Raw genomic sequence first — 72089 nt, 5'->3', positions numbered from 1 at the left:
CTGGGGTGTCATTTTCTGGGAGGTCTATACATAAGACAATTAGGAGGCCCACATGTCTTTTCCCACACATGGCCTACCGTAGGACCAGGCCTTGAGAGAAATCTAACCTGCTCTGCATTTATGTTTGTGTGCTGTGAGAAATTTTAAAATGTTATTTCTCATCATAAAAGCAATACAAATAAAAGATGTACCATTTAATAGTACATGTCCAAATCTATATATATATAAAAGAAGAATTCCTGACTGACTGATTCATCAATGCCCAGCTCAAACCGTTTAACCTAGGAACGTGAAATTTGGAAGGTAAATTGTTTTCATGACGTAGGCACCCACTAAGGAAGGATTTGGGGAATATTTTTTGGGACTATTGTACCAAATCCCAAAATCCACGCGAGCGAAGCCGCTGACAACAGCTAGTATCCTATAAAACAGATGTTTGTCCATATACTAGTAATGGTACATCTTTTATTTGTATTGCTCGCATTAAGCGAATGGGCCAGATACTGCGTGAAGTAGGAAGGGATTGAGGGGTGGCTAACTGGGAGTGGGGGGGGTCAAAGGAGCAATACCGAGATAAGGACCAAAGAAAGGCATAATCTAAAAGAAGGGTCCAATAGCATTACCTTATAGTCTTGAAGCAGGTGACTAGACTATTTTTTCTAAACCTTTTGCTGTTTTACGGTGATAGAGGAGTGATAACATGCTATCAGGAGAAAGGATTATTATTGGAAAAAATTGTTTTGCTACTTTAGTTCAATTAAATTTAAATAAGACTGATTGTTAAAGCAAATTCTGAGACCAGGAAGTAAAGGTGCCCTGATGGCAAGGTGGCATGTCGCCACACCATGCTGTTCACTGGAAGACAGGGAAGACACTATACTTTGGGCAAGTACAATAGAAGAGAAAAGGAATGTCGCCCCTTTCACTCTTTTTTCATTGCCACTTTTCAGGTTTTACAAAAACAAAAAAAGTGATGGGTGGAAGGTTTCAAATTAATCTGAACCACTGGCATTGCTCTGAGCAACCTTCCTGGGTAAGGCTCTCGTAACCAGGACTAATGTCCGGCAGAGGGACTCACAGGACCCCCCTGTTTTTTGCACTTTTCAGTTTTAGGCATAGGGAATAGGAGTTACAAGGAAGAGAGGGCAATATTGATAATGGCGGCTTTTGGGAGTCGCTTAGGAGGAAGACTGCCATTAATGTTTAGTAGTGTATTCCCGGTCCAGTTCCCTACAGATTTATGATTTACTGGGGAAATGTGTACATATATGTGCACTGGTAGAAAACAACCACTGACGATCAACAACTTTGACTTGTGCACATGATAAGGTTGTTTTTTCGTAGTATATTCAACGTACGAAAAACGCATTTGTGGTTTAAAAATATTTAGGTCATACAGAGGTTTTTGGTGAAGAGTCAAATTGGTGTTGCCAATCTCGGGAGGAGTTTCAGCAAACTAACATGTTTTGATATTAATGGTTGAAAAGAGGTACTTCACTGTTGCCATACTTTCAATTGAGGGAAACATGTTCGTAAAATAAATTCCATTGCATCTTTAAGAGATTTTAAGGCAGCAGAATAAGAATAAAAGCGTCCTTAGACCATGGAAAGATACACAAGATAATGAAAGTTAATTTAAATTTGCAGTATTTCTGTCTATTTTTCTGTATTTCCGAATTACTTTTAGGTACCTTAACTATAAGTTAATAAAAGTAGCTTTATTTATTTTGCAATACATTGATGATGTCAAGGCTGGGTGGCAATATATCAATGAGGCACGAGGATTTAGGAGAATTCTAGGGTTTCACTCTGGGCATCATATTATTTAGAAACTGGCCTGCCACCTGCCTTCAAAGCCAAAATAAGAGCACATTGTTCAAGATTGTCAAGAATAACCCAGAAAATTCAAAATATGTGCATCCAAAAAGTACACAATGTAGCGATGTTTAGAACAATATTAAGATATGTACTACAGTGTATCTGGCCAAAGTTCAGATGCGGTCAATAGCCAGCATTGACTTTTCAATGCAGACTAGACCAAGTCGAATCTTGTATTCCTGAGGGTCTTTAATTGAGCAGGGAGATCCCTTAAGCTTGATCGTTGTTGGTAAAAGCCTTGTATCCTGGACAATGTACGCTATACTGTTGAATTCTTTCTTTGGTTCCCTTGTTAAGTGACCTGCTGAAACAAGTTCATGATATTTGAAAACAGTGTACAAATACTGCCCTCCAGCAGGTGAGCCTTAACTTTAATACAGAAGAAAAGTAAGCGCAGGGTAAAGTGTTCCACCATAGACCAATTTTAATAACACTGATGGAAACATATATTATTCACATTCTTCTTTTCTAGAAACCTTGAGCCAGTTCTACAAAATGTTAGCTGGAAAACTTCAGTGTGACATTGTGAAAAGAAGAAAAGGAGCAGAGAGGAAAAGATTTGTTTTTGGACCTCCAGACTCTCGCAGTTGATTCCCCTTGGCATCAGGTCTCACTGGCATTTGGTGTCATGATGCCTACCCCCGGAGCACCAGGCCAGGCGCAGCACCCCCGGGAGCAGGCATCATGCCCCCGGGTAAAAGCCCAGCAGCCCCTTATAGGGGCTCTTTGGACTCTGTCCTGGCGCCTTTGGCGCCAGGCTCATGTTGGACATCAGTCCTGGCGCCATAGGCGCCAGGCTCAAAAAGGAAAGTGTTTGGTGCACTTACTTGATGCAGACCATGCTGCATACTCACCTGATGCAGACCATGCTGCATGAAGACCCAAGCCAAATGAGGCTTAGGAGGGACTATTTTACTGAAGGGACTATTTTGTTACTTGGGTGGGGCTGTGGAAGAATACTTACCTGGGACTTCTTCCAAGGCTATTTAAGCCACGCCCGGACAGCCACACGTGCTTGGCGTTGTTCTGCATCCCAGCAGCTGAACACTCACCGTGTCTGCTCCTGCACCTGGACTCCAGCCACGCCCGCCTCGAACCTGGAACACCTGTAAGGAAAGAAGAGAAGAGAAAGGTGAAAACCAAGAACTTATTCAAACTTCTTACCTGCATCCGGAGTCTTCACGCCAGCATTCTTGAAGAAAGACTTCCATTTAAAAGCATTGCGTTGCTCGCTGCAGTGCCGCGCTTCACTCACCTGTCCTCGAGACATCTCCCGGCTCCATCGCGGCTGTCAGCACCGGTCGCCACATCTCTGCACCTAGGGGAGAGAAGAAGAGACAAAAGGTGAGCAGAGGGAACACAGGAGGAAAGCCGAATTTTCAGGCATAATACTTACCGGCTTTTCTTGGTGAACCATTCCACATTTCGGTTCGGCGCTGCTTCATTGGCAGGTACCACACCCCGGCCCCTATGGGGAAAGGACAAAAGACATTACTGGGGAATTATAAAGACATTTAGAGCGGTCGCCCTCATAACTAACTCACCTGATTTTACCATCGGCAATTTAACCCCTCAACGCATCGCCTTCGTTCTGCACCTGAAATAAAAGACAGATCACTGGTTAGGAAGACAACATAAAAAGAGGCTCACACTTGAACTTTTGAATCTTCATACTTACGGCGTATCGCTCCGAAAAGTCAAGTGGATTTTGCCAGCGCCATTCTGAAAACCAGTGAAGTAACTGGACGAACGCGCGCCCCTGCACCAGAAGCAGGATGGAGAGTTCATCCTTCCAAACCATAAGGTGAGCTTAAACCGGGGGTTTTGGAGGAAGTCAGAGAAGAACGAAGGGAGGAAAGGGGGGGGAAAGCACACTATTTTGCAGACAGTTAATCCCCTTTCTTATCTGAAGAAGGATATTCCTACGTGCCAGACAAGCAAGATTTGGGGGTCCTGTTCAATCGGTGGTCCGAGTTCTGCGCATCACGCTTGAAGAGGCCACAGCAACTCAGACTAGACCAGCGCCTCCGTGGGAGCCAGGTGAGCATAACATTTGGAAACTCAGTTAAAAACATCATATTGAGATTTTCCGAAATCTATGGTGCCAGTAAAAGATGAATGGATATGATCACAGTGTTGTACCATGATCTAGAAGCTGGTGCCATGTTCAATGGGATGACTTCTGACTTCTTTAAGCTGGGCAAGGAAACAATAATGGGAGACGAGCAGAACCTGATTTTACATGAACTAGTATTAATGTTAGCAGCTACTCAACCTCAGACTTCTGCCGAGCAATGGGTTTCAAGTAGATTAATGAAACTGGCGCTCCCACATTTAAACCTAAACAGCAACAGTCCCCCCAAGATGGAGGATCCCATATCCTTAAATGTGAATTTTGCACTACTCGCCCTCAAAACAAAAAACTTTGACCCAGACACTCGTGCAAAGCTTCCATTTCACACCAACCCCGAACAGGCAGATTTATGGAAAGACGAAACAGTCCCAATCTGTTTCACAGATAACTGTCTGGGATCCACTGTTCTTTAATGCATACATCATGCAATTCTTGTATTCATGCAAGTATGAATAGAGGAATAGGTGGACATAGGCCAGTTCCTATTTTTAACATCAGTAGCCAGGAACACTATTGATCGTGGAGTGCTTCTTGGCAGTCCAAGAGAGTTGTTTGGTATATTCTGTACCAGCTCTTAATTGACTTCAATCACATATCGGGAACCAGTTCAGTCCTTTCTTCTCAACCACTCATACACATACCATGGAAGGATGCATGGCTCCACGTTGTCCACCGTGCTTAAGTAGGCTTCTGGCAGTGGTCATCAAATCCTTTGGTGAGTATACGAATGAAATGTACATTATGCGCACAGGAATGTATTGAGTACGGAGGGAAGATGGATGGGTACTAGGCCCTCACACCTGACTCAATATACTCCTATCGCAAAAGGTGTACAGCGATGCCTGAACGACAACAAGCTTACCAATATTGAGGAAAGTCACGCTCCTTGTTAGTACCTCTCAGAATTCTACACTTTCTCTTTACTAGTTTGTTTCTCCAGGTATCTTTCCAGTCCTGGGTAATTGGTCAATATTCTTGTAGTCAGGTAAGATACAAAAACTGTACCCAGTCATAGGAACTTAAGCAGCTTGACAAGTCCTATAGTCACTACCTAAACATTGAAAGCTCTCATACTGTATTCCTCTGGTCATACCTTTATACCTTTCTGATCAACAAATCTGGATCACTGAATTATCCTCTGTTCATTCCAAATGTAAGCTCGAACACATCCAGAATAAAGCAGCCAAGCATATCTTAAACCTCAACACAATCGCCATACCAAACCCGCCTTGGTTCAAGATGAATACTCTGACTGAATTAAAGCAAACCTTTCATATTACTTACAAAGTACTCCACATGACTGGACTAGCCCGGCACCTTAAATCTTCAAACGTGCTGCTTCTTATTGTCTGCACACTCCCAATCCATAATGCCTATTACACATTCTACCTTCGAAACACAGCACTACCACCTCCTTAGTGTACCCAAACTAAACACATACCCATTGTAGCCCACCTTCTACAATTGTGGCACCATAGCCGGATACTCCTGGAATGGGCATCCATACACATTCTTCCCCATGACCCAACCCTGTGCACATATGTGTGTTGCATTCTAGAGCAGTCACTCTACATTAAAAGGATATATATGTGCAATACATAAGTACAACTTGAAATCCAGTGGTTTAAATGTCTTTAGAAGAGAATATAAAACTCTCTCTATGCCATTGAGATAATAAACAGAACTGGCATATTAGGAAATACAATTTAGAAAAAGGTTATTGTTTAGATAATCTGTTAGACTTGGAAGGATGGATGGATGGATGGTCCTAATTACCCAAGAATTATTGACCATTCAGACTACAGCCATGTGTTAAAGTTCATGCAGCATGGGATTATAGAAAGGAATTCCCTCCACCCTCTGCCCGAGCCCACATAATAAGCCGAGAGCCCAACCATCAGGTCCACATTGCCATTTCCAGATAGGTCTCCACCAGGACGACGAGTCATGTGGAGGCCCCTGCCTGGCGGCAGACGGACATGTGTCTTTTGTAAAATGCATTCAATTTCACAGCAACTCCAAGGTGCTATCACATTGGCTGAATTATCTTTCTCCATAACCAGATTAGTAAAACTAATTGGGCAGTTGGCGGTGAAGAGGGATGCAGCTGAATTAACATGTGGCAGGCCCCAGGGCGATGCTGCACACCTGGCTGACTTTGCCCCACTGTCCAGTGTGGAGAATCCTGCCAGTGGAAAAAGGCTGCCAGAGGTCAACTATGAGCTTTACATGGTGGGACAGTACAGAATGCTGAACGGAAGCCCCAACTACCACTTGGTGGGCCTGTGATGCCTGTTTGCAATATTCATGGAGTCTTTTCAGTTTCCAGTGTAGGAGAAAAAAAAATAAGACTTAAAATGAGTGTACTCCCTGCACCATATATGTGCTTGGGTGCTTCCAATGCTGGATTGTGTGGAAATAAATAGAGCAATACATGATTTCTTCAAGTGCACGAAAAACACACCAACTTTTTCTATCAAAAACCAGCCCACCTTTCCCATCTTAACTGGGCCTTTGTAGCACATGATCAAGAAGCACCACTGTGGAACGAAATAAAATACAACAGGAGCTCGTCCCTCATGAGGAGTTGCACGATTTCCCCTAAATGTAGGTCACAATAGACATTCCTGCAGGCCAGATGTGGCAGCCACTGTGTAGAGAGACTGGGGTCATCCTGATGTGTACCTAAATCCCCCTGCTTTGTATGAAGGTGCATATTACGCCTTCATGTAAACTGGTTTAGTTGTTACATAGCTTTCCTTTGAAGTAGTCTGTTTCTGCTCAAGTCATACATAGTTCAGGAAATAATGTAAGAAATTCAAGAAACAACAAATGACTTACATTATGTCACTATTGTTAGAAGGAATGAAGGGATCACTGTGCTATTGATTAATCTCATGGACATGTTTCCTTTTTGGGGGTCTTATTTCGTATCTAGAGCCACAAAACAAATCACTTTTAGATATTTGTAAACTGTAAGAAAAAAAGGAAATAACTTGGCAACACTGCATTTTTGATATTTGAATTCCTGCTACATTGACTTTGTAAATACACCTACAGTGTGTGACAATGCCTGGAGTCGGAGGATCGATTCAATCCCCTCGCTAAAAATGGGAGGATAGCTCAGTGGCGACACAGGTTCGATCCCTGGGTCGTGCTTAGAAACGTCTGGGTATTAAGCGTGTTATAAATAACCTATCATATCATTGTATAACTAGATATGATGTAGATATTAATAACGCAATTGTCACACAATGGAGCCGTCTTTATAAATTAAATGTGACAGTAATAGATTAAAATACATACTAAAATTGCACAGTGATCCCATGCGTTTTCCTTCTAGACCATACATGTACCCAATTGTAGACCATACATGTACCCAATTGTATGCCTAGCCGGACTACGGCCAAATACATGAGGGAAACGGAACATGTGTTTGATGTAAATGTCCAGAATAAAGCAGCATGAATATATAAAAGCATTAGAGTTAGCTCCAGGAACATTCACAGTCGATGGGTGCAGCAAAAACTGGAAGAGTTCCTACTAAAAGAAACTGGTACACTAATACATTTTGGGCCCGATTCATGGAATATTTGCCTGGTTCAAAGTGACTTTACACTGCTGACACACAAACGTTAAGGGTTTAACGGCGCCGTTAACCCTTAACGCCTTATTCACACTTTAACGCCTGCTTTTTGCGGCGTTAAAGTCCAAGGCGCTAAGCGACCTTGGTGCTAATTACGGCACCGTAATTTACGGTGCCGTAATTAGCGCCTTCCCCATCCCCATTATGCCCTATGGGGCAAAAATGTGAACGGGGAATTACTGCCCCACTCACCTTGGAATGGGGCGGTAATTCCGCCATCCACCATGGCGGAATCTGACATGGACCATGGTGCTAATAGCTCCATGGTCCACCGCCTGACTTGTAATGAGGGCCAAAGTCATTTTGTACTGCAAAAATGTCTATGCGCTGACTTTGCCCGGACTTTGCACTGCAAAAATACATTTGCACGGTTCCATGAATCAGGGTTTATGGCAGTGCAAAGTCACTTTTCAGCAGTGCAAATTCACTTTCAACCGAGCAAATATTCCATGAATCGGGCCCATTATGTCTTTCGGAAATGTGCTAAGCGAACATCCTTCTTGAACAAAGCGGTCCGAGGTATAGTTTTCAAGTTGTGAGCCACTAGCCCTCCATAAAATGTTTGTCACCGCCTCAGTTATACAGCTACATACAGCGCACCATTTCTTACCCGCCAGAAGACAATCATCTAGACCAAGGACTAGTGGCGAGTGCAAATTTAAGAAAGGCTGCTAAAAATGGCTCAGTAGTGTTCTACAGGTGCAGCCCTATATCTAGAGAAACAGGTAATTATAGCTGGATAACGACTACACGTGCCCCCCAGATACACTGCCTGTCCTCAAGCAGTGTACATTAGGGCCTTATTCATGGAACATTTTCGTATGGGATTGCGACATTATAAAACACTTCCATGAATCAGACCCTAAGTTTGGGAAGGCGTTATCCCAATGGATGAGGACCCCTTAAGAGGTCTACAAGGACATGACCACTTTGTTGTTAAATAAAATAGTGTAAGTCTGGTTGCCGGCAGGTTGCTGCTGTCAGAATGTTTGGAACGAGGTCCAAAATGGAGGTCATTGCAGCATCCCGAGCACTATCGGTCAATAATTACTTTCATGTTCTAATATTTATTTTGGCCTACACCTAGAATCTAACATACTTTGATGACATGCAAGCACTTTAGCTATTAAGAGACACAATCTTCTATGAAAGTGATTCTGAAGCAGGAGAAATCAGTAAGACTGCCAGAGGCTGCTTGAATGCCCCATATCCCCAACTACCCCAGAGAAGGCCTCAGAGTTTCAGGACCGGAACTGCTTAAAACCTGCCTATTTCAAGCCTCTCTAGTCTTTTTTCACCTTTTATAGAGGTTTAGAATAGTCCTAATGGGCTGCTCTACTTTTCTCTGACACTCCTGTGTAACGTTTTGAACGTTTAATTCTAAAAATAAAAAAGTGTGGGGGGGGAACAGGAGGTACTGAACATGGGTGACAGAGCGTCAATCGTGGCCCTGCGATCATGGAAGGACCATGGCCAGAATTATTAAGGCCCCAAAACACAGGCCTCACATTTCAAATGTGGGTGCTCCGGGTGGACGGAGGCGATTGGGGGGACACCTTGGATTGCCTTTCCTGGTCATAATCAAGTGATAAAGAATACTCGTGTTCTTGGACTGGTCCCCCTTGGAAAACCTCTTGATAAAAGAGACGAACATTACAGTCCAACAATGTTAGCACCAGTATGGGGATTGTCTGCGAATAAAAGAGCTTTCCATCCAAACACACAGCAGGGGCGGAGCACCAGGTGCCTCTGTACCAGCAGAAGTCATTCAAAGTGCAAAAAGACACCATTCTTCACTCAAGCCAATCAAACTGGAACTCTGGCGCTCAAGTCTTTTGTTTCCATGCTTTTAATATTCAACTGTACAACATCAATGAACAAAGAAATACATTTCATGAATGCAAAACAAGGTGGCATTTCCAAAATACATCAACAACATCATAGTACCTTCAGAAGGTGGGCATGGGGACTATTTACAGTAGCTGGCCCTTTGTGTATAGTTCATGTTTAAATCTCAGCGGTTTTGGGAGTACAACAGCATCACCTTGTTCGACAACCAGACCTCAACACACAATGGGCTTCCTAAAAGTAGCAGTAACTGGCTGACATTTTAATACTGGAGAAGACCATGGTCTAGTACAGAGCAGAGAGATAAATGCATTTCATTAATGTTTAAAAAGCTGTTGTTTCGTGAAGACCTCACTTAAAATCGTATTAAATTAAGGCTCTGCTTCAATATCAAGTCATTCAACATCAATTCATAAGACATTTAAAAATCAAATCGATTTTTTTTCAATGGATCCAATACCAGAATTCATCATTTTCATACACTCAAGAACTAGGATGAGAGAAAAATGGTTTGAGTTACACCCACTTTCCGAACTTCTCTAGAGGTTAATCCGGGAGAGCACAAAATCACTCTGAGGCCAAACCCTCCATCCGCCCCAAAAAAGGGGAGGGCCCTGCCAGTGAAATCAGGCTACTGCCATCCTCCGCATTGACCTATTACATGCCACGCTATCCTACTGGTCCCTGGCAGGCCCCCACAGGGCTTTGGGGCATGTTAAGCTTTTTTATATTTTCAGTAGTGTTTACTGTTTACCTGTTGGTGGAGGCGGCTTTCGGGTGCTGGGGAGGTAAATGGGGAGGGAGGCCATGGGGATAGTAGGGGAGGCGGAGCACTGCTTGATCTCGGAAAAGTGACCCTTGTGAATTTCGCAGATCACCAAACATTTTGATTAGTGACCCCCCAAGCCTCTGCTGGGTCACTTCTGGGGGGTTCTCTCACCCTTGCTAGGAAGTCACTGCCTAGAACAAGCATACTCTCACGAGCAAAAGTTCACCCTATTTCCTTCTGGCATTTGTAGGCGTGCAAGTTACATTATTCGAAAATGTCATAGTTGCCCTCTGCCATCGCCAGATCCTCAAAAAGCTGATTGTGAGCAAATTAAGAAGGGGTGGGAAGCGGGCTCTTGCAGTCCGAGCAGTTCAGCGAGATGGATTAGGGAAGGGGTAGTAAAGGTCTGGATCTGCCCAAGGAAGGGCAGAAGGACAACATGGAGAGCAAGAAGGGGATATTGCCAAGAGCATTCTACTCCACCCTTGGCCAGATGATGACGGGATTCGGCCAAATCATGTCATTTTACTCGGTATCTGTAAACAATGGAAGTCAGGGGCACGTGTCAGATAGTGCTTTTCATTGCCTGATAACATACGCTATGTTTTAGGCCCATTCAATGATATCCCGTGGGACTCCGCCCAACACAAGGGGCTTTAAAGGCGTAGGTAGACTTTATCAGATAGAGCAAACAGCCTAATAGAATTGTCAGAAGTTCTGCGGCGCAGATGACGGGGATCAGAGGAGCAGACAATAAGAACAACGCGAGGTTTAAGTGATTTAGTGGGGATCCTTTACAGCGCGTGGGAACAATAATCACCTAAGAAGGCATAAAGTGCAGCAGAAATGTCAGGATTACTCCATAGGCTGAGCTTAGAAAGGTTGGTTCAGGGTGATTGCATCGAAAACTTTTGGTTGAATCCGATTTGGTCGACATTTTTTTTTCTCTAACTCGAATTAGCCACAAATATATGTGGAGTGAGACCCCTGCAGCCCGCCTCCAACCCATATATTTATATTCACTATCTCCCTCACATATATTTGTGGTCAATTTAATTTTAAAAAACTGCGACCAATTCGGATTCGACCAAATGTGCAGCGCAGTAATCTGCCATTCCCGGAAGTTTGAGGGAAACAAAGTTCAAACTGCCTTTTCTTAAGCCTTGTGAGGTTTCTTTTTCCCTTTCCGTGATGTACTACTAGGAAAAACAGTCATTTTCAAATCACTGTTCGAAGGGTTGCCTTCCAAGCAAGATTTTAGCAAAGTGCACAGCCAGTAATGCTCTCTTAAAGTCTTAAAGTTTTTTTTGTTTAATTATGGAACTCGCGTGTTTCCCAGGTTCCTGGGACAATCCTCTATTGACACACGGTTCATTGGAATTACTAATTTCCTTCTTTTCTTCTACCTTGTTGGCCTTGGTTCCTGTAATCTCCTCTGGAATCACCACCATCCCTTCCTGCTGATAGTCTACCACAGCGGAGACGTCACTGTGCTGCATCAAGAAAAGGTGGTGCCTGGTCCAAGGTTGAGGCAACTACTACTCCTGGATGTGGACTATTGGACCTGGGCTGGGTAATGTGTTAGCGACCTACTGTGTAGACTCCATGGCGGCTTGTAACACCAACCACGATTTCCAATGATCTGTCTTCTCTCTTACCTCAATCTCCTTCTGTCACTCTACTTCCCTCTTCACTCTTGCTGGCTTTTATTCGTTCTTCATTCTCTGGCCAATCCCGCTCCAGATCCCTACTCTTTCTCGCCCCTTCTCTCCCACAATCCCTTTCCCACTCTTCATTCAGGACCTCTACAAACGTCCCTCTCTGGTCCAAGGATTCCTCCCATTGTACCCACCTCTGGTATATACACTCCCAGTCTTGCTGCTCCTTCCAGCTTCTTCCCTATTCTCACACTCCTCACCTTCTCCGCTCCTTTAGGCCCTGCTATCACTATCTGCACACCCTTTACTCCTTTGAGCAGCACCATCCTCTGTGCCATAATCCCTCTAAAGGTCTTCACTCCTGTGGGCACTTTCTTTGCACCCCTGAGCATAGCCCCCCTCATTACTAGCGTTGCCCTCTTTGGCCGTCTCTCTTCCACTCTTTACCTCCTGCTCAAGTTCATCTCTGGCTCCTGCTCCAGACACTCTCTTGAGCTCTTGGGAAAATTCTCCGCTCCAGTATTTCTGTTCACACTCTCACCCCTCCGCCCCTGAATTCGTAGGCTCCTGCTCTAGCCCATCTGTGCTCTTGGGCATCAATATAGCAAGGCCTTTTGGAACTCTCCCCAGTCTTCTAGTCCTTAAACCACCTACAACTCTCTCCCCCTGCAAGAAGCGAACGGGCTCCTTTCTCCCCTTTCCGGCTCCTACTCCTAGAGCTCTCATCCAACTCCCTCACTGACTGGGGTCTCCGGCTTTAATAGGGCTCGGGTGCTTCCCCATGGTCTGTGCTTTTTGGGAGGTTCTGCAGATGTGTTCTCAAAATGGCGAGAGGGTGAATTGGCTGCCTTTTCCAAGTTCACTAGAGCTTCCACTTGGCTTTCAGGGACAGTCTTTATCTGGACTATGCACCATCTTGGTATCCACTTCCCTCTTCCTGTTTCTTCCTGGAGCACTCTGGGAGGTATACAGAGCCCCTCCTTCACTGTGTGTGGACCTGCTGCTGTTCAACCCCTTGACACTCTCTCTTGCCAGTCTGAATGAGCAAAAACAATGCTGGCCTCCAGGAAATGTGCAACTGTGTATCATCAGCCATGGAAAGCTCTGCTGGTAGAGAAAGGATCAGCAAGTTGGTGTCATTTGCGGGAAAACATACTGCCAGAAAACTGCTAAATGGCAACAATCTCATCTGTGAGATTTTAGGAATTGGACAAATATCTCTCTGGACCTTTGAAATGACTTCTTTTCAACCCCAGGATGTGTTGCAACAGTAGGGGTTTTCAAAGAAACACGTGCATGAACCGGAGTACTGATGGATCAAGGCGTTTTGGGGTCTCTCTCAGGAATGTTTGGACTGGTTTAAGGGACTTTCACACCCTTTTAGCTCTGCAGGCTATCCGTAGGAGCTTTTCATGTGACTGTCCCCTGCCTTGGGTTGGAACCCTAGTGAGGGTGGCCAGGTGACTTTCCCCATTCTACCCAGGCCCATCTTGCTCTAACTTGGGAACCCCTCCAGCCCTCTTGCTCCGCAGTACGGATCCCTAGTAACAGGTAGAGGGCTTAGTCCGAGGTCTTCCCACACATTTTAGTCTATCTTGTATATCATAAGCAGCAGACAGGTTGATCATCGCAAGTAGCCATGCCTCACCACTCTCCACTTTGGTCAAGAATTGGCCAGTTAATACGGTGCCTCCTTCTTAGACCACCAATCTCCCAAAGTTGACAATTTTCCAGGTGACTTCCTAGCTAGGTTGTTAATACTTTCCAGGTATAGGGTGGAAGCTGGCAGTATCCTAGGGGTCCGGAAAAGGCTTTTTCTAAGGGGTGGAAGCTAGAATGGTGTAAATGAGCTGGATCATGGAGAAAGTGGCTCAGCAGTTTCTTTTAAATTGCGTTAGCAAGAATAGGGGCGGCCTTGCATTTTGTTGGCTTAGATGTTTGTGTCATGTTATGATGTTCTCTACCTTGTCCATTGAGGCTTGGTTCTACTGAGAAGGGGCGCAGTGGGCATGCACACCATTGAAGGCAAAGAAAACTTGGCACATTTTTCTTTTTTAATTATCTCCACAATTTCTGAGTTCCCAATTGAAGAGAAACTTGGATGGAGGCGCACTTTCCGTTTGAATCTTTGCCCGACGGGATGTTCTCCAGTGAATTTTCTCGCATTCTTTTTAGTAATTCCCTTGAGCATGCAGCTGCTTCCATGAAGTGGTAAGAGAAGTATGCACTTTTCGACTTCTGAGATCTAGCCCATCATTTGACTTTATTGCACACAAGGTAATGTTGACTCTCATCGTGGCTCCAGATATAAAGACAAGCAATATTGTGTAGAGCCTGTGCGTAAGTGAGGCAGGGTGAGGGTGGTTAGTTCAGGAGTCAGATTTATTAGCAACCATGAAGAATTTCAAAAAGAGCAGCAAAGCAATTTTTGTTATAAATACTAAACATCGAACATTTATTTTTCAGGTCACAAATATAGTGGAAAAAGTATGACCATAATCGACAGAAGAGTGTGGTTCACATGAGTGGGTGTTATGTTCTGAATGGGTTTTCTTTGGCCGTGATGCTGACAGATTAAGAAAGATGGCAATATGTTGGCATAGCAGGGTTTGATAATAACAGCTATGCCAACATCTTGCCTTCTCTCCATCTCTTCCTGATTGCAGGATCGGAACAGGAGTTCCCCAGTTTCCATCGCTTGACATCGCACTTTCATCCATTAGATCCCACCTACAAGAAATAAATGTTTGCTTTAAAATCAACAAAGGCAAAGATTCTCAATAATCAAATGAAAGCCCTGCATTTTCAACGAGCCATGGTTACCTAATATTAGGATAGACTTTTTTCTTTTGCAATCAACTACGAACATAAGAATATTATTGACCATCACAAAAAACCATCGGCTTGCCTACCCAATAGGAGGGTCCAAACAGACATTGAATTGTTCAGAGCCAATGTTACCCATCTGCACACACTGTAACTGGTCTTTCTTTTGCTTTGGTGTCAAACAACCCATGAGGGAGGCTACAAGTAGATCATACTGGTGCTACACCAACACAAGGCAGTGGTTCCTACACACAAAGCCCCTTATTTAAATGCGTGGTCACCATGATTACAGTGTTATTTTCATCTGAGGGTTTAGAGAAATTGATGAAATAATTGTGTTTTAATGTTACTAGGACAGTAAAGAAAGAACCCTCTAGTGTGGCCGCCCTGGCTACATTTATTCAGTTAATTTACTGAAACACACATTTTAAAAAGAAATACAAAAGAAGAAAAACATTCTTTAAAACAGCACAGTAACTCAATAAGCATTTGGGATCTTATAGTAGAACAGGCATTTGTTTATTCAAAATCTTCAGGTGCACAACCTGTTTCATTATTGCATTTCTTTGACAAAGAATGACAATCGCCCATCATTACACATGTTACTAATTAAAACAGTCCCATAGATTAGACCACCACCTCCTTTCTAATTTCTTCCATCTTCGGTTATGCAAAAAAGTTTTAAATGGCTTAAAATGTCTTTATGTTGTTTTTAAGATAGTTACAGAGGTTTGGCTAAATGCCACTCTTTAAATACCCCAAAAGGGTACATTTTAGTTTTGATGACATGTTTATAATTTTGGGATGGTTTGAATACCCTTGCGTTCCTATACTACATTCACCGTATAGGACTGGCAGACGTTTGTGAATGTCGCCAATGAATTTCATAAAAATTCAAGTTGGAACCTTCTTTAGAAACAGATTTGGAAATAAATGCTTCCAGAAATCATGAACACAAGACTACATCAATATTCACGTGTTTAAAAGTGATGCGATAAAGTCTGTTTCATGGGGTCTGGACTGGATCTGAAATTCTTTCCCTTTAAAGCATTGAGATGGTGATCTCAATGGAGGAATATCAGTGATAGTGGACAACCTTTCACTTTACTTCTAATGCCCTTCCTGCCTGTTGCCAAATGGACCAACTGGGGCACCATGATGGCAGGGTGTGGTCATTTTCTAAAAGTCATCTCTTTATCATCCGCTGGCTGAATGGACATTACTGTGGTTGTGTTTACCTGGCTCTTCAGGTGGGATTGTCACAATCTGGGAAAATACAGATCAAGTTGGATTTGGGGCGATTTAACACAAAAGCAGGACCACTACTGGGCAGTCTTGCAATTGAAACAGTTGGCGGTCATTAGGCTGCAATATACTTGAAGAATCTTGTGTGTTACTGGACAGATTGGCTCTGCTGAAGTGAGGACGCTCTATGCAAGGACATGGGTGGTTCAGGTTCTGCTTCCTTGAATGCAGGGAAGCCACAGAGAGGAAAGAGTACAGGTTGCCTATGCCCGTGTTAGGAGGTGCTGGGTGGCTGTTGTGTACATTTCTTACCCTCTACCCACGCTCCAGGTTGAGAAAAACTTGGCTCAGATGACCTTTCAAAGTGAGGGGTTTGAGAAAAGTGAAGGAAAACACGGGGATCATTATGTCAATAAAACGACCATATGTAGTCTTCCCAGTTTCAAAGATTCAGGGGGAGCAGCATCCCTGATGTTTGAAATTGGAAGCTTACTTGCTTCTTCCTACCTGGGTGTCTCACTCCCGGTTTTAGTTGCAGGAAGGATTCGGGCTTGGTTGATTATTATTTGCATACAAATACATTTTGTATTTTATTCATTTAAAGGTGTGATCGATTTTGCTCATTGAGTGGGGCTTTTTTTACCTTTATTTTTTTTTGGTTTTATAGTTTTTATTGAAGTATATCATGTACAGATATAAATTCATTATATCTACGGCATAATGCAGTAATCCATTGACTACAAAACCACTTAATGATCAACAGTTTAACAAATGTTGCTATATATAAAGGTTAAGAAGATTCAGCTTGAGTACTGACTCACACAACGGATGGAATTGTGCATGGCTAACAATCTCAATGCTATACCTAAATACAATGCTAAATGGTCATTTTACATTTGTTATCTTGATCATTTTAATGCAAACACACTTGGAAGGTGATTTTGCCTAATGTATACCTTTATATTTTTAATGCTTCAAATACTGAATTTTACTATGGTTTGCATATTGGTTTTACTGCTTGTGTATAAACTTCACACAGCATATTGATGGGACAGGCTTGGATATGCAAACATAGGAGACCCTTAGACTGATCTATAAACCCTGCATTAATTAATTAATCTTTCATAACTGCCTTAACACCGGGACCAGTCTCTATTCGCGGGCTGGGATTCAAACCCGTGTTGCTCTGCGTTGACCTGCTTCCAAGACAAAATACATTGCCCCATAACCTCCCTGTTGCCAGAACAACAACAACATTACAGTTCATGAACCCCTGGCCAACTTCATCTCACCCCACAAACCCGCAATACCCCTCTGCTCCTCCATCAAGAGATTGATCAACTCCAACTCTTTTCAAATCCGCCCCAAGGAAAGGAGGGAGATTTGCCCTAAGAGATGCGCTCTCTGGAACTCTCCGCACCCACCAATCCCTCTGGCACATATCAACCTCTTCTACTACGGCAAACTACTGGCACTTCCTGGTGCAGCCATCTTGGCATCCATCACGATTGCTCTGCAGCAGTTTCCACCTTGCAGATGTCCAAAGCAAATGTTCACCCAGAAAGATACGCAGGACTACAATTGCAACTGGCCTCCTGTGTAACGGATTGAAATATGTGCATTTCCAACTGCAAGGCAACAGGACCACCAGAAGCTTAACACGCCGTAAAAAAAATCTCACAAAGCTTCACAAATTTAGAACTAGAGATTACCCCTTTTCGTCGCAGGCCACTTTCATCGAATCCAGACCGACTGAAGATTTTTACTGTATTTTACCGCAAATATGTACATGGTGGTTGGAGGTAGGTACTTAGAGAGGTGGGTGTGTGTAGGGCTGAGAGGGTTTGAGCGGTCTCCTTATCGCATTTTAATGCGAGGGCGGGGAAGGGGGGGGATAGGTGAAACGGGATTCTGTGACATCCCTGTGAGGAAATGACAGATCCCAAACTTTTGAACAACAGCACAGACACTAGCCAACCTTCCTTCAGTGGGAAAAAACGCACCTTTTGTTCTGTCCACATCATCTGTCAAACGTGCTTTCATGTGATTCGCTGCACCCTTTTCATTAACGACACACCAGAGAGCGCTAGAAAAAATAAAAACCACAAATGAAGTCAAACACCTGGTCAGTCAAAGGGCCTCACAATCACTATACAGGCAGTTAGTATTCATACTCGTCGGCTTCACTGGGCCTTTCCCAATATGCACATTGCCATTTTTAAAGTCACACTCGGTTTTCTTAAAATAAATTGCTCTGTAAGGTTAAACAAAACGGAAAGACTCTTCGGTGGACAATAGATGTGGCATTACCATTCACTTGACGGTATAAATGCTTCAAATGCGATGGCAATGGATATTAAACCATTGAAATAACAATGGGCAGCAAATAAATATGTATTTTACAATAGCGAAATAACTTTGGTAAAGTGCAGATTTATGTTGCCGAGCATTTATTTTCAAACTATGAGAGCTTGGAAAGGGCAATTCACATGATTGTGCTACTGTGTTAAAAAAAAAAAAAAGTGATTCTGGGTTATGTTTATGGCCTCACCACGGGTTGTGCGGTAGCCTTTAAATGCGGCAGTAACGGTATTACCACCGCATTTAAGTTCTGGCCATATCACGAGTTGGGTGCTAAATGGGCTGTTTTACCTCCAGCTTTTTACTGGAGGTGAAAAATCGCATTTAGCTCCCTGTATCAGCACAGAAAATGTCTCATTGGGTTCAATGGACCTAATGGGGATACAGGATTTACCGTTAACGCCTAACTTGTGATCCAGCGGTAATACCGCTGGACCGGTGGTCTCTAACGCTTTTACATTTGGGTGGTACAGTTGGGATACCGGCCAACTCGTGATGAAGCACTTAGTCAAGTAAAAAGTGGCAATTGTCTGTGCTATTTTGTTTTGAGTGAGTGACTCCACATATTTATTGAGTGCATTGTAAATAATCTCTTGGGGCTGAATGGTTCGTAGGAAACAGTAAAGGAGGAACACAAGCAAGGGAAAGTAGAGTTCTGAGCAAGCTTCTGAAGTATGCCACAGTTTCTGCCTTGAGGGGCTGTACTCCATATCCTGGAGTTCTAGACACAAAAAAGTAAACTTTCCGAAAGTCTACAGCATGGGAAAGTCAAGTGGTCCATATTATTGATGTGGAGCGATCTGATAAAGTAAGGGTATGTGTGGAGCGGGACAGGTGTTTGTGTAATGACCTTCGTAACCGTGACGGCTAATTAATAAATACATTGATTGCAATGTTGAAAGCAGGTGAGCGAGTGAGGTGCCGACCACAAATAGCCATAGAGGTCCTCAGTGAATGCTCCCTCACAGACCTGCGGGGAAGGGACAGGAGACAGGGAGGGTGGGAGGCACCCATCCCAGCGCTTGGACCCTTATGTCATGTGAGGGCCAACGAGGACTAATATTATTCATTGGTTCCAGTGCTGCAGATGAGAAGCTGGTAGTAAAAGGATTTTTAAGAGAGTACATAGTTCTCACCCCAGACTATTTTTTGGGTTTGTAGGAACTCTTTTTTTAAAAACCATTAGACCTTATTCTAGTAATGACACCTTTCCTTTACGCCTTGGTTGGTACCCATTAGAGAATTACCCTTAACTGTCGACCATGAATAAAATATAAAGGTTTATTGATAACCTTAAGAGGAATATTTGCTAAGGCTGAATTGTCAATAAAAAGCAGACCTAGGCGCCCCGAGGTACGAACATTTGAAGGCAGCTTGTATGAAATGCCAAAGGAGCGCCCATTAGCTCAAGGTTGATCAACACACACGAGATTCAGGATACTAGTGTGCTACGTAACACAATTTGGGAAAAGGGAAGCTTAAACTGGAGGACATAGGCGCATAAAACGATCATCAGAATGGCTTGTGTTGCAAGAAGCAATGGACCTACACAGAGTGGAATGGGAGAGTGGGGCTCCCTTCAAGGGGGAAAGGTTGCCTTAAAGGACTCCGCTTTTTCGAGGCCATCATTCACAAGCATTGATACTGTATTCCCAAATCCTCTAAGGCCCTATGGCTTGCGAATTCACAGACCGTCTTTAGATTCGCACTATCAATGCCAACGGTAGGTTTAGTGTAATTTAATGCCGCTTTCGAACAAATGACTGATGTTTGAGTGCCAGCAACAGGGCAATCTTTATAGATTTTTTGTATTAAGATGCTGCTACAAAAGGTAACTTGGCATGAGAAAGATTATGCACCCGTGATGGACTAGCGTGATACTAATGGATTCAAGTGAAGAGTTGCTTGCCTTTCTGTATCCTACGAAAGGTCTCAAAATGTGGACTCGCCAAGGTCTAGTGATAATGAACTCTTAGCGAACTCCGAAATTGTGCACTGTGTGTATGTGGAGAATGGAGGAAGTTTTTTTTTAATCTCTGACAAGCTTGAAGCAGCATTTATCCACCTTGCCTATAAGAAACCACCAGTGAAACAAATATCATGATCTGTTTACTTGCACACTGCAAACTAAGCTTTTAAAGTTACTTGCAAACGGATGCAAAATCCACTGTTTTCAGTGGTGCATGAATGACTATAGAAAAACCCCTATTGGTGACTGTTTATGGTTGCTGGATGGTCCTCGTGTCAACAGAAATTGGGGAACATTTGCGTTTCAAGTTAAAACGGTTGGGGGTACTTTCAAAACAGCCATTTCATAAAATCCCATTGTAAACCAACCTGATCATCTGTAGACTAAAACGATTGGCCAAATTGCCACCAGCCAAACTTGGGATAGGCACACACCACTAGATAATTAAAAGTATTCCTTATTGCTTTGTTGCAAACGTGTTAGAATGTTTTTATTCATCTATAAATAACGTCCACTTCTTATTTTAGTATGAGTATATTTGATGTTTTACAGTATGTTTAGCCTTATACTTGCTTAAGTTATGCATTTGATTTCAATTTGCAGAATTCAATGTGGTGAACATAGGGCTGCCATTTGGATCCATGTTATATTAGTACAGCTCTCCCAACACAGCCTGCAGTCTTTTTATCACAAAAAAACTAAATTTCCAAATAAGCATTAAAGAAACTTAAAACCTTCATTTACCATGTTTGATGTAGCATTATATGTACCTTCCATTTCCAAGATTTGACAAAGGTGACACTGGATATACCACCACCATAAATGTCATTCCTACCCACTGAGCAGTGCTTCATTTGTGAGGGTGTTTGCCAGGGCTCAGCACTGGCACTTATTTCTGAGCCCCAGCACTTATTGTCTCAGACACAGTTCGATTATATTGTGGTGTTTAGGCAACTTTATTATTTTAACTGCCAGTCACATAATAAACACCTCTAGAATCAGAGCAAAAGATAAATGATGATTGTGGTTAAAAACACACTTAAACATGTGTCTCATGTCAAGACACAACGAGTATGTCATTTTATGAGTATATTGATTGGTAGTTGTACATCACAGATCTGCCATGGTCAGTGCATCCATCAACCAATGACCTGGTACGAGTTGCAGCTTTCACCCGCCTATATGTTGACACTATGGCAATGGATGAGCAAAGAGGATGGGAAAGTGAAAGGGAAAGTGGAAAACAAAAGAGGAGGGATAGATAACTGAGATCTAAGAGCTCAGAAGGTGAGGTAGAAAAGAGGTGTCTTGGAGATTCACCTGAAGACATTGGGCCTCATTACAAGTGTGCCGGTCTGGTAACAACTGTGCAAGCAGCTGCTGTCCCGCAGACTTTAACGGAAGCACCGGCATCGTTATTAATGGTGCTGGTGCTTCCGTCATCCCCATTCCCATTGAGTCCTACTGGACTCAATGGGAATGGGAATTTACATTTTTCCGGCACCTGACTTCCCGGAACGCCAGGGTCTTAATCTCCTGGTTTTTCCGGGAAGCCAGGTGCCAGAAAAAATCACGAGTCCGGTGGCAGCCTTCTGGTTTTACCGGCACGGCTACCACCGTACTCGTAATGAGGGCCTTTGTGATCTTTATAAAAGTGGAGCAGGGATGAAAGACCAGTCCAAAGCCTTGGTTCAGAACAGCAACCTCTTAGCCAGTGTTTTTACAACCTTGGAGCAATCCTTTACTTAGCACTCCTATCCAAGCCCTGCATAAATAATTCCAGTTTTGTAAAAAAATTGGATGGTTCCTCTTCCAGGTGTACAAGTTTGACCTGCAAATGTATGTTCGCTGCCCTCATAAAGTGGAAAATGTCCAAGCCACATAAAATCCTGGGTAGATCATTGCTCCTGGAGTTGGAATCCTTGATGGTCGATGGAGCTTGATGCCATTTTGCAGGAAGGTTGGCCGTTGCGGTTAACAGCTATAGGAGTTTGGCATTTGAGTCAAGCTCATCAGGCTGCAAATTCATTCCGCTAGAAGGCCTCTAACCCACGCACCATGGCCGAGCCCAGTAACCATGGCTTAAAAATACATTTAAAAAAGACTGGAATCCCATCCTAGGCAAAGAACCAAGTGTCTATTTGCAATGAAAAATGAACTGGTCCATGATAAAATAATTAAGTAGAGTCGGGAGGGGAGCTATGCGTTTATAAGTTCACTTTTTGTACATGAAACTCTGCAAAATAGTTTGCACTAAGGAGAAAGCATGGCCATCATTTTGTTGTTTTAAAATCCACAAATTAAAAACAGGTGAGAATAGAAAATACAAAGCTTATTCACAGCAGGGTTCGAAATTGAGCTTCGATGAGCAGGAGCTAAAACCAGCTCCTGAGTTTCAGGCACCACCCAGTAGGCAGGATCTACCGATGGGGACCCAGGAGCGAGTAAACCAGCGCACCGCAATTCTAACTTCCACTTAAGATGCACACATTAACTTTTTGCACATAAGGTTTGATTCGTTGTGTTTAAATGTGTAGTAAATGTGTCCTAATTCTCTATAGAAGCATTCTTAAATAGTTCACGTCACATATGCATGTTTGTAAGGCACACATTGCTTGCAGGGTCATAAGTAGCTCCTGATGGCTGTTTCTTTCAAGCTAACCAGGCTCTATTAGGCTAGAAGCAGGAGCTAAATAGCTCCCAACTCCCCTCAATTTCGAACCCTCTCACAGGTAACGTTAAACTCCATGATTTAGATCTAACATATCTGTGTGAGGCTAATACACATGATCAAAGATGCTGGGAGCCTTTTAGCTGCTACTGGAAACAAGAAGATGCTAGAGGGTGTACTATTAGTTGTCTTCAAGGTGGGAAAGTCACGAGGCCATGTTCAAACCAAAAGTAACAATTGGGCTAAAAGGGATTGAAGAGCAGGGGACCCGTGTTGTTTTAAGACTGTAAAATATCATTGAGAGGGACTCATCTGAGTACGAGTTGCTGCTTCTGGAGGCATGACCAACAGAAAGGTATATCGAGACTGGATGTCTCCGGAAGTCTAGAGAATGGACCAGTGGTGGCTGGTCAATTTTCGATCGCAGGGGCTTAAACATTACCCACGAATATGTGGAGGTGAACGGGCATAGCAATGGAGCTCATACCAAGCCAGGGGGGATTTGGTGGGGGAATGAAGAGAAACGTTTTTAAATAATTGGTCAAAATGGCACATTTTTAAAACATAATTTCGGTAAAGAATTAGATAAAGTACCACAAAATTTACAATCGGTTTTGAAGTGTAAAACAGGAAAAAATCTATTAGATGCCAAGTCACCAAGAGTACAAAGGAGACATTTTTCTTTTTTCCGAATGGAAAAAAAGACTGATTTAGAAAGACCGCTCCGTGACTGCACAGAGCAGTCTTTCTAAATTGGTCTGTCACACCCTTGCCACACACGAGTGGGTGTAGGGGCTGACAGGTCTGTGTGACCCAGCTGACTTGACGCGGGAGTGATAGGTACGTTTGAAACTGTATGTCTGCGTGCGTGTATGCATTTGTATGAGTATGTGTGAGGAGAATGCGTGTTTAGATGTGGGGAGGGGGTGGGTGGGGAAAGGGGAAGTTCAGGGCTCAAACCCCACCCCCGATTAATGAGAGAATGAGGGGGAGAGGGTGGGTGTGGGGAAGGAAAGGTGCTTCAATGTAATAATGCTGCATTTTAAAGCCTGCACAATAAGGGCACCCCAGAAGAAGAAAAAAAGGGGGGCTCCGGGGGGAACGCGAAGCGTTTCCCCCCAGGGAGTTATTGGCGCTGCACACGGCCAGCGAGTAGCCGTGGGGGTGCAGAGCGCCTCCCTGGGGGGTATTTAAGGGTTCAGGGAAGGTTCGGGAGGCAGGCGATGGTTAGGACTTGGTGATTGTCAAGTCCTGTTGCCTGCTCCCGAGCCTTCCCTGTAGTACCCGGGCCTAGGTGTGCAGGTGAGGTAGGGGAGTCTTAGTAGAGTGGGCGGTTAGGTAGTTTGTTAGTTCATAAAAAAAAAAAAAAAAAATTAAAAATTAATATATATACGTTGTGTGCATTTGTAAGAGGGGTGCCGTAGATAAGACACCCCTCGCTGCTTACCGTTGGGTCCCCGTGTCTCCTGGTGTGCGTCGTGGTGATATTGCAGGTAGTTGGGGGCTTGAGGGCTCTGGGGTGCCGTTAGGGAGTTTTTGTTGCACATCCTTCCTCCATTCGTGTGCCGGCGGGGTGTGGGGTTAGGAGAAGGATTGGGAGCACAGGGTTAGCGGCTTTCCCGCAGCTCCTCAGTGGAATTCCCACTTAGTTCGGCAGTGTTTGTCTCTCGGCGCCTGCGTGTGTGTGGGCGCTGTATCAGCTCCGTGTAGGAAGGGGGCAGTGAAGCTCCATTAAAGGGACCGCGTTGGTTTGCTGAGGGAGTGGTGCGGTGCTGCTTGTGCACCGCTAGGTGGCAGTGTGCACGGCAGTTATCTAGCACTATTTTGTGCCTGTGCTGGTGGTTTGGGGCTCCCTTTGCTTTGGGGATTTCACCTAGGTAGAGGGGAGGTGGTGCTTACAAGGGTAGAATATTGTAATAGGGTTAAAAAAAAAAATATATGTATATACAAAATAATATAAATAAAATAATAATAGCGATAATACTAGTAATAAATAGGTAAGCATAATTTTGGGGAGTATTTTTCTGTTATTAATAATTAATACTATTTAGGTTAGTTTATTGGTTAGCACCCCCTGTGTGTTTTTTGTTTCTGGGGGTTTTAATTTTCTTGTTCAGGTTGCACAGTGCCAGGGGTACTGGTCCACGGGTAGGTACTGGCTCGGGGGTTTAGAGTACCTAGTTTAGCTTCAAGGGGCATATTTTTAGTGCACACTCGGATTATTGTGCACAATGACAGGCCAGGGAACAAGCAAGAAGGGGCTGGTGGATGCTGGGGCTCTGAGGAAGGCCCTGGAAATCATTAGCAGGGCATCTAAGGCCCAACTGGAAGGGGCGGTAGGGGAAGTAACGGGAGAAGGGGAGGTAAGTGGGGGCAGGCCGCAGCGTAGAGCTGCGGCAGACGGGGCTCTCGCGGCAGTGGTGGCTTGCACCCCTACAGTGGGGAGAGGGGAGGTTTGGGAATCCAGGGGCAGGAAAATGAGGAGGGAGATAGACAGGAGGGCGGGCATGGGAGAAATGATGTCGGGTGAGCAGCCAGGGAGGGAGGAAGGGATTGATAGCCCTAGGGAAGCTGGGAATGCTCAAAAGGGAGGGCTTGAGGGAACAACAGTAGGGGCAGGGATGGGGCACAGAAGGGGGTGTCAGGGCAGAGGGGAAGAGGGGGTAAATACCTGCAGAAGAGTGCAGGTGGGAGAAGGAGGGAGAGGTCCCCATCAATTGAGGAGAGTAGATTGGGGTACGGAACGGCCCCCCCGGGTAGGAGGAGTGAGGGCGGAGGGCGCTGCGCAGCCCCGCTGGTCAGGTGGAGGTTGAGGGTTTCAGTACGGCCCCTCCTCAGCCAACGCAAGGAGAGCCTAGAGGGCGCAGCACAGCCCCTAGCAATGAGGATTCCAGGGTGCAGGTCGGAACGCCTCGCCCGAGAGAAGAGGACCAGGCAGGGGTTTCCACAACCCCACCGAGAAGACGTCAAAGGAGTGGCGGGGCGGACGCCCCGGGCTCGCAAGAAGATCATCAACTCATCTCGGGCATGAGCTCGCATCCGCAATGGTATTTAAGGGGTGATGAAGTTGGATGGGAGGAATATGTGGGGCAATGGGAATTGGAAGATTACAGGGCGGAAAGGGAAAGGGGGGAGGAGAGAAGAAGTTCAAGGTGGGATAGGGAAAGGGAAGTGCAAGGTGGACGGGGTGAAAGGGGTCAAGGGAACTATTGGCTGGGTGAGTGTGCTGACATGTTTTGTCCCCGCAGTAGGAGCCCTCTAAGAAAGGAGAGGAGGAGCATCGGTGTGGACGTCAGACCACAGCCGGCAGGTGTGGAAGGAGGTGAGCGGGAAAGGGAATGGTCATCTGCATGGCAGAGAGGGGTCACAAATAGGGGGACAGGGGATGAACGGTCTGGTCTCCAAGGTGTAAGGAAAGAAGTTGGGTGTGCAGGCCATTGGAGCCGAGGGGGTTGAGAAGAGCATTTGCTCAGTAGAGGTCCAAACGGACAAAGTGGTGGAGCCAGTGGGGCTCGAAGTGCAAGCTGGTAAAGATAAGGAGGTGGAAGTGAAAGGAAAGGAGAAAAAATTGCCATACATGGGGATAACAAAACCATTGGGGGCGCACTTAATGGCAGCGACCAGGGAGAAGATTCAGGCGGGGGAATTTGTGGATGTCTTCAAATTTCTCCATAGGGAAGTGAGAGCGAAGGAGGGGTCTAAGGAGGAAGAGAGGGAACTGGCTTCACGCCCGAGGGTCCCGGTGACCATTGAGAATTGGACGTCGGCGTTTATCATTTATGCCAGTGTGTATTGCGAAAAATTCCCGGAGCGTTGCGTGGCCCTGCTTAAATATATGGATGTAATAAGGAAGGCTTTCACAAGCTTTGGGGGCTTTGCCTGGGTAAGGTATGATGAGGAATTTAGAGCGAGAATGTCAGAGGACAGTCAGGCAGTCTGGGGGGAGATAGATATGGATCTCTGGCTGCAATGGATGGCCCCAACGAGGCCTGCCCCGACATTACACACAGCAAGTGGGCTGCCTGTGCCTTTCCGGGCCTTTCTTGGTCGCCCTGCCCATGAGGGGGCGAGGGGAGGAGGCAGGGGTCAGTCCTCAGCAGCGTGCTGGGGGTACAATAAGGATAGCTGCGCAAGGACCCTGTGTAGGTTCAGGCACGAGTGTAGCAAGTGTGGTGGAAAACACCCTCTCACGCAGTGTTTCCAACAGGGAGACAGGGGGAGGGGGAGAGGTTCAGGAAAAGGGGTTGGGGGGAAAAGCTTTTACTCCAATTAAAGTGGGTGTGTTGGAAAAATGGTTGCAATTTTATCCAGATAGGGAAGGGGCTAAGATTTTGAGTGAGGGGTTTTGTCAGGGGTTCAGATTAGGTTACCAGGGTCCTAGGGTGCGTCGGTGGGCTGAAAATTTGAAGTCGGCGAGAGAGAATGTTGAGGTGGTAAGACAAAAATTGAACAAGGAAATAGCGGCAGGAAGGATAGTGGGCCCATTTGATGACGTGCCGGGTGACTTAGTGATATCCCCATTGGGGGTGGTGCCCAAGAAAGCTCCGGGGGAGTTCAGACTGATTCATCATTTGTCATGGCCGGAGGGTATGTCAGTTAATGATTTCATTGCCCCGGAAGAATGTGGGGTTGTGTATGCAAGTGTTGACCAGGCGGTTGAGCTGATAAGGAAGGAAGGGCGAGGGGCCTTCATGACCAAGTGCGATATCAAGGCGGCTTTTAGGTTATTGCCGGTGCACCCGGAGGATTTTTGGTTGTTGGGTTTGCAGTTTGAGGACCGCATATACATAGACAAAGCATTGCCAATGGGGTGCGCAATTTCCTGTGCTTTGTTTGAACGGTTCAGCTCTTTTCTACAGTGGGTTTTCTCATTCAGCTCGGGGTGGGAGAGTGTGCTGCACTATCTGGATGATTTTCTGTTCATTAGCGGGGCAAAAAGAGAGGAGGATTGCAGAGAAATGCTAAAGTTGTTTCAGGAATTGATGGAGGAGCTGGGTGTACCATTAGCCGAAGACAAAACAGAAGGGCCGGCAGTGGTGTTAACATTTCTAGGAATTGAACTGGATTCAGTGGCCATGACCTCACTCTTGCCGCACGACAAGGTGAGCAAATTGGTGGTACTGTTGGAAAAGGCGGTGGGGGCCAAGAAAATGATGCTGGTGGAGATGCAGAGATTGGTTGGGCATCTGAATTTTGCATGTAAGGTGGTGGCCCCAGGGCGGACGTTTTGCAGGAACATGGCAAGGGCCATGGCGGGAGCAAAGTGCCCACATCATCGGATAAGAGTATCGGGGGCAGTGAGGGAGGATTGCAGAATTTGGCTGCGCTTCTTGGAGAGTTTCAATGGAGTGTCAATGTGGTTGCAGGGTCCCCGGTGACATGGGAAGTTCAGATACTCTCGGATGCAGCGGGGGCCGGTGGTTTTGGAGTGTTTTGGGGGGGAAAATGGTGTGCGGAAAAGTGGCCAGCGAGGTGGTTGAAGGAAGGGAGAAGTATAGCATTTCTTGAATTTTTTCCATTACTAGTGGCATTGGAGTTGTGGGGGAAGGAGTTGCAAAACAAGAAGGTGAACTTCAATGTCGACAACGAATGCGTGGTCCATGTGGTGAACAGACAGTCAGCTAGGGATCAGAGGGTGGCAAGACTGATGAGAGAATTTGTCCTGCGTTGCATGGAATGGAATGTGGTGTTTAAGGCAACACATGTGCCGGGGAAGGATAATGGCATCGCTGATGCATTATCTCGTTTTCAATGGCAGAGATTCCATGGATTGGCTCCAGATGCAGATCAGAGGGGCAGCAGATTCCGGAGGAGCTGTGGAAGATAGGAAGCTGAGAGCGCTTGCTCTGGTGGATGGTCCATTGGCTGCGTCATCTAGGAAGTCATACAGGAGGGCCTGGGAGGATTTTATTAGAGGAGGAGCTTGTAGTTGGAAGGGTAGATGGGATGCGGAAGAGCGGAGGAGGGATGATGTCACAAATTTCCTTCTGAGGTGCATGGACAGGGGCTGGTCAAGGGCAACGATAGCAGGAAAGCTAGCAGGGATTGCCTTTTACAGGAAATGGTTTTGGGGTTTTCAACCAAGTGGGGGGGAGATGGCGAGTAGGATGTTGGAAGGATGGGCAAGGGAGAGTAAGATGGACAAGGATAAGAGGAGGCCGATATCGGCTGAATTGCTGCAGAGGTTGATTGAGGTGGTGGGGGGAGTTTGCTGGTCGGTATGGGAAGGGGAACTGTTTGCGACTTGTTTTACATGGTTATTCTTTGGGGCTTTCAGGGTTCTGAGTTGGTCGGGGGAAAAGTGGGGGTAGGGGGACTGCAATGGGAAGATGTTCAAATTACAGAAGAAGGTTTATACATCAAGATTAAAAGGTCCAAGACGGATCAGAAGGGAAGGGGCTCTTGGGTTCTGCTGGGTCGAGGGAGCGAGGTTTTATGCCCAGTTCAGGCAGGCAAGGTGTGGAAGGAGCGCTGTGGGGGTAAGTCAGGCTTGGTTTTTCAGCATGCGGATGGATCGCCGGTTTCAGCGGCACAGGTGCTAGGGGTATTGCGGAAGGCGCTGGTGACGGTGGGAGAAAAGGCTGAGGATTTCGGGACTCATTCTTTTAGGATGGGCGCAGCATCTGAGGGTACCAGACTGGGTTTTTCGGAAGACAAGGTGAAAAGATTGGGGCGTTGGAGGTCGGGGAAATACAAGGGGTACGTCAGGGATTTTGGAAAAGGGCAATGTTGAAGAAAGGTGGGGGAGGACTTTGTGGGCAAAATGTTGTTGTTGTATTATTTTTGACTCGTCAGTAATTTTTGTAATTTCTGTTTCAGATGCTGTGCAAAAGAAGGGGGAGTTGGCGCAAGTTTGGATTGTTGGCCATTCAATTGTGAAGTGGGCTGGGAAAGAGGCGGAGAAAAGGGTGTTTGGAAGGCAGTTGGGGTGCAGTTACAAGGAAGTGGTGGTGAGATGGCACGGTTTGGGGGGCCTGCGGTGGGATCAGCTGCTGCCCATATTGGCCGGGATGAGGGAACGCTATGGGGTTCCAAGGGTGGTGATGCTGCATGCTGGGGAGAATGACCTGGTGAGAGATACGAGGTGGCTCTGCTAAAGAAAATGAAGAGGGACTTAGTGTGGGTGCGGGATATGTGGCCTCAAGCGGTGGTGGTGTGGACTAAGTTGTTGCCGCGAAGAGTTTGGAGGGGAGCGAGAAGTGAGGGAGCAATAGAGCGGGCCAGGAAGGGGATAAACAGGGAAATGGTAAAATGTTGTGCCTCGGTGGCGGTGCAGGTCATGGACCATAAGGAAATAACATATGAGGGTGTTCCTTATCTTTAGAGAGGATGGGGTACACTTGTCCGTGTATGGGAATAATCACTACCTGGCGGACTTGGGTTCTTGGCTGGGAGACTGGCTAAAAAGTTTGAGGTAGAAAAATTGGGGGGGGGGGGTTGGGGCAGAAAGAACTCCTCGTGGGAGGGTTTTTCTGGTGCCGGGGGCATGGCCCCTTTTGATGTGGGGGGAGGGAAGCACAATGGGGGAATGACACGGGAAAGGAGGGGGTGGCACTGTTTGCACAAGCAGGTCACCCCGGGAGAACAGGTATTGAGCCTGGAGGGGCATGGCCCCTGGGAGAAAGCGGGACGCATGGAAAAGGGGCAAGGAGACGGTAGGATCCAAGGGATCATTAGGGAGGAAATTGGTTATTTAATTATTTAATTGTTGGGGGAAAATGAAAATTAAAATGTTTAAGTTATTTAATTGATTGTTCAAATATCTCTTTAGTTTGTTAGGCCATGGAGCCAGTTAAGCGTTGTGATTGTAAGCTTTGGCCTGTCACATTAAAGCGACCTTTTCCACTTTTAAATGAGTCTGGGTTTTTGTGCAGTAAGCCAAAAGGAGGGCCCCGGGGGGAACGCGAAGCGTTTCCCCCGGGGAGTTTTTGGCACTGCACACGGCCAGCGAGTGGCCGTGGGGGTGCAGAGCGCCTCCCTGGGGGGTATTTAAGGGCTCAGGGAAGGATCGGGAGGCAGGCGACGGTTAGGACTTGGTGATTGTCCCGCCCTCCCACCCCTTCATTTTGGCTTTAGGGTAATGTCAGTTATGGAATAGGGGGGGTCCATTGTTCATGGGATTATGCAGGGGGTTTCTAGATGTCATGGGGAGTTTTTTATGAGTTTTTGGGGTCTGTTATGAGGGTAGGGTTTGGTAGTTTTGTGTGACAGGTCGGGGCATTGTGAAAGTTTGTGTGTAATATATGTTGCTGATGTGGCAGTTCAGGCTGGCTGCAGGTCATAGGAAGGGGGAGTTTGGTGTAGAGGGGAGTTTAAAAGGGGTTGAAGTGGGTTGGGGCGCCGGGGGCATGGCCCCTTTTGATGTGGGGGGAGGGAAGCACAATGGGGGAATGACACGGGAAAGGAGGGGGTGGCGCTGTTTGCACAAGCAGGTCACCCCGGGGGAACAGGTATTGACCTAGAGGGGCATGGCCCCTGGGAGAAAGCGGGACGCATGGAAAAGGGGCAAGGAGACGGTAGGATCCAAGGGATCATTAGGGAGGAAATTGGTTATTTAATTATTTAATTGTTGGGGGAAAATGAAAATTAAAATGTTTAAGTTATTTAATTGATTGTTCAAATATCTCTTTAGTTTGTTAGGCCATGGAGCCAGTTAAGCGTTGTGATTGTAAGCTGTGGCCTGTCACATTAAAGCAACCTTTTCCACTTTTAAATGAGTCTGGGTTTTTGTGCAGTAAGCCAAAACGGTCTTTTTTGTGTTCGGGCTTTAAAATGCGGAAGTATGACACAGAACCGAAAATATACACTGTTACATTTCACAGGAATCTTTCCACCTATGCTATTGAACAGAATGTTAAGGTCCTCCACAGGTGGCATAGAGACCTGGTAAGAGTCTCAAAGATGTTTCCTGATGCTTCACCAATGAATACTAGGGGATGTGGGGAATTGGGTACTTCCGTGCCTTTGTGGTGGATTTGACCTCAGATCAGGTTTTTTTGGTCAGAGTTGCTGAGCTGGATTAAGGAGATTATGGGGTTCCCCCTGCGTCCGTAGCCCTTCACTCTTCATTAAGGGGTTCCACGCAAGGGGTAAGACATGGACAGATTTCCGAATGCATGCCGGAATGATAGCCATAGCACAGAAGTGGAGACAACCATCCATACCTAATAAGGGGGGCGGGTTACGGAAAGTATGGGAGGTTTATTGGATGGAGAAACGGACACATGGTGCACAACGACCTGTCCACATTTATGGAAGAGTGGGGGCTGTTTACATTAAAGTACGGAATGCAACAGGCAGAAGTTAAGCCGCCTGACCTTCACCCAGGAGCACGCACAAAGTCACATAGGGAAGGCGGAGAAGCATAAAGGGATCATGGTAATTCCCCCGGGGCAGATCACCCTCCCCCATTATGTCCTCGACAGTGGTGCACACAGCTTTTGGCCTGCGAGGTTGATTGGAGAATAGGCCACTTCCCAGAATGCTTCCCTTCTGTTTCTTGTTTCGTCGACCCGTATGATAATGCTTGGGTAGCTTCTGAAACGAGGGATCAACATTCAACTGATGGAGGTGGAAAGATTGCGAGTATAGTGGTTTGTTGTTACCATGCGGGAGGGTTCTGATTTGTTTAAAAATGTTGTATGGTGGGTCCCTATTATTGTTACAGATATTATTGTGTATTGTCTATTGTCTTAGAAATATGCAATAAAAACAGATTGACCAAAAACCGCCTTAATTATATTCATGTCAAACTAGCTGAAATTCAATTTTCACTAGTCAAAGGTGAGTGCCAACTGTCCACCATGCTCCTGGTGATGACACGGGTCCATTACGCCAAGTGTCGTGGCCAAGCTTGGTCTCTTCCGATACCTACTTTTTGCATCATTTTACCCTTGCAGAGCAACTCGTTCTTGACCATCATTTTGAATTTGTTCTTGTTCCTGGCCTAGTCCTGTCTGGTAGATACGGCCACTGCTCTTCGGCACCGGGAAGACTTGAGCAGGGCACACTGTAGTAATGCTATGCTGGAGACCAATCAAGCATATAAATACAATTAGTAAAGCATAATCACTTATATATATATATATTCTGTTACATGTTTTTACAGCTACACATTTCGTTTTCAGTCGGCCAGTTCACGATTTAAAATGGTGGGTTTAGGTGAAACAGTTGGACTTGAAAGGGTTTTCTGGCCTATCCGGCTGCTGATGGGTTCCTCCATTCGATACACCACACACTTGCAATACCACTGACACTTGTTTGGGTCCCGCTGCACATTGCGGGCAGCATTCCATGTGCTCTGCTTCTGGAAGGCTTCTTGATGTGGATGTAGAGCGGTAGTAGCCACCGACGGCCCTCTGGCCCTCTGCCCCTACAAGACCCATCACCCCAGATACAGTCAGTGGTCGGGTATCATGGGACTTGTAGAAGGGCAGCAGGTTGGCGGCCTCAGATGTAGAGGTTCTCATAGATCGCAAATACCTCAGCCGGGATATCTAGGAATCACAGTAGTACATGGATAGCATTTTTATTCAATAAGTGTAGGTGTATTGACCCTTTATTGTCAATGGCAATGTTTGCTATTGTTTTTAAAAAACACAAACTGGTGATTCTTGTGCTAGGAAAGGGGCAGAAAAAGAACCATTCATCCCTCCAGATACCTGGCCTAGGTGACTATATTAATACTCCAACCATTTGGCAAATACTCTCAAAAATAAATAAAATAAGAGCATTGTGTGTGGGCTAACATACTAAAGTGTGTGATTCTTATCCCTGGTAGCCGCTAGAGTGCAAAGGGCGAGGATGAGGTAAGTGGGCCAGCAGGGTGAGGACAAAGCGGGTGATAGGTAAGCAGGGGAAGGAGGAGGGGAGTGCTGTGCAGAAGGGACAAGCGAGTGGGGAGGTTAAGACCCCCCTAAAAGTGCATTCTGTCTTAGAGCAACCTTGTGGTGGAGCGGCCTTCCGCAACGTCGATCTTGTCCTAGCATGATTTAGACATAGATGCCTTTTCCCATTTGGGAGGACAACTTTTCATAAAAAGAGAAGTGCAAAAGGAGGTAGAACTGGCTACTTTCAAGTTAAATGCAGATCCGGAGGGTCCTGCGCCTAGCTGTTTGTGCCAAATAGCACTCTCCTTTCTCGTGATCCCTAGATAAACCAAACGGTCCGAGGATTTCAATTGGAATTCTGGATTCTTCCCATGCAGAGCAGTTGGGGGCTCAGGCATTCCTTTCCAAGGAGAAAACAGCACCAACAGAGGAGGAGGTCAGGAAGATCCTTCTCAAAGGAACCATAGAGAAGAGGTGGATTCATCCAATGGGTATTGTAAGAAATACCTTATGTTTAAGGGGCATAGGGGTTACAGACCGGTCAGCAACCTCAGGGAATTCAGCTCCCTATTATATTGTCTCTTGTAGTCGGAGACAAATGCATTGTAGAGAGTGTTGGGGGTAGGAGGTTGGTTGGCGAGAGATGTATGCCATACCGCGCCTATATTCACAAAAGGCGGTTTCTCAAGTGAATGCATTGTAGAGAGTGTTGGGGGTAGGAGGTTAGTTAGCGAGAGATGTATACCATACCGTGAATATATTCACAAAAGGCGGTTTCTCAAGTGAATGCATTGTAGAGAGTGTTGGGGGTAGGAGGTTGGTTGGCTAGAGATGTATACCATACCACGCCTATATTCACAGAGGTGGTTTCTCAAGTGAATGCAGTGTAGAGAGTGTTGGGGGTAGGAGGTTAGTTAGCGAGAGATGTATACCATACCGTGAATATATTCACAAAAGGGGGTTTCTCAAGTGAATGCATTGTAGAGAGTGTTGGGGGTAGGAGGTTCGTTGGCGAGAGATGTATGCCATACTGTGCCTATATTCACAAAGGAGGTTTCTCAAGTGAATGCATTGTAGAGAGTGTTGGGGGTAGGAGGTTGGTTGGCGAGAGATGTATGCCATACCCCGCCTATGTTCACAGAGGTGGTTTCTCAAGTGAATGCATTGTAGAGAGTTTTGGGGGTAGGAGGTTCGTTGGCGAGAGATGTATGCCATATTGTGCCTATATTCACAAAGGAGGTTTCTCAAGTGAACCTGAGAAATGTTCGTTTATCAGATGTCTTGACTATCGTTCAGCTTATTTCCAGCCCTGGGTGTTTCACCAAACTGCTCAGACTAGTGGCATCTCACCTCAGGGCAATAAGGGTCAGTGTATTCATTTGTTTAGATGACATCCTGGTAACGGCCCACTTACAGAAGGCAGAATATTTGCACAGTCATCATACCATTTGGACATTGGTCATTGGGATTTGTGATCATATGAGAAATCAAATCTTGTTGCTTCACAGAATATACAATTTCTGGGTTTCAGGATACACACCAGGGAGTCATATCTGAGACTCCAGATGGTCAAGCGACGATCCATCGAGAAGAGCCCAAGTCGAGCCCTTCACTCTCCACACTAAAGGGACGAGCAAGGACCCTAGGTCTCCTTTCTTCATCTGTCTAGGGCATCTTCCCAAGCCCTCAGAGTTACAGGGTTCTACAAGGGCTAAAAAAGGTGCACTCGAAAAAGGGCTAGAGTATTCAAGTTGTGCCCCTCTTTCCATAGATGACAAAGAGGAGTAACAGTGGTGGGCGCTCAATTTTCAATTCATCCTCACACAGACCAAGGAAATTAGAGGCACGTCTTCTCTGTTTGCAATGGAGGTCGATGGTCTTGTCAGGGGTCCCTGATGCACATAAACTATTCAGGTCTTTGCGGGGGGCCTGTTGCGGTCCACATGTTTGCAATGGGTGATACCCACACTGCGTCACTCATTTATTGACAACTGCTCAGCGGTTCGCTATATCGACAAACTGGGGGGAACCAGAACCAGGTCGCTATTGGCTCTGCCCATTTAGCGTTGGGAGCTCCGAGCAGAGGCTTTCCCAGGGCCAGAGAATCAGGTGGAGAATGGGTGTTCTTGTCACTGTGTGGACTCCAGCCATTGGAGGACAGCTTTTCTGGACTGTCACGTCAGTTTCAGATATATCTTTCACCGTCCCAGTTGCCGGTTTTCCTGAGCTGGAGACTGCATCTGAAGGCAATGGCCACAAATGCATTTCATCAGGACAATAGGAGGGGCGTGGAAATCAGGCATTTTCTATGCATTCCCACCATTTGCAGGGATACTATGAACACTCCCCCCATAAAAAATCTTAGGAGACCTCGCTTTTTCCGTAAGGCCATTATGGCCATGGCAAGCTTAGTCATGAGTTTAAGTCACTCTCATAAAGCACTCATGATAGATCAATGGGCAATCGTTTTGTTATTACAAGAATAAACAAGATATGTGTAAAATATTGTAAAAGATGGGCATGTCGACAGGGCAAAACATAGAAATGAGCAATTCTAAATAATTAGCCTAAACATACACCTCAAGATTGCTACATTCAATTAAACAGTCATTCCAATGGGGGAACACTCAATACTGTGATTTCGTACCCATTCAGTGTATTAACAAGAGAAAAACCCGGGGTCAACTGAAATATCTCAATGTTCCATGAGAAATACTGCACGTGGTACCTTGTAGTGTTGGCAAGGATTAGGACTACTGTCGCAAACGCGGTGCAGAAATACCAAACATGTGGGATTTCTGAAAAACTGGAGATTGGGGCCTGAAATATCCCAGGCTTTTATTAAATTGCATTCCTATTCCCGTCTGGGGGATAGAAATGCATGCATCAAATAGGCATAGGCGAATGAACGCTTCTTCAGCCGCGTGCACAAAGGGAGTGGGAATGTAAGCATGGGAGAGTCTCACACCTTTGGGGGCCTGGGGTATCTTTTTAATCTGAAGGACAAGAGGGTGATTTAGCGCATCACTTCAGTTACGGGACAAAATTATTCATTTTGCAGGGGGTTGAGTGCGCAAAACAATGTTTTATCTCCACATTTTTAAATTATGAGAAAAGACCTCACATTTTCTGGAGGTGTTCAACGCATAATCGTGCAATATGTACACTATTATTTCAAAAGTAATTCAGAAGGTAAATACCTCAATACTCATTGTAAGTATGGTGGTAAAAGCAGGCGCCATTCGCCGCCTGTTTTTCAAAATGTAAACCACATTAAGCAAACCCAATTTTCACACAATCACCACTGTTTTTGGTCAAAGCATAACGCTACAATTCTACACATCGCCGGCCATTCCGGGGGGTCATTTGAGCGAATCACTTCTAGACGGGTATTTGTGGTCTGTGGGAAAGCTATTCATTGTCTGAGTCTAGAAGTGGTCTTCACACTAGACACAATGTTTGGATTACACACTGCTCAGACGTCTGTACTGCAAGCTCATGGAATGCTCGACCTAAAGTGTTTCAACACTGGGCAGAATTTGTACAAGATGCCCCTTCATCGTGACGCACAGCCTCAGCAAAGCATGGAGGAACACCACAATCCTGCCTGTCAGCACAGATTTGTACACACTTATTTGGAGGGTTAACAATCGATGCTGTAGCACAGACAAGGTGTGGCTTGAGGGACAAGACCCATCCTCTTGACATTGTGGCAGGACACAGCCCAGCACGCGACAGCCCCTTGCGCTATACCCGGGTGTATACGGTGCAGGCCCACCTAGTCATGAATTCCCGGCTGCACCACTGCCATGCGGAAATGGTAGAAGTGCAAATTAATGTCCAGAGACAGTCCCATTCATCCATGAAATAATGCATTTTCATTTCCAACAAAACTGACTACACAGTGCCGAACTAGCAGACATTGTGAGAGCTCTTCCGGGCAATTACCAGCTCACTGGCTTTCCTGTAGCGCACCCAGCTCTTCTCACCAGAGACAGGCCTTTCACGGGCCAGTGCACCAGATTCCGAGATCCACACTGCATCAGGCACGCTCACACTGAATTGACGCATGATCCTTGGTGCCAGTTGCATGCTCGCGCATTATGGCAATTGGACTGCCCAGATCACATGTCATTACAGGACATGAGCTTGATCCTCCTACTGTTCCCAAATGTGCTCAGGGAGCATGTAGTAGCTTTGAGCGCCCATAGTAGCTACTGACACCCTCAACTACCTGCCAAGTGATCGGTCCTTCTCGCCAATGTGATTGGGGCATCTGTTGCTACAGGGCCACGGGAGGCATCCAGAGCCAAGGGCGCCCGCATCAAAAGCTACAGAACGTCATCACACACCAACCACTAGATATGCCGATTACTTCAGGCTGCTGTTTTCATTCCCATGGCGATACAAATAGTAGCAGCGCGGAGTATACAGATGTAGGTCTTGCCAGAAAAACACACATTCAGACTCACTTGAAGAGATCCGAGCTCCTGTCTTGGATGGCTTTAGCAGAGGAGGGCTGGTGCATCCTGAGGGAAGCCGATACAAGATCCAGGAGCTGGCCAGGCAGCCTCATCCCAAAGGAGGCAGCCTTGGGAAAGCTGCCGATTGAACAGCCACATGCAGCAGCCCTGCAAGAATGAAGGGCTGCCATGGTCAAATAATGGACACTGAAGATTTCCAAGATGTAGGTGAACACGAACTGCAATGGGGAAACAAGAAGCCGAGAAAATCGGGAAAACACAACTCATAATGGACATGGCTAAAAGAACTTTCACAGACCGGTGCATTCGTTGTACAGAGGAAGCAAAGGGCCACTCCCACGCTATAGCAGCAGTCAAACACAAATAATGAATATTTAGTGAAAGTTCCCTATTGTAGGGCATCCAAACTGAGACACTGTCAATTTTGGAAAAGCACAAAGATTGTGCAGAGGGTTGTTGGAAAAGCAGACAGTACTTCTTACAGGAGGGCCACCCAAGCGTACTGGAAGCAGGAAGCCAGTCTCCGTGAGAAAGTCTGGATTCCTGGAATCCCCATGGCAATAGAGTCTCTCATAGGTAACTGCATGCTGTGCCGAGTCTTGAACACTAGAAACCCACCATTGCTGCTTTGCAGGATCTAAACCTTGGCAAAGGACAAGTGCAGGGAGTGTCGGGAGGGTAGCTCAGGGGCAACCTGCTCGCCTTTAGAAACAAGAAGACACAGAGCAAAACGGGTTTGATCCCTGGGTGCGCGCTTAGAAACCCCTGGGCATTAAGCACGTTATAAATAACCTAGCATACCATATGTGCAGTCTGAAATAGCAGGTGTCTACTGGCAGTGGTAGACGATTCCCATGGTTCGCATGAGTCAAGAGAGTAGATGCTGTCAAAGTAAAGATTCAAGGGAAGCAGGGATGGGATGCGCAGTTTAACCGGGTCAAATTTAGGGAAGTCAATCAGAGGGGTGGTTATAATTCTTGAGTGTGCACTTGCATGTTAATTTGTGGGGTTTAAAACTGTCAGCCAATTCCTATATAATTTTGTTGAGTATGTTAGTGTGAAGGACAGATACTTTTTGGACACTAGGTCATTTTCCTACAGCCTTAGTTTTTTAGATAGGGATATCCTTGTTAGGTTAGGGAAAGATTGGCGTTTGGCAACTCGTGAGCAAACTATACCTGTGTGTCTGTCTCGCATTTCTGACCCCTCAAAGCACATATCAAATCCGAGGCAACGCGCATGCACGATGTCCAACCACTATTTTCAGAGGGGAGCCGCCGTCCTATCTGTGTGGTGTCTTTTCTATTAATTAAAACTATTTTTAAAATGTTCTCCCGCCACGTGATAAAGAGAGCACTGGCTCAGGATTGGAGCCGAGATTGCACGGTTTGGAGACAGGAAAGGTTACTGTGAGGCCACAGGCATCTCTAAGCAAATGCGTGTAACACTCCTATTGCCGCTTTGCTGTACTGTACAGGATACGCTTTCTTGCACATTTTAAGACAAAAAGGTGCCAACCTGCTCTATTTAAAAATAAATGTTTTAAGATAACATGCCATCTTGCCAAATACTTAATTGTCCAGCGCACTTTGAGTTTGGAAAGACACCCTAAAATTAAATATGTACATTTCTTTACCTTTATGGTCACTGCCTTTGACGTCATCCAAGTGCACACGTCAGAGTCCCCTCACTTTCTTTTCTAGGACTAGAGGCCTGCATATTGTACAACTTCATGTACAGTCCCAATGGCATGTGCGACAGCGAGCTGAAAGACGCAACACCTGAACAGTGGCAGCGCTGAACTCCAGAGTATTTTCCAACGCACCTTTGTAGTTTATATAAATTAACTTTGGGTTTCACCCTAAGTTAACAGGGCGATCCAGACGTGGACCCCTTGCTCACTGTGCTTAGAGAGGCAACAGTTTCACCTCACTGATGATGCCCAATAAGGCTGAAACGCGTGTATGGGGTTACTGATGGTACTCTTGTTCAGAGGAGAATTGCCTAGCATTTCGGCGCTGGACTGCCCCTGGGCAGGACAAAGGCTGATATGTGGGGAAAATGTCTTCTCTGTGAAAGGAACAGTGAGCTAAAGACTTGGTAGAGTCTCTCCCAGGGGTTATTCACCCAAGAACAGGTCATTGGGCTGTGTTCGTGCTGGTAGAGAGATTCCCAGACCCCCCTTTGTTTTGTAGTTTATAGATTGGCCGCTGCCATATTTTTGCAGCTTTTCGGGGAGTTAAATAACCAGTGCCACTGTGAGCCAACTGAACTGCTCCGAGTCATTTGATAACCTCCTGGATGAACATCTTCTCAGTAGACCGCCCCTGGAGTCACGCCCCGAGGCAGATGCCAACGTCTGCTGCAGTGGCATCAGTCCACAGAGCCATTCTACCTGCTGAATAGCCGAGACGTGGCCCCCCTTTTAGAAAATGAAAACAACACAAAACAATCCTTTAAATGAGTAACGAATGCTCAAAAAAGCACACATGTTTTTAGCTCACTCCAGTAAACATAATTGCACAAGGAGGCAGCCATACAAAAGGCACCTATGAACTTGTTTAAAAAAATATATAAAACAGCATGTCGAAATATCTAGAAGTAGATTTGTTGCCACTATGCAACCAGACCAAATTAAAATGTCAAACAAATGTATTCCTGAAATAATCGTGAAAATGTGACAGTGAAAGCAAAGAGCAGGAACATAATCTCCCTAAGAAAATGTGCCTGCAAACCTGATGCAAAAAGAGTGCAGCGACCAACTCTTCAGATGGGGCACTGGCGCCTTATGCTATGCAAAAGCCAGCAAATCCTAAACATAAAAAATAGGGAGTAAAATACTAGCAACAAAAACAAGCATTGGCAATGCCAACAGTTTCGGCTTTTAATTTAGACTTGGTAAAGGCACTCGTCAGGCACTGCAGCAATGGCCATTGATGGTAGCAGGTGCAGAATGGTGCAAGTACCCGGGCATCTAATAGATGTGCCTGAAAAAGGCCTAATACTTATACACAAGCCAAAACTGTTGGCTTGCCAATGCTTGTTTATTAACATTACTTCAGTGAAGGATAGGCATAGTGCAGATACATTGAGTGGCTGAATGCAGATCTGGTTAAGATGTTTGTGGTACACCAGTAGCCGAATGATTTGAAAAACACTGGTAGCCACTATAAGGGCACAATTTGATGGTAAGGCTTGTTTAAAGCTGAACTGAACGAGTTTCCATGAGGAGATCTTTTCAGCTGGGAAGGGCAGGAACTGGGTGGGAATAGCCATGGCCATGGGCATTCAATAGGGGGAGGGAGTATAACCAAACAGCTTCAAGCTGTGTGTCTCTCCTCATAGGCCATTCTTTTCTATATGTGCTCGAATGCACTAGTTTCAGTGTATAATATCCCAAACTAAAAATATGAAACAGACGCAGAGGTGCAGTACCCCTGTCTCCAAGGATATGTTTAGATCTGTCGCACCAGTGGAGCGACGCCACAACAAGGACTACGATTAGATTGGCCTGATCTGACGAGGAACGTAAACATTGAGGTAAAATGCTTTTTTTGGACTGCATATATTACCAGGTGCAAAGAAGACGCATTACAAAAAGACACCCTTCAAAGAGTTAAATATGTATTTTACCATTGAGAAACGGTGATTACTTTTTTACTCTCACTTCAAAATCCTCTCTGGGCCCCTTGCAGCAACATTTTTCTACCAAAACATTTCTGACCTTCGAGAAAATTCTGCACACATGCACAACCAAACACAGATATTCTTTAACAAATGCAAGCATCTTGCCTCACTCTCGCTGGGATTTGTTCTGTTAATTATATGTTAAATCTTCTTTCAATCAAGATTTTGTGACCTGAATGTAATACGGGCAACACCCCCAAAACTGGGCAGCAGTGCAAACCAAAATGATATGATCAGGCCTGGCTGGTGAGGGCTCAGGCTCGCTATGGAGCCCTGGCAGCCGCGCCGGGACCCATCACCTGTGCAGGAAATGGGCATTGGGTAATTATACTGCTAGTCGTTTTCTAGAAGCCAGTGCAACTGTGTTCTTTGAGGAGAGAGTTGTCGGGTGCTACTTTTAAGAGCTACCTTTGTTTCCATGCTGCTTGGTATATTCATGGTTTTCAACTTTTTTGGTAAAAGAATATAATGAGGAGGCTGCCATAACAAGCAGCTGCTCCATGATGGAGAGAGTGCCTTGCGCCGAGCCATTGCATCAAGACAAAAGCAATATTTCCTCTCTTACGAGATTTTGAATGGAAGGACACGCTTGGCAATGTTACTGTTCGCCTGTCTGTATGCTGCGATTCAGTGCGAATTGTCCTTGTGTGTCACAGCTTAGAGCTGTCACATGCAATGATACGAGTTAGTGACTTGGGGTCCTATTCATTAAATGGTGCGCCGAAATCATGCAAGGCCCGCGCGCAGAGAGACAATGAGCAAACCTGCGTGTAGTATAGAAAATGCGCGCCCCGCGTATATATGTAATTCACTGCGCAAAGTAACCGTACTCGCAAGTCGCATCTGGAACGCCCCAGACACGCCCATACGCAAAGCATAAACAGCTAGAATAGTTGTGCACTCCCCCAGGCGTGAATACACACACCCTTCAAACAGTGCATGGGGTCCCCCACAAGCAGGCCTGCATCTTGGGGACCCTGCGCAGGGTCCCTCATAACTGTTGCCGGCACCCTGACAACATGCGTATGAAAAATCGTAACTCGGTCTGAACTCGGAAAATCTGCTGCATCATCTCTGCCCCTCACTCCTCCTCACAAAATTAGATTCTCTGCTAAAGAGCCATATTTGTAGACTCTTAGGGGCTCCGTTTTGTTGAGCTGCAAAGTTAATGGAAGGCGCAAAAGCATATGGGTAAGGCTTTTACGCTTCCATTAACGTCATGGCTAATTTTCATCAATTTGCACGACAGAGAGGAGGGGCGGAACGCAACTTGCATTTCCGCTGTTCCCTTCCTCTCCACCTCCAAAAACTCCAGTGTTTTTGCCCGCTTATATTTTCATGCGGCATAAATGCTGGGGATCCTTGCAGAGCCATAAAAAAGCATGCAGTTGGAATCCATCGGGATCCATTGTAAATGCGGGCTGCCATGCATTCAATGTAGTGCAAAAGTGAAGGGCAAATGTTAGCGTACACACTTATGTACTGCCTTTTTCCCCAGCACATTTGCACTCCACTGTGAAAATGACCAACGTTTTGCAGCACAGAGCCATTCCCATTGAAGTGTTGACGTTAACGCGCCCCTCTCCCCCTCCCAACCCTGCCATCATATTAAAGGTTCAATTAAAATGATCTCCTTACAATCCACTTTTGCTATAAAACTTCAGGGCGGCTGGAGAGTAGGTTCAGTGACCATATGACCAATAGCCATCAAATTAGGAGACTCATAAAATCGGTTTCTATGAACTGAGAAAACTAAGGGTGAATTGTACAATCCTCAACTCCCTTAGACTTAGGAAGAGGTTACAAAAAAATAACAATCAAATAACTAAAATGTTCAGAGTTGCAGCGATTTCAGCAGAGAATCTTGGGGAGCAAGGTCACATATCTGCAGCTAGATCGAGCACTCCTAGGCAAAAATAATTCTTTGAAGCTCGGTTTGGCTCCAAATACCCAGTTAGGAAGCAACTCCAAACCATCTTTTAGCTTCATTCCATATTATATGAAAAGAGAAATTTGGTTGACCTTATGTAACTCCTTGTCCCCAAAACTCATTTGCAACTCAAGGGGACTAAGGTTTATAGTGGTTTGTCCCCATGTCAACAGTTGTGTTTAGGATTTATAAAGTGCAACGCTAGCACAAAAGCAACAGCGTGCCGTCCATAGGGGATGCACAAGCGGGTTACAAGTAGGGTGTGGGGGTAGCAGAGAGGGTCCGATGAGCAAAGGGATGAGGGGAGGGCTTCTGAGGTTCTGAGGGAGAGAGGTAGGGTTGAGCGGAGTGATCAGGGCAGCAAGATACAAATGAAACATTTTACTTTTCAATATTCCTTGATAACTGATGAACGCATATGCATGCATACTGTAGTAGGCCAAACCCCGACCCTCACCCGAAATGATTTGTCTCACAACATTTTGTCAAGTGTTGGCAATAAAAGGCCGTAGGATTTTATTGTACAGATATGGTTATGCAGATACACAAATAATCACATATCATAATGATATCATACTTTTGGGCACCGGGTCCCGAGGTTACCCCCTCTGGCCCGTGCCGCCACACACGGGCAGGTTACCGGCTGCCCGTTTTCCCCCGAAAGTATCTCCTAATAGCCTCTAGTTGCGAGAGTTGCCGTGATTTCTCGAAAGAAATGTTCCATGCCTTGGATTGATAGGTGGGTGCCGTCTTTGTGAAAAAGATCCGGGTCACCCAAGGTAATGGCCGGGTGTTTTATGAAACCCAGCCCTCTCGCAGTACAGAATTTCTCTAGTCCCCTGTTGAGTTTTCTTCTAGCAATGTCTACGGCTTTGTAACAGTCGGCCCCCAGCCATTTCTTTCTGGGAAGAATGGCCGAAAAAAATATATCAGTTTCCCTTCAGTTGTCGGAAATGCCCGGCAATGAGGAGCAGATTTCCTCGACTAGGTTTCTCCTTCCTGAGTTCACCAGGTAATTGCCCCCTAAGTGTATTATGAGGAATTCAGGCGGATCTCTGTATGCAACCAGCTCTGCTAATGTTTTGTGGATGTCAGTCCACCGTAGGCCCCTGTAGCCCCACCATGAAGTAATGGTGTTTCTAAAAGGCGGACCTTTTTTGGTTTCTTCCGCCCATCGGCCTGTTCTTAAAACAAATGAGTGGCCGACAATCCATGCTGAGTTGAGCGAGGTCTTCCCGGCGCCTGTAGGTTCTGCAGTGGGGGGAGGGAAAGGAAGAGAAAAGGTGGGGATGGCTATATTAGCTGTGGTCTGATGTATCCCTCTTCCATCCCCCTATGTTTTTTAGTTGAAATGGAGCCAGGCCTCCTTGCCATGCTAAGGTGGCTGCACCTTTTCTGAAGGAATCGGTGCCAATGTCCTTGGGGTCCCACCCTGCGGTACTGATTGCTTTCATCAGTACCCCTTTAAATTGGTAGTGGCTTAGTGCTGAGGCATCCCTGTGGATCAGGAACCTCCCACCAACCTTGGGCCTTTGTGCGTAATAGTGGTTGGTGATGCATACTTGGCAGTTATTTGCCTCGTCGATACAACAAATATTAATAGTTCTTTTGGCCCCGGTTTTGACTGTTGGATTTCTATGTTGACTCTGTCTTGTCAGACCCTGACCTCCATGACACCTAAACCCTTTGTGGCCTTGGTGCTGGAGGCGATAAGCTCTCCCATCCGGAAAGCCCCGAAATAGGCCAGAAAAAATGCTGTTTTGAATAATATGATTTCATAGGGGTGCCAGCATATGCTATCTAACTGGTCTGTGATTTTTACCAGTTTGTTGAAATCAAGGGGGCGGCGGGTGTCTACCTGGGGCCCTTCTGCACTGGCCCATCCTTTCATGCATAGGAGATGAGGGTGTTCTGGGTGGGGTCTGAGTCACCCCGTAATTTTGAGAAATATGAGGTCGCCACTAGGTGTCTTTTAGCCGAGTCTCTTTTAAAGCCCTGCTTGTGCGCCCATTTTAAGAATGTTTCTATGTCTTTAATCGTTATTAACTCGACATGGTTTAAACCTGTGGCTCTAAATACTGTTTGCAAACACTTACTGTACTGGGCTGCTGTAGTGCTTGCCAGGGCTTTCCCTGCCATCTCTATTAAGAAACCTGTGCCAGGGTTCTTATTTTCTATTGGCAGGGAGTTGTTGGCACCCGTGTTAAAGGTGCCTGTATCACGTTGGACATCCCGACCTAAGCTCTCTGGCGCTGATGTCGGCATTTTGTTGGTACCTGTTTTTAAGGTGCCTGTTTTTTGAGAACCCCCGCCATTGCTCTTTGGCGCCGGCGTTGATGCCAACATTTTTGAGGCCCCCATTTTTGGGGTACCTGCTTTTTATTGAGCACCTTGGCCATTGCTCTTTGGCGCCGGCGTTGATGCCCTTATTTTGTTGGCACCCGTTTTTGAGGTGCCTGATTCTTGATGGGCAACCTGGCCATTGCTCTTTGGCGCTGGCATTGATGCCGTTATTTTGGAGTTCCCATTATTGCCCAGCATTCTGCTGGTATTGGCGTCATCTGTTCCTGGGCGTGCGGCGCTAGCTCCCTGAATCTTGGCCACTGAAAGAAAGATAAAGCATCTGCAATATGATTGTCTGCTCCTGTAATGTGCTTTGCTTTAACCACAATGTTTTCTTGTAGTGTGACTGTTGTAATGGCTCATAGGACTTTCAGCACTTAAGGGCATTTAGTGGATCTTCTATTTATGGAGCCTACCATGGCCATGTTGTCGCACCAGACCAAGAGTTCTGAGTTCGCTAGCTACCTGCCCCAGATGTGTAAAGTAAGCCAGATGGAAAATAGTTCTAGGAAGGTGATGTTTCTTGTCCACCCTGCAGCTTGCCATGTTACGGGCCAGTGTCCTGCCACCCATTCTGTTTCGAGTATGGCTCCAAAACCCTTGCTCCCGGCTGCATCAGTGAAAAGGACTCTTTTTGTCGAAGTGTTCAATGGCATATGCCAAAGTGCTGTCCCGTTACCATTTTTAAGGAAATTTCCCCAAATTTCCAGATCTTGTTTCACCTCTGCACCTAGCCGGATGTGTAGGTGGGGTTTGGTATAAGATTTGATTTTTAGTTCCAGACTTCTGGAGAATACCCTCCCTTGAGGGATAATTCGGGCTGCGAAGTTAAGGCTTGCCGCTAGTGACTGGATTTCTTTCACTGTGCCTTTGTCTTTTGTTGTCAAGCTTTATATTTTTCCCAGGAGTTCTGCTATTTTTGTTTCTGGAATTTTGCATAGGCCTTTCGCAGAGTCTATTTCAATGCCTAGAAAAATTAGGTTGGTGGCTGGTTTGGTCGTTTTTTCGACTGCCAGGGGGATGCCCCATTGCACGTCCATTTCTTTTAACGTCGCCAGGGCTCTGCTGCATTCTTCAGAGTTTGCCAGCCCCATTACCATGAAATCGTCGAGGTAGTGTACTACCCTGGACCCTGGTCTCTGTTTTTGAAAGGCCCACTGAAAAAATGAACTGAATTGTTCAAATAGGGTGCAAGATACTGCGCATCCCATGGGGAGGCACCTGTCTACATAGAATTTATTATTGAAAGTGAAACCTAGCCATTGCTGTGAGTCCGGATGGACCGGCAGTAGTCTGAAAGCGGATTCGATGTCCACTTTGGCCATCAGGGTGTTCGTGACGCATTCCTGTGTGAGTCTTACCGCTTCTTGAAAGTGTGTGTATGTTACTGCTGATTCCGTGTGTGGAATGCTGTCCTTTAGTGATCGGCCTTTGGGATAGGATAGATGATGAGTTAGCCTCATTTTCCCAGGTTCTTTTTTGGGGACCAGTCCTAGCGGTGATATTATGTAATCTTTGAGGGGCATGCGGTCCCAAGGTCCCGCAATTCTACCTAGTAGTAATTCCTTCTCAATTTTGCTTTCGACCATTTGTGGGTTGTCCCTGGCTGATTTTAGGTTGTTTGGGACATTCAGGGATCCACTGCCCTTGAAGGGGATGACAAAACCCTGGGTGAAACCTTGCCGGATTGTTTCACTGGTTTCTCTGTCTGGGTAATTCATGAGAGCCTCTCTAAAATTGTCTGGATTGATGGGTGAGCAGCCCGGGATTAGACAAAGAGTTGGCGAGCTGCATCTGATGTTATTCTTTTCTATTTTTGGCTGGTAGTTTGGTGCAGTTAATTGCTGCGTGGTCACCGTTGCAGTTTGTGCATGTGTGTTTGTACCAGCATTCTTTTCCCCATGTGCACTGTTTTTCCCAAAGTTTTTACAAGGTTTGGTGGCTTTCTGAGAATGGTTTTTGTTTTGCCTGTGGGTATTAGGTTTAGCCCCCCATGGCTGGTTCTTCCGAAAGGGCTGCTCCCCTTTTTTTTGGTTTTAATTGTCGGGGGGTCTGGGGCCCTGTGAGTTTTTGTTATTTTTGTGGGTTAACTGCATGGTCTCTTCTTCTGAAGGAGGCTCTGCTTTTGACATGTATAAGTCATTCTGTACCTCGTCCCATTCTATTGATGGCCTTTCCGATATGCTTCTCCTGAATCTAATGTCGTATGCTCGCCAGGTTTTCCCTTTTTGAGCAACTTTAACTTTTCTGATTTTGTCCACGTATGCCCATATTTTTCTACCATCATGGGGGAATTTTTCTTCATAGATAGTTGCCAAAATGGCGAAGGCCTGTAGCCAGTTGTCCCAATTCTGTTCTACCTGGGCGCTTCTGGCTATGGCTTTCTCTTCTATCGTTTTGGGATCCCTAAAAGCGTCTCTCCCCTTGCGTTGGGTTTCTATCAGTAAAGAAATCTCAATGAACTCTTTCGCCCATATGGCTTCTTTGATTGTTTGGTCAATGTTCCATGCTAAACACCTTTTGTATCTGTTCAATATTTCTGCTTGAAAAGATGTACGTTTTTGATCTAATTGGGAACTACCAATCATTACCGTGTCCAGTGGGTTGTTGCTGCTTGCTCCTGCCAGTCCTGAGGTATTTGCATTGGGGTCTGACCATGCTTTTAAAGTGCCCATTGTGTCAGGAGCTGTCGTTGTTGGCGTAGTTACAACTGTGACGGCTGTTGTTGGTGTTGTTGGCACTTGTGTTATTCTTTCTGCTGGCAATGGTGGTGCCATAACTGTAGTTGGTGGGGGGATGGTAACTGTGATATCTGGTACTGGTGGTAAAATGGCGTCTGCCTGCCTGGACTCGGCTATGTGAGGTGTTTGTTTACCCCTAATTTCTAGCAATAATTGCTGCATCTCACTCATGTTCTCGTACAATTTAGACAGTTTTTGTTACCTTTCCCCATGCCTTCTGCAGACTTCCTTTTCTTTGCCGGTGTCGTCTCGTCCTCATGCCTGGTTGGTATGGAGACCCCTTCTTTTGGTAAGCCGTACATATTTTCTCGGACCCAGGGCCATCCGTAGTGCTCCGCTGCTTCCATGGCTGCAAGCAAGTGGGGTGATTTCGGTTTATGTGCCTGTGCTGGAGGTTCCCGTGATTTTCGCTTGGGATCCATGTTTTTTTTAGGTCTGCAAAGCTGAAAAAGACACGGATGTCTGTGTCTGTGCGCTTTGTTTTTCCTTTGCGCTCGTTTGTGCCGGCCTTGGATCCTGCTTCTACTGTGTTTTCCCAGGGTGTCCTCTGTTTCGGCATGGCTTCTCGCTGCTCGCCTGTCGTTGAGAGTTTCTGAACAGGACAATGTTCAAAGAGGGGAGAAAAGACGCTGCATACGCAGTGAACTTTTTAAAGATTGCTAAAGAAGCAAAGTGTGGAAGACGCTGAGTGAGCAGCGAACCTCCTGTCAGTTTGGGTCCCCGTTCAGGGTCCACAAACAGATTGTGTTTTGTTCGAGCATTCTGCTCTTATTTATAAGTCCCAGGGAAGCCGTGGGTCTTTGAAGTGTATAGTAGTGGGGGCTGTGCGCCAGCCCCCGGCCGGATAGCCGACATTCTGGCCCCATGAGGAGGGGGCAGGTCTTTGACCCTGGGCCCTGCGTGCCTATTGGTTTTCCATAGATGCTTAGCACCTTGCTGTTTGGAGGAAGGGCGAGGCGCATGTTCGCACCTCACCCTTCCTCGGCATTGTGTGACAGAGACTGTGTGTCTCTGCGCTTGTGGGGGAGAGGAGAAGGCATGGGGCAGGAGTTGCTCCTATCCTAGCCTGCCGAATGGTAACATCATTTACTCTGCCTCGAGTGGGGTGGCCCTGCATCATTGCCCAGCCTTAAAAGCTGAAAGAATTTCTATTCTCCATGTAACTACTTGTGGAAAATCAGGATGAAGGTCAGCGCTTCATGGTGTCCTTGTTCACTCATCCATCTTCGAGCTTCCAACATTCACAGCCATAAGCACTCTGAAGCAGATACCTATCACAATGCAAACGAAATACAACGTCTCACTAACCCAAGATCCCATGTTCTACTGATCGCGGGAAGGGCCACGCCTTCAATTTCCTGATTCGAGAAGACGATTAGCTTCTTCTTGTAGCCGAATCAGAACTTGGAAGAAAGGTTGCCGTTTTGCTGTCATCTTGCTCAGGCTATGTGCACGTCCCTGGCTTATTACGCCACACAATCCAATTGATTGCCCAGTAAACGATGGAAAGCAATGGGAAACTAAACCAGTTCTCTGGTAATGCCTATTAAAATACATCCGTGACTAAACATGGCCCTAGGCAACATTGCCTGAATAAAGACTAAAAGCCTACAATACATTTCAGACAGGAGAAGTTTTTGGCAGAGTGGCGGTCCTGAAAATGTGACTTGACAGGTACGGAAACAAAGATTTGATGAACAGGAGATAATAGCTGCTCATTGCCTGGATTCACGTGCAGGCAATAGGTATGTATCTCTTCCAAAAAGTGGGGAGGGACTGGGGCCTCAGGTAAACAATATACCTCACAATTGCTCTCCCTAAAGTCGGCCAATACTACTAACAAAGAAAACATGCATTGGCAATGCCAACAGTTTTGGCTTTTGTGTAGGCATGAGAAGGGCACTTGCCTGGCACTGCTGTAGTGGTATTAACTGGCTATTGATGGTTACAGGTGCAAAAAGGGCATCTAATAGAAGTGTCTGGCGAATGTACAATACTATACATGGAAATATACCAAAATGTCACCTCCAGAACTCTGACTGCCGAAAACTCAGACTTTTATTTTCCGACCCCCACAACACCACACATATGTATGTGGGCGGGTGGTATGGGATATAATACAGGTATGTGGGGTGCAGTGGGTCTGCCCCCCACATATGTATGTGGTGGAAAGGGGGTCGTAAAAAAAAGAAGTCACCATTTTCGGCCGTCAGACTTCTGGGGGTCGCAGTAATGACTTTGATCTCTTATATACAAGCCAAAACTGTTGGATTTGTCAATGCTTGGTTTTCATAAGACTTCACGAAGGACACGCATAGTGCTTATAAATAGAGTGGCTGATGGAAGACCGTGTAATTTTGATTACACAAGTAGCTCATTTACAGCTCCAATTAAGTCATTCACTCTATGTTATGTTACTGTTAATGTGTTAAGGCATTTATATAGCGCTCCGTCACCAATGGAGTTGGTCTCCAGGCGCTCAGGCAGATCTGTAACAAGAGGTGGGGTGGGGGTAGGTTCGTCGGGAGAAGGAGAGTGAGGGGAGTGGTCTGCTGTTGGCAGCTTCAGTTCGGTTTTCACTGTGCGCTGAGCTTTGGTGTAAGTGTTGGATCGGAGTGAGACCTTGTGTGCTGTTGATGCTGTTTATGTGTAGTTTGTTGTTGTTGCGGTGTGGTGAAGTCTGTGTGGTTTGCTGGGCGAGAGATGGTAGTGTGGTTTCTGGGTGAGTTAAGTAAGCAGAGGTTTGAGGTTGGGTTAGTAGGTTGTATGCCTTGGTTCTTGCCAATCTTGTCATGATGGCACAATATACCCTTTAGCAAGACTCTCATACAAATACCTACAAAGTGCTCGACGTTCTCGATGCCATGTGGTATTTGAGATTCAGGAAGAAGGTTGATCGAACAGTCATGTATCTGAGGTGGAGGGAACTGAACGAGAGCAGGATCAGCAAATACTTAACTGTGATCGTGATATTGAACAGGAAGTTCCTGTAAAGCCCATTTACAAAGGTTATGCATTGGTACTGGGAGGCTTCCTTCCATAGCCATCCCAGAGACTTCTTTGAAATAAAATCTGGCATACACTGTGAGTGCAGCGTTTAATGGTAAGGCTTCATTAAAGAGAGTTCAAAGAGTTTCCATGAGGAGGTGTTTTGGGCAGGCAGGGGCAGGAACCGGGTGGGAATGGCCATGGGGATTAGCATGGTCATGGACAGTCAGTGGGTAGTCAAATAAACAAAAAACACCTAAAAGCTCAATGTCCCTCCTCATATGCCATTTCTCGCTATCTGTACTCTAGCGTAATAGTTTTGGCTTATAGGTGGTGCTAAAGCGCCAACTAATAGCCCTAACTAGAAAGGGAGTGTGTCTGGCCATGTATGCCACTTGCACTGCTCGGGTGATGCTCAGAAGGTTGAACAGAACCTGCCACCAAGAGGACCTCTGCCATAGTGCTTGCTGCCTGGTGTGAAGATGGCCTGTGGGCGAACACATGCTTAATACCGTTCAAAGGAATTGTGAGCTATGTATAATGTTCCATTACAAGAAAAAGGCTTGTTTGTAAAAATAGTTTTACTCTAAAAAAAGAGTAAAATACTCTTATCCCGAGTTCTTACTTGGGAATGATGGTCAACGCGGCTCTGTTAGGACAGCTCTATGATTCTATGATTCAAACAGAAAACAATATTTCCTCATGTAGGCACAAGCACCCATCCCCTCACTCCTCCTCCTGGGACTTCACGCCAGAATCATGGCACAGGAAGACTGCGTCAAAGGCCAATGTTCACCGAGAAGCCCTTCATCGGTAGAATGTTCCAGATAAAGTCTGAAATAACGTACCACTTTTTTTTTTAAAAAAAACGCGACCTTGTGTGTGAACTGTATTGCTCGGGAGCAACGCTAGAAGACATTAGATTAATGTTGTGCCTTAAATTGCCATATCTGCATCCACGGACCAGGCTGGAGGCGGGTGCAAAGTAGGTTTACTGAGCCTCTGCAAATATGCCATGAATAGTTGTACGGTGGCTCGTTTGCACTAGGCTGAACGACTATCCACTTGGAACTGGGCTAAGACTAGAGCACACATGTGGCAGCGGACCACACAGTTTCATCACTTTTAGTCAAAATCAATGTAGCTTGGGTTGGCCCAGGGTTGGCCTACTTTTTCAACCCTGGGCCAATCCACGATCCTGTTGACTAGCCCTGCAGATACACAACGCACTCGTCACTTTACCTTGCTAAAAACAAAAACTGCCTCCCCTAAAAAAATGGCACAGAAATACTCCAACCAAAAAAGGCAAACATTTGGCACTTGGGACTCTGCCCCCTTGCTACCACGCACACAGTTCCACGGGTGTGGTTGCAAAGTTGCGGCGGCAGCGGCGGCGGCGGCGCAACAGGAGGAGCGGAAATGTCGCTGCTGACTAATCTCAGGAGGAACTGTAAGGGGAAAATGCACCTTTTAATGTGCACGACCTACTCGATCTAAAGAGTTCAAATATTCGCACCTTCCCATAGAACAGGTTATTTATTTGGCCGTCTTTGTTCTCGGTACAGGGGCTCTCAGACCTTTTTGTGCAGTTACAATATATGTTCATGCAAAATAAAAATAAAAATACCCCCATTGGGAACGGGAATTACTTTTTTCTTCAACTTGCAAAAATAGGGTGGAAAGGCTCCCATTTCAAAATGTTCTCTAGGGCCCTGCCGCACGTGTTCTCACTCCAAATGTTCTCTAGGGCCCTGCAGTCTCACTGCAGTCTCACTGTAAATGTTCTCTAGGGCCCTGCAGTCTCACTGTAAATGTTCTCTAGGGCCCTGCCGCACGTGTTCTCACTCCAAATGTTCTCTAGGGCCCTGCAGTCTCACTGCAGTCTCACTGTAAATGTTCTCTAGGGCCCTGCACTCTCACTGTAAATGTTCTCTAGGGCCCTGTCGCACGCGTTCTCACCGTAAATGGATTTTGATCTGCGTAGTTACAGAGTAGATCACAGTGATTTAAACCCAGGGCATTTTCCCACAAAACTCTTACGTGAGTTCATTGCATTTTTAAGGAGTTTTACTTCGGGAAAAAATGCTGACAAACGGCACCTTCTGAGTCCGTTTGGCAGATGGCAAAAGCGTGCATGCATTCAAGGGCAGGGCCCCTTTCAAGCAGCACATATGACCCTTACTTCTAGCAGAAGGCCTACTACCATGAGTTAAGGAGAGGACTAAAGTGGAATATTGAAAAAAACATAACTTCACACAATGTAGACCAGCACTGATGGTTTACGGCAGGGGCGTCATTTCACCAAAATGCCAGGGGTAGCGGAAGTGACATCACACGACCCGTGACCCCCTAATGACATCACATGAGGTGATGACATTGGACCCCACCCCGAGGTGATATCGCGGGAAGCGATGGAACACGACCTTTCACCCATTGACAAAACAGGAAGTGGCATCACATAGCATTGTACGAAAAATATGGTTACGATATCACTATAATGTGATGTACATTTCATACAAGAATGGATCGCCATATGTATCGTTAAGATCAGTGTGTATAGGCCCATATTACCAAATTACTGTGAAGCAAGTAGACGTCCAAGGCCAAATAATAATGATGCGTTATTATATAGCACTTACGCTTAAGCGCTTTATATAGAAAAAATATACACCCAATATCACCCAACCTGTGCTGGTACTCATTTATCGACCTCAGAAGGATGAAAGGCTGAGCTGAGGCGTTTATGAACAGACTAAATCAGTGACTCGCCTGCTGAAGTGTGCCTGAAATAAACCTTTAATGAGTCTAGCAATTATTCTACAGAATTCCAGAAAGACACATTATTTGGTATTCCTATCCTTTCTTATTTAGGGTGAGTGCTGAAAGTGTTAGACTTGTGGCACTCCTGTTCCTAACTTTCTTCTTTTTTTTTAAGGGGCCTGAACAAGAAAACCAGCCACTCCAGAAGTAAAGAGCAACATGGCGCTGGCCACATCCCAGGAACTTGCATTACAATATATATATATATATATATATTTAGTAGGTTTTTTTTTTTTTAGAGTTCGCAAGGGAGACCACAGAGGTCGCAAGGGAGACCTCAGAGGTTGCAGTTGTGACCTCTAGCGACCCCTAAATGACGTCCCTTCACGCACTGTTGAGTGAACACAGGTGATGTATAAAGTAGTGTAAAGCTACCGCCTAGAAGCAAGGCGTGTGAGAAATAGGCTCTCGAAAGGGTTAAAAGATTCACATTGACCTGAAATCTAATGTGTGCACAGCGACAATCTTGCGGGTGCGATGATGTATTGTCTATTGTCATGGCTTTGTTGAGGCACTGTTTTTACGGCAAGCTAATTTCCTAAATAAAGTTTTATTGACGTGACTACATTTTATCACTTGGGAGTGGGTGGCAAAGTCCATGGATATGTCATAGCTTAAGGGTCTCACAGGATTGCATTGTTACATGGTACACTTTAAGTGTCTATGCAGATAAAACAACTCTTCAAAGAAATCTTAGGTAAAGAAATGCACTGGGAAGTGTTGGCCTAGGAAAGGTGCCTTATGCTCTTTGTCTGAGGTGCGTACGGTGGTCATATTGTCTGTAAATCTTCATGGAGGAGGCCAGGCATGGACCAAGCTTGAAGATCTAGATAGCCAGACAGTGGTATTGCTGCCTCTTATGTAAGCGTACATGTGCTCTCAAAGGGGCGCCCAAGAGTGTTTTTCCCACGTTGGTTGACACATTTACTCGGTCTTTGGCCGATGGAGGGGTGCATTTGCCCCACACCCATTTCTGAGCCAGGCAAAGCCATGAACGCTCCACCAGGTCGAATCAGGAGCACATTTTGAAGACTGGTCACAACTTTGATGGGATAACAATGGAATACACCCTCCCTCCAAACTATTGGGTGACAGACATGCTACACCCTAAGTGATAAATATCAATGTTCTCCCCACTAACACCATACCCCCCCCCCAAGCCTCCTCCAGTTGGACAAGGTTTTCTGTCGACAAACCGCTGCCAGCAGAACTGACGAAAAGATATTTAGACTCGGAGAAGGGCTTCAGAAAGTCTTGTAGTCCATCATCCTTTTTGGTGGTAAATGGGACCTATTCTGCAGAAACCTGTTTTCTGACCCCTAAACTGAATCCAAGAAGTACAGTGACAGCTGTTTTCGTCTGCTTAATCAACCAGCAAATTCTATCATCCACCATCACTAATTGCCAGTAGTAGAACTGTTCTCCTAACACGTTACAAAAACAACAAACACATTACAAGTTAGCAAGGTTTCCATGCTGGATAATCAAATGTCCAGATGGCCATTAAACAGAGCAAAAAGGGCATGCAAACTTTCAATAGAAACTTCTTATTACTGCTTACCTGCTCTCTGCCACCTGAAAAATTAAAAAATGTCGGTTATCCGACATATGTTTATCTGGCAGCTTTGGGAGACCAATGGCGCTGGATAATAAAGTTTTACTGATTCCCGCTTTTACAAGTCACCTGTGAGATTCATAAATTATTAAGTGCGCAAAAAGTCGTTCAACTGCTTTCAAAAACAATTGTGTTTTAAAATGTTGGTATTGAACAGTTGAAGTAGCAAAAGCATCTCTTTCCGTGGATGTCTGTGCTAAAAGGCAAAGGGACAGTTACATTGCAACCAACTCATGCCGAGTAACCAGTGTCGGTTACTTTAAAAAATCTCAACTTTTTCACAGTTCCTACTTAGTTTAAGTTCTACGTGGGCCTTTCCATGCTTACAAAGAAGGTGTTGTGACGGTTTGGCTTGGCAGGTTTTAGTTTATTATCGTAAGGGCCTAGGTCAAGGAAAGTACCCTTGCCAAAAGGAATGTTTGCCGCCGCCATTTAAATAGAATCCATTGCTAGAGGACCCTGTGCACCATCTGATAGTGCTGCCTACCAAACAAAGCTCCCTGGGCCTACAACAGCCAGGACTCTGCCTGCAAGCGTGGAAGCCATCTGGAGCACTGTGAATCGCTCCTACAGGGACAGGTGGCACACTGCCTCCCATGTTTAGTCTCCCGTGGGCATCCAGCCCGAGCATCTGCAAGAACAGCTCCTGTTTGGGCCACAAACAGATTTGGGTGAGAATCTATGCTCAAGCCAGCACTTCCATCGAGCTCACACTTTACCTCACTTCGCAACCACGCACAGGGACCCTTACAATACAACCATTAACTATCCATTCACTGCAGAGCATCTGTTACTTCACTGGACTAAGGAACATTGTTGTTTTGGGTCTGTAAACTGTCTGAATAACTATAGCTCCATTTTCAAACGCAGAGCCCACACCCATTTCTCAGACAACCATCCACCGGTTCCGTTTCTGCTCACCCACTCTTTCTTCCTTGTCTTCACTTGCCTTTTTCTTGTACCCTTCATCGTGCATCCTATCCTGTCTTCGTGTATCCTCCTACTCATAAAAATGCAGATCTCCATCCTCATGCTCAACAAATTTGACTATGGGTCAAGTTTCCTCGTTGGCTTTCCTCGCTAATCCATCCTCCCTCTAGACGAAGTCCTCAACTTTACTACGCATGCTTTCTACAACTTATCCAGATGCTCCCTGACTTCTTCCTACCAACAACACGCTGGTCGGTTCACCATGCACAACCACTCTTTCCAAGTTCCTTCCCCTAGTCTACTAAGCTATCACTAGTCTTGCCCCTCAATACCTGTCTGCACGTTTTTCTCAGTTTACTCACCATCTGGTTCCCTCTGACCCTCCTAAAACTCACTGTCCCATGCCCTCCCTTTCCCTCTTCTGTTTCTGCTCTTTGTCCCTAATCACCCCCCACTCCACTGGAACCCACTCCCCATAACAATCAACGGGCTTGCTGAACTGTGTACCTCTTCAAAGCTCGGCTTAGAATTGACTTACTTGCTAAAGAGGAAGCTCCCCCCATCCTCACCACCCGACCCCACCACGGCCTCCAATGATGCATAGTAGTGTGACTATGTGTACTTAAATAGTCTCATCGTTAGTTTGAAGCACTTGCCCCTTTGGTTAATGTTACCTTTGTAAGATGTATATATTTGTTTTTTGTTTTGTCCCTGGTATACGCCCCGTTTTGTTACACCCCCATGAACTGGCTCAACCCTTGTTCTCATCTTTACGCTAATGCGCAGGCACCCTTAATGGGAATGATGTGCCAAATTGCCAAAAAAGGGGTTGCCCGCAAAGACATGGGAAATCTGGGGCAGATTGATTGATCCGTCTTAAATCACTCTGCTTGCTTGGGAAATGTATGAGATATGACATTTGAAAATGTAGACATGCAGAGGATGTTCTCGAATCAAAAGATTCAATATAGATTGGTGTCAAATTGATATTTATTCATGGAGGGTGGGAAGGGAGTGTGCTGGGTCAAGAAGTAGCTCAGGAGCAATGCGTTTATCTTGGAAACAAAACAAGGCAGAACAACACAGGTTCAAATCCCAGTGCCGGACTTAGAGACTGCTCCTCGGTATTAAGCATGTTATAAAGATTCATTCCGTTTTCTTATAGTTTGTCCTGCATCACACTTTACACCGAATACAAATAATAAGTAATAGAAAAACAATACTGACCATAGGTGCATGCTGGGAAAACAGGGTCATTCCATTTTCCATGGTGGGGCCACTTTCATCACCCTCAAGCACTGCACTACAAATCGACCAACTACGCTTATGAGTATCAACAAACAACACTTTCCCGGCTATAGGTGTCTTTTCTGCTACTTCTCCTCTTCCTGCCGGGGGAAATTGCCACGGCCAGGCGCTCTAGTAGACACCCACCACCCAAGGGAAGGGAACAGCCTGAGCCATCACTGAGCCAAGAGAGCCCACAAGGTGCTTGGAAGAACACAGAAAAAACTTGCGGCCAGGATCAGAAAACAGAATTGGCACTCCTTTGCACAACTGTATATGCATTGAGATATTGCTATAAGGACAGGCGACTTCCTTGTAGGCATTCAACATTGCCGCAAGATTCGCCCCTATTCTCCAAGACGGACATGCAGATCTGCTTTTTAATATTCATGGTGTTGCCGATACGTCACCAGAGTGAAAGTCACAGGACACTTTGCTTAGAAAGTGTCCAGAACACGTCCCTTAATAACTTTTAATCTCCTTCATGGAAAGGCATCCAATCTGGCAAAAAGAAAGTTCCACCGCATTAGAAAAGACTTTTCAAATTTGGCGAGATTTCAGTTTTATGTAGAAAATGGTTGTAAAAAATGTTTAGCACGAGGTTTTCCATAGAACTCCCACCTCAACAAAAAGAACGGTCGTGCCAATATTTAAAAACTGTCTGCTTTGACTTTGATCATTTTGGCAAGTGCTTAAACCTTACGGGCAACTTGTACATGCAACATAAATGGTGAAAAATGGGAATAGTGCATTTTCAGTTGTTCACTCTTTAAACATTTCAGAACCTAGCTATATTCTGGGTGTTCGCAACTGGAAAATACAAACGCACACGAAACGGAATTCGAAAGCCTCAGCAAATCTGTACGTCTCACAGTTTTATGTGTGCTTCCTCTCGGCACACAGAAAACTCACACTTGGAAACAAAGGGGGGAAATACAGAACTAAAGCAATCATTTCACCCCATGCCATGTTGGACATTTCATCCAAATCCGTAGGCGTACATACACGGTATATGGAATAGGTACGTGCACACAGAGGTGCCGACCACCATTTCCCAATTCTGCAAACAGAGCATTCACGCGCAAGCAGAAATAATACTCCATTTACAAAAGATCTACCCAACTACACCAGAGAAACACCTTGACATACAGAAACAGCCGCAATCAACACACTTACACCAGAGAAACACTGTGGCATACAGAAACAGCAGCAATCAACACACTTACACCGGAGAAACACCCTGACATACAGAAACAGTCTTAATCAACACACACCAGAGAAACACCCTGACATACAGAAGCAGCCGCAATCAACACACTTACACCGGAGAAACACCCTGACATACAGAAACAGTCTTAATCAACACACTTACACCAGAGAAACGCCCTGACATACAGAAACAGCTGCAATCAACACACTTACATCAGAGAAAACACCCCGACATACAGAAACAGCTGCAATCAACACACTTACACCAGAGAAAACACCCTGACATACAGAAACAGCTGCAATCAACACACTTACACCAGAGAAAACACCCTGACATACAGAAACAGCCGCAATCAACACACTTACACCAGAGAAAACACCCTGACATACAGAAACAGCCGCAATCCACACACTAAAAAAGTTTGCGTAGAAAGAGATTGGGTTACTATCAACAAAGTGTAGCATAAAGAAGTTCACATAGGTAGATTCCAACGGGTTAGATGTTGCTGCAACCGAATTTGCCAATTTTTTTGCTGAATTTTACCGCAAATGTATGAGGGGAGGGGTTAGAGTAATAATAAGGGGGGGCGTTGCGGGGGGACTCCCCCACATATATTTGCAGCGAAATTTCCTAAAAGAAAAAGAAAATCCAACAAAATCATCTGCGGTAAAAAAAAAACTCGATGGAATCGGACCGATCCGATAAGATAGAAATGGCAACGTCACAGGGTACGCTTAGCCAAAACCAGCTAAATCCCAACTACAAATGAAGCCCATGCGATTATAAGTATTAACCTTAACTCACATCACACCACTACCACCCAACACTCCTTTCAAATATTAGATTGCTTACAGCGATACTGTAGAGGATGTGAATGCTCGGAGACAGTGGTACTCATATGGGCATACGGATAGTAAGAAAGAGGGGGCAGCCAGGATTGGCTAACAAGGGGGGACTGAAGATAATGTAGTTGGACCCACTGCAGTGACATTAATGCCCACAGTGCTGCTGAGTGAGTGGGCATTTACAGATTTTGGGTGGGTCTTGCCCGTTCAGGACCTACCCTGTCTACGGCTTGGGTGGGGTGTCTTTCTTTTTAAAGACAGGCTTGAAATGGGTTTTTAAAGCACACACTTAAAATCAGGGAGCAGGAAAGGAGGGCAGATTAGAATGGGAAACCCTCCCTGCGCACTCAATTCATGGAATATTTGCCCAGTTGAAAGTGAATTTGCACTGCTGAAAAGTGACTTTGCACTGCCGACACAAACCCTGATTCATGGAACTGTGTATTTTTGCAGCGAAAAGTCCGGGCAAAGTCAGCGCATAGTCATTTTTGTTGTACAAAATGACTTTGCCCAGACTTTACACTTTGCACAGTTCCATGAATCAGGGTTTGTGTCGGCAGTGCAAAGTCACTTTTCAGCAGTACCAAGTCACTTTGAACCGGGCAAATATTCCATGAATCGGACCCTAAAAATCTTCTCAACCGTGAGCTGTGACTGGCACCACAAGCGTTAGACTGGGCCTGCTGGTCTCCGCTGCCTGGGTTTGCCACCCAGAGTGCATGGCACTATGGAAGGGCCTAGTCCGGCGCGCCCAGCCATGCATTCACTTTGCACCATTGCTGTTTGGTTTGAGAAACCCTAATGTTCTGGGGCGAAAGCGGGGTTCACACTAAAAACCAGCGTTTACTTCAGGTGCAGAATTAGGTTTGAAGCCAGAACCTGGTGGAAGGCTGCCCTGAAATCAAGGGAATCCAACCAGGGCCTTCCCTCTTCCTGGGTCCCGCACTTCTCCTCAAACGCTTTTGAGAGTGGAGTCTCAGAGAAGGCTGAGGAGTTCAACCTCAGTAAGAGCAGGCCAGCCACTATCCACCAACGACAACTTTATTTCGGCCACATAGCCATGAAAGTGCTCGACAAGTCACACAAAATGTGAACAATAATATCAAGCAATCACATATCCGTGTGTAGGCACGCGGGAACCAACGTGTCTGTGGGACGTTGGTCGGAAAGACTTGTTGCAACACCATGTAGATTCAAGCAACAATAAGGAGGCCATGATCATAAGAAATACCCACTGGCCTGCCAGATGTTTGATATGAAAGCTTAATTCTGTAGGTCATGGGCATGAATTAATCACTGTTTGTAAAATAGGTACAGTGGGCCCGATTCATGGAATAATTGCCGGCTTCAACGTGACTCTGCACTGCCGACACAAACCCTGATTCATGGAACCCGGCAAATGTATTTTTGCGGTGCAACGTCCGGGCAAAGTCATTGTGTACTGCAAAAAAGACTATGTGCTGACTTTGCCCAGACTTTGCACTGCAAAAATACACTTTGCACGGTTCCATGAATCAGGGTTTGTGTCGGCAGTGCAAAGTCACTATGAACCGGGCAGATATTCCATGAATCGGGCCCTATGGTGAGCATAACAATAGATCAGTCCATTCGTTACGGGCATCCGCTCTCATTTGTGTGGGGGTGGCCGTAAGCCATTGTTACAACACGAATGGCCTAAGATATAATGAATTTATATAAAAGTAACATCGACATTGTTTTCACCACCTACTATTGTTGAGGTTATGCGGGGTAGGTACACCATGAGGTGTTGTCTTGGTGAGTGGAGTTGGGGTTTGTCCCCCGCCTGCGTTATGTACTTAGGGCAATACACATACACTGGTTTGTGTACCCCGAAATATTAGCTATTCATTGCGTACAGAGGGTTTTTTTCCCCAGACATGTGTGTGTTTTGTAGAGCGTTGTCTCTGCTCTTCTGGTTTAACAGGGAACCCCGGTGTTACTTAATATGTAATCCTAGGTATATAATGATAAACACGATAACCGTACAATAGGGATTCTAAAAAAATATGACACAACTTATAATAGGACTATGGCCTGCAACGTTGTCATGGCGTTAGGGAGTTCCATCCTTATATAGTAACATATTTAACATAGAGCAAACCCTCATTACGACTCAGGCGGTAAGGGGTTTACGGCGGCGTAAACAGCGCCGACCCTTACCGCCTGAGTACGAGGTCCCTTAGCGCCATGGCGGATTTAACACCTGCTTTTAGCAGGTGTTAAAATCCATGGCGCTAAGGGACCATGGAGTTAATTACGCCACCGTAATTTACGGTGGCGTAATTAACGCCTTCCCCACTCCCATTATGCCCTATGGGGCAAAAATGGGAATGGGGAAGGGTAAATGGGGATTGGGGACTTACCGCCCCGCCAAGGTCGGAATGGGGCGGTAAGTCCGCCAACCACCATGGCGTAAACGTAGTTTACGCCATGGTGGTAAAGTCACGGCCCAGGCGGTAACTTACTGCCTGGGTCGTAATGAGGCGAACAACCTCCTCAAAAACTATTACAAGGTGATAGGAAAGAAAGACTTGCAAATCTTTGAATGTGCCAAGTAATTTGTGCGCACAATATACTACCGCCAGCACATTTCATACACTTGAAATACATCCCAAATTTCCCTAAAACTGACCCAGTGAAGCAAAACTCACTAAGGTTGATTGAAACAATTGACAAAAACCAACGCTTAAATCGTTGTAGACAAACAATTGAAAGTTTACTTTAACTTATTGAATGCAGCAGCTGCACGGAGGTGCACGGCTGCCCTGGTGTGAGTAAATGGCGCGTCTTGCGGTATCTGGAAATGTGCGCAATGTGCGCAGTGAGGTGATATTTAGCCAATAAAATGAGTTGCGTTTTTACACTGACTTGCATTAGAGCGACATTTGAGAAGGGGGAACGTAAAAAAGACAAACGTGTCAACTTTATTTCGGCTAAGAAGAAATCGGGACCCGGCGTGTGTGGACGATGAACGGAGAGTCTGCCACCGGCGCGCCTGGCACGCTGGCAGCGGGGCACTCGCGCATACGCGTATTTTTCGAGGCGATGCATTGGTTCCAAGCGGCGGATTCTCACACCTCTGTGTAAAACCGCCGGCCCGGCCACATCTCCTGTTTGGGAAACATCACTCACGCACCCTCGTCCCCAATTCCTTCCCCGCGTCACAGCCAAACTCTCACCGTGCCATGGACGCCGTTCCCTTCCAGTCCTGGTGTCGGTCCCCCGGGTCCTGCCGAGGGAGCAACAACCTACTGCCTCCAGGGCAGCTCGAACGCAAAGAAAGGGTAAGAGGAGAGCAGGGCGAGAGAGGCACCTGACAGGGTACTCCCTCACATGGGCGGGTACAGAGCAGCCCGCGACCCGCCCCTTCACGCAGGACCCATCTTTTTATCTACTCTTCAAACGCACCCAGTCAGCATGGCTGCAACCAACAAGTCCTCACGGGCCCGCCCACCGGCTCTGGTGGTGCTGCCATGGTCCTACATTAGGGTGACCAGATTTAAAAAGTAAAAAACCGTAATGGGGCAACCAACATAAAAGTAGGACTCACTTTGAAAGTGTCTGTCAAGGCACTAATTTAGTAGCGGTTGGTGGAGAAGAGGGTTTGTGTGTTACTGTTCAAATTTAACACAAATTTATCACAAACGAACCATAGTTTACATTATAAAATGCAGCATTTCTTCTGTGCCAGCTGCGCCTACCAGCTATGAAGACCAACTACGAAAAACCGGGACCACTGCAGTTTCTAATGGAGCCATAATCTTGACAAAGAGGGGGCAGAGCTCCAAATTCCAGGACAGTCCGAGGACGTCTGGTCACCCCATCCTACATGAGCAGGTACCATTAGGGGCTGCCTCATGGGGTCGCTGGGGTTAGGGGACGTGTCTTTGACCCCCCATGGGGGACACTTCTAGGGGAGGGGTGGGGTGCGCGAAAGGCAGGGACGGCACCAGTGCATTTCAACCTTTTCAAAGGAAGGGGGCCTCAGGGGGTGCCCAAGCAACTGCTGGCAGGTTTCCCTCAGTAGTCTTGTAATACGGCAATAGATTATTTTCTATATCATATTCGTTCTGGGGCTTTACATTTGCACTTTGCTGCGCTGGCGTTTTTCTGGAACCCTTCAGGCCGTCACTTCAAAGTGAGAACCTGAAGGGCTCCAGTAAAATTAAGTTTGTAATACGAGTGCAGGAAAGTGCACAGGCAATAATAGTCACCGATTATCACGGGCTGATCAGCCAGCAGGGAGCTGAAACGCGAAGTGCCCACTGAAAGCTATACATTCTGCTTTGTTAGCAAGGAGCAGATGTGGAGAATCCGGTTTTAACATACAGGTGATAATCAGTGCGTGTTTCAGCTCCCTGCTGTTTGCCCATCGTGGTATTTTGTGGCTATCAAACACTGGGTGTATTTGTGTCCATTATAATGTATGCATCCCACAGGAGCCCAAGACTGTTTTCCACTCTAGGCAAGTGGGGGCGGGGGGCCATCGGGCTGAAATGCCTCCCCCCCCCCCATCCACCATCCCGTACCCTGCACTTCTTCAACCGGGCCTGCCGAGAGGGCACAGATCGAGAGTGCTCGGTGCAGGAAGGGGACCTCACCTGCGTTCCGGCGGCCACCCGTTAGAAGGGGATTACCCTGGCACCTCTGCCTCTTTCCTCGCTGCGCCAGCTGGATGTTACGCTCGTTGTTCCGCAACTTTCAGAGGCGGCTTCGGCTTGACAGCGTCGGCACCGAGTCTCGGGCAGGTCATCTGTTTGTCGGAGCTCTGTTGCCCTGGGCAATGGGAATACTCACCTCTGCCAGTGGTGAGCTGTCCTATTTTCCGGCATTCCCAGGTGCTTTCTTTATTGTGTTCGTCTCGAGCCTCTTGAGAGGGAGTTGCCTGGCGCTCGGCGAAGTTTGGCTGCGGACAGTCATCTGGCTTTTGATGAAGCCCCCCTTTTGCAGCTGGGGTTTTTCTCGGTGTGAGAGAGTTAGGGGCTCGAGGGAATGTACACTGTAAGAAACGCCTTGTTCCTCTACAACGTAACAACGCAAAAGGAAAATTAACTGAATAGGGCATTGACGCATTACAAATAAAACATGTAATCGACCTCATTAGCACACCCCCATCCTTTCCCTCGCAGTGAAAGTCTGACCTTGAACCATCACCCCGAAACACGCGCTCCTGGCCAGAGCACGGCTTTTGACAGCATCCCTAGATGTGTTTGCACGATTCGAAGTGCATTCTCCGTCCCCAGAGAAAAGTTACGGCTTTCGGGCTGACGTCAGTTGGTCATTTCAGGCAGCTGCCGTTAGATGGGGGGGGGGGGGGAATTCTCCCATTAATCGCGCATCTATACCTTAGCATTCTTCGATAATGTTTTTTTAAACGTTTTTTTTATTATGATATGGTTTAATAATTAAACCTTTCACATACAACATTACAATTATCAAGCATAATTTGGAGAAAAGAACACATTACATATACACAATGTTTTAAATTTCATAAAAATGCATGAAACTCAATAATACTAAATTTAAGGAATATAAATAAAAACGCATACATAATACTTCAAATTGCAGGCCCCTTCAATGATCTTAAACACTCTCAAGCACAATCTATACAATGCCACTATTAGTGATACACTATCGCCGCGCATTACACTTGACCGAAGCGTGTCACCCAGCCCCCCCCTCCCCCGTGCTAGCGATCTGAAATGGCATCTTCTAATGGGAGCGTGGCTATGGTCGCGCGTTCCACGGCCCAGAGCTGGAGAGTTTCTAAAGTGTGTGAGCACTTGCAAAGTCTGCAGTCCAAGGTCGCTTCCATCCTATCTGCTGCCAGCTGCCCAAGCCTTCTAGGGCGGGCCACTGGTCTAGGCGACAGCACATATAATAACTACAGACCTTATTACACGGGAAGATATAGCACAACGCCTCTTCTCCTGGGACATCTTGCGTGTTCTTTAGACGTGCGAAAAAGAATTCAAGCTGCCAATTGTTACAGACGAAATCCTTTGGACTTTGTTTTGGCTGGACTCAATACAAGTTCTTCCTCCGCTGCATGGGTGTCGTGGGGGAGCCTGATCATCTTCGCCTTAAACAAGTTTACAGGGGGAAGCACTTTGCTATTAGAATGGCCCCCAAATCCAAGTGGATGGAATTTGCGGATGGGTTTATCATGTTTGCTTAACAAGTCAGTTGTCTCCCTAGGACCATGTACTGAAGAGAAATCAATCGCAATTTGTGACTAATTACCACATTTGGAGTCGATTTAGCCAAACCCAGGGTTTCCTTCCAGTTTACGCCCTGTAAGGTGTTCAGTAACCGGCCCAAATCCAACAACGTCATATCCAATCCATAAAGGATTGTCGGTTGCACCTGAACCAGATGGTATTGTATCAATGGAAAGAGTGAATACTTACACAATCGATTGTGTAGTATTTTTTGCTGGGAGATCAAAGGTTGGGCTTTCACTCTCAATGAGCGCTTCCACTCAGCGATTGATTGACTGTTGGTTAAATTGTACCCCAGATATCTAATGGCAAGAACCCTTTCCAGCTTTGATCTCCCACCATCTAAATCATATTCGTTGGTCTCAACTTGGTGGAAAAAACAACTATCTTAGATTTCTCTCCGTTCACCGGGAGGATGTTTTTTAGGTGACGTAATGGAAGAAAAGATTGACTGCTTGATTTGTGGATTTTTTGCGCCAAAAAACAGGAATTTGCGCGCCATTCTGCCTGTAAATCCCTGTTTGACAAATGGGGATTTGCCGGCAGAATGGCGCACATATCCCAGTTTTTCGGCGCAAAAAATACATGAAACAGGCAGTGAGTTCCTTCTGCAGTCCAATGGGTGTTTTATTGAAAAAAATCAGCTCATCCCCGAAAGCTAACCACTCAAGCCTGAGATGACGCAGCCTGACTGGATTGGTAGTGCCAGTTGACCAGAGGCCGCCGATGTCCGAGATATATGCATTAAAGAGGGCAGGTGCCAGAGCACAGACCTGCTTCAGACCAACAAACGTCTTGACTGGTCCAGTCACCATGCCCTCTCTAGTCAACCTGGCCTTGATAGAGATGCCACTATGCAAAGCTGCAAGCAATTGCACGAGTTTCAAAGGTACACCCCACGCCAACAGTTTGTTCTACAATAGCTCTCTGTTTACCCTGTCGAAGGCACTGCTCAAATCTAGCGAGGCCATTTATGCAGTATTCATAGGAACTTTTTTTACAGCAGCTTGCAGATGTGCAATGATAGTAGCATTGAGAGCAGCGCCCATGTAGTGTCTAAGCCCCACCTGAACGTGCTCAATCACACCCTCAGATACATCAACCAGCTGTTAAGACCTCTCAGTATTAGTGTCACAAAACCTTTCCTTGGTGCATCCAGAAGTGTGATCGGCCTGTAATTGTTTGGATCGCTAGTGTCGCCCTTTTTGTAAATGGGGAGAATAATTGACTCAAGCCATGTTGAGAGTAACCGATGAGTGGCAAAAATGGACACAAACAAAGCTTGAAGCGGCCCACCCAAAGATCTGGGTCACTCTTTATAACATAAGTGGAAGCCCGCCCGGGCCAGGCACCCTAGGCGCCTTTGCTTTTGTGATAGCCCATAAAATGTCATCTACAGCCCATGGACAAACTCAAGGGACTATCGGCGACACGATCTTAGAATCTAGTTGTATCTCCACAGCTGGCTTAACATACCTAAGGGAGTAAAAGTCCTTCCACAATTATTCTCTTATAGGGCATGACAGATTGCTCTCAAGCCGTCCACCTAAAGTGTTGTAAGGGCCCATAAATCAGCGGTATTACTGTTCTTCAATTTTTCCAAGATGTTCTGGTTGTCATTAAAATACATTTGTTTCTTTAATGACTTAATACGGTTTCCATATGTTATGTTATGTTATGTTATGTTATTGAATTTCTACAGCGCTACAAGCCCTAAGGCATCCAAGCGCCCCATCACAAGCAGAAAGGTCTGTGAGGACAACCAAAGATGTAAGTTAGATGAAAAGTTCTGTCTTTAGGAGTTTCCGGAAAGCCAGGAGATTGCTCTCTGTACGAAGCCCTAGCGGTAGATTATTCCAGGCTTTAGCCACGAGCACCGGGAAAGAACGACCATTTCCACGGGCTTTCTTAGTCCTTGGCACCTGCAAACTTAGAGTCGTTGTAGAGCGCAGATTTCTTGCCGGTTGATATATCGTGACTTTATCCCGCATTGGCCCACAGGTTCCCGGCGAGAGATGTGCATGCAACAATTCTCTTGGCCTCAACAACGCTAGCATCAAATGGGTGTAGATGCTGTTTTGGCCCTGACATCTTGCCCTTCTCCACCAGTGCCTTTAAACACTGCAACAGTGCAGCACCGACGCTTTCAGCAGAGAGTACGCCTGACATACATTCACCCACAGAAATACCAATAACTATTACCTTACTCAAGGCTTTGGAAAAATTGCGTCAAGATGTGTAGTGTTCCATTTTACTGTAAGGCCTCCCCTATCCAATGATACCATTGCTTAGTTCAGAACAAAGCCATGGAGAGTAACTGGCAGATGTAAAGATAATAGGAGGGCTGCATGGTCACTTACCACCGGATTCACAATGGTAATAGGATTAGACAGTGGAGTCAGACCTAATGATACCTATACATGATCGGTATTTTATGGCCCCCACCCCTCAGAACAGCACAGCGTTAACCCCCTGCCTTGCATGTATACATCCCAATCAATCCCACGAGTGATACAATGTCAAGTGCCAGTAATGGCCTTGCCTGAATATCATTGCATGTGGTACCTCCCTCAACACAGGCAGAGTTGAAGTCTCCGGTTGCAATGATATCATGCGAGTGGCCGTCTCCTAGCCACTTATTAAGCGTCGCATCCAGGGCTGCTTGTAAGAGGGAGCTCGTAAGATCTTTAGGGTTCCAATATAAATGTATTAACAAAATGTCAATTTTTGGAGAGACAGTAAACTGGCCAGCCTCCATGAGCCCAGCGTTTCCAGTGTCTAGTTCATAGTGGGTTGCTTTAATATTCAAGTCAATTGATATGGCCACTCCTCCAGACGATCGGCCCGACATTCCTCTCTTCGCCATTTTATTGTATGCTTTACATCTAAATTTAAATGTCGAACTACCACGGCCAGTTGTCAGGGAAACTCTTGGATAGTTGTCCCCCCAACTGGTCCGTTTTCTTCTGTCTTCCAACCCATCTACCCAAATGGCCTACATAAGAAGAAAGATCAAGTAATGGGCTAAACGTTACCAGCAGCATGCAAGAGGACAAACCTCACAGAAGACAGCAGAGTAATGTAAGATGTATTAAATGATTTGACCAGGATCACTGTATCGTCTGCTGGCAAATCCAGGATACAAGCATGAACGCGTTCATTCCATAGTCTTGAATTTGAATACTTATTCACCTCTTGGACTAACAGTTTATGCCATCGTTGGAGGCGATTGCCTAGGTTTTACAACACCCCATCTGAACAAACCAATTTCTAGACCTTCACCAAACGGATGAAATGTTAGTTTTTATAGCAACCCCTATCTAGTGCAGGTACATTGCTGATAATAGCAGATGTTGTTCTGCAAAACCAAGTACATATGCAGGCAGGTTTATAAACTTCAGGCATAGGAAATGCTCAGCCAGCCTTGCTGGAATGTGATATTCTAATTTTGCATATGAACACATATCTCTGCAACGGGTGCTTCACACACTGAGCTAACCTCTGAACCATTGTGGCACTCAATTTATCAATATGCATTTCATCATTGCCTATTGCACATGATCAACCAAATTCCCAGAGGAAGGAAAGAATGCTAGGAGTTGTGACGTAAGGAACACACAAACTATGTATACCACAGTGAACACAGAAAGCAATACATGTCAAAACAGAAGGGTGATGGGTTTAGAGCCTCGGCATCACCCCATAAAAAATCCTGACTTGTGCTACTTAAGACTGGTGAACAATGGAATCTTACTTCTTCAGGTCAGGCAGCCCTGTGGAGCCACCCCTCCAAAGTGGGAGCCGTGGGCAAGTGCCCCTTTTGCCCTCCCATAGAAACCTCTCTGACTTTGGAAGGGCTTAGACCTGGGCACCCAGTGATTCATTCACGTTGCACCGTTGCCGTTCGGTGTGAGAAATAGTAAGGCCGTGGGGCAAACGCGGGATTCACTCTAAAAAGCAGCCCTTGTTTCAGATGCTGAATTGGGTTTCAGTTCTGGTGGAATCAGGGAAACCAACCCAGGGCCGTTCCTCTTCGTGTGTCGAGCACTTTTCCTCAAACGCTTTTAAGCGTGGAGTCTCAAAGAATAGTGGGAAGTTGAACCTCATTAAGAGCATGCTATTGCTATTAGAACAGTCTCCTCAAAAAACTATTACAGCTCGATAGGAAAGAAAATACCTGCAAACCTTCAATGTGCGAAATAAACAACTTTGTGTGCAGTATTTCATACTCTTGAAAAATAAATCACACATTTTTCTAAAAACAGATCCAGTGAGGCAACATTCACTCAGGGTCATTGAAATAATTACCAACAACTATCCCATAAATCGTCTATACAAAAAACGGGAAAGTTTACTTTCTGCTATTGAATGCAACCGCTGCACAGATGTGCAATTCTGGTGTGAGTAAATAACTCTTCTTGTCGTGTCTGGGGAAATGCGCAGCGGGGCGACTTTTAACAGACACAGGGCGTGTTGCACTTTTACACTGCCTTGCGTTACAGTGATGGATATTTAAGAAGGAAGAAGCAATTATCTATTGAGACTCTACCACTGCGAACCAGGCAACCGCCGCGCATGCGCATAAACGTATTATCGAGGGGATGCATTAGTTCCAAGCGGCGAGTTCTCACAACTCTGTGTAAAAATGCCCACATGGCCGCATCTCCTGTTTTCGAAACTGTTATGAACCCTGCATCGTCGTCCCCAATACCTTCCCCGGGTCGTCACCAAACGTTTAACTTAACTGCCCTTCCTGTCATGGTTGCTGTGGGTGGTGTTACGGGGAGCCGGGGTCTCCGGCCCTCGTCATGATGGTAGTGCCCCTCAGAGAGGGGCGCCCCTCCATGGAACGTGCCGGCCGTGGTGTCTGAAGAAACACACCCAGCCACGGCATTAGTGAATCATTGTAACTGCTGAGGGGGCGGACTCTCGGCACCTTTATTAGTGCGGCACACGTGGCCCCCGACATGTGACTGTACACGAGCCACACAGTGCTTGTGTTCACGTTACAGCATCCCATGTCAAGGGTAAAGACAAACAAATGATGAACGTTTAAAGATGGAATGTGGTACAACAACTGTTAACGCTCACGCTGACCTCGTGTGTCATCTCAGAACACAGACATACACATTA

The 72089-nt window shown here is 45.9% G+C and overlaps 1 long non-coding RNA gene across 1 annotated transcript; it reads right to left on the bottom strand.

The window, feature by feature from the left end:
* Positions 1-14297: 14297 nt before the first annotated feature.
* LOC138515974 (uncharacterized) lies at positions 14298-64093 on the bottom strand. The gene is made up of 3 exons (XR_011282192.1): positions 63915-64093; positions 18008-18090; positions 14298-14663 (listed from the first exon to the last, which is right to left on the bottom strand). It is a non-coding gene; the product is annotated as an uncharacterized lncRNA (long non-coding RNA).
* Positions 64094-72089: the final 7996 nt, after the last annotated feature.

This window comes from Ambystoma mexicanum, chromosome 6q (genome assembly GCF_040938575.1).
Source record: "Ambystoma mexicanum isolate Mex_15411 chromosome 6q, UKY_AmexF1_1, whole genome shotgun sequence".
In the NCBI taxonomy this organism is placed as follows: Eukaryota; Metazoa; Chordata; class Amphibia; order Caudata; family Ambystomatidae; genus Ambystoma; species Ambystoma mexicanum.
This window is presented reverse-complemented; position numbering and strand designations above follow the sequence as displayed.